This window comes from Puccinia triticina, chromosome 2A (genome assembly GCF_026914185.1).
Source record: "Puccinia triticina chromosome 2A, complete sequence".
In the NCBI taxonomy this organism is placed as follows: Eukaryota; Fungi; Basidiomycota; class Pucciniomycetes; order Pucciniales; family Pucciniaceae; genus Puccinia; species Puccinia triticina.
In genome coordinates this window covers 4,241,011-4,312,108 of record NC_070559.1, presented here as the reverse complement: position 1 = coordinate 4,312,108, position 71,098 = coordinate 4,241,011, and the positions used below count along the sequence as shown (strand labels likewise).

General features: G+C 48.0%; 7 protein-coding genes across 7 annotated transcripts; 3 read left to right on the top strand and 4 right to left on the bottom strand.

Moving 5' to 3' along the window:
• Window positions 1-18,759: 18,759 nt before the first annotated feature.
• PtA15_2A450 (uncharacterized protein) lies at window positions 18,760-18,954 on the bottom strand (the record flags this gene model as incomplete). Its single annotated transcript, XM_053166473.1, has 1 exon — window positions 18,760-18,954. The coding sequence occupies one exon, from the start codon at window positions 18,952-18,954 to the stop codon at window positions 18,760-18,762; it is 195 nt and encodes a 64-aa protein (XP_053017691.1).
• Window positions 18,955-26,906: 7,952 nt separating this feature from the next.
• Window positions 26,907-28,690, top strand: PtA15_2A449 (uncharacterized protein; the record flags this gene model as incomplete). The annotated part of the gene is made up of 4 exons (XM_053166471.1): window positions 26,907-27,161; window positions 27,306-27,376; window positions 27,470-27,710; window positions 28,613-28,690. 4 exons carry the CDS (start codon window positions 26,907-26,909, stop codon window positions 28,688-28,690), a joined length of 645 nt encoding a protein of 214 aa, XP_053017690.1.
• A 334-nt stretch (window positions 28,691-29,024) lies between these two features.
• Window positions 29,025-32,117, bottom strand: PtA15_2A448 (uncharacterized protein; the record flags this gene model as incomplete). The annotated part of the gene is made up of 2 exons (XM_053166470.1): window positions 29,025-29,219; window positions 32,094-32,117. The coding sequence occupies 2 exons, from the start codon at window positions 32,115-32,117 to the stop codon at window positions 29,025-29,027; spliced, it is 219 nt and encodes a 72-aa protein (XP_053017689.1).
• A 23,850-nt stretch (window positions 32,118-55,967) lies between these two features.
• On the bottom strand, window positions 55,968-56,441 carry PtA15_2A447 (uncharacterized protein; the record flags this gene model as incomplete). The annotated part of the gene is made up of 1 exon (XM_053166469.1): window positions 55,968-56,441. The coding sequence occupies one exon, from the start codon at window positions 56,439-56,441 to the stop codon at window positions 55,968-55,970; it is 474 nt and encodes a 157-aa protein (XP_053017688.1).
• Window positions 56,442-58,148: 1,707 nt separating this feature from the next.
• On the top strand, window positions 58,149-59,469 carry PtA15_2A446 (uncharacterized protein; the record flags this gene model as incomplete). Its single annotated transcript, XM_053166468.1, has 6 exons — window positions 58,149-58,249; window positions 58,318-58,550; window positions 58,627-58,874; window positions 58,942-58,990; window positions 59,055-59,322; window positions 59,388-59,469. 6 exons carry the CDS (start codon window positions 58,149-58,151, stop codon window positions 59,467-59,469), a joined length of 981 nt encoding a protein of 326 aa, XP_053017687.1.
• Window positions 59,470-60,044: 575 nt separating this feature from the next.
• Window positions 60,045-61,726, bottom strand: PtA15_2A445 (uncharacterized protein; the record flags this gene model as incomplete). The annotated part of the gene is made up of 8 exons (XM_053166467.1): window positions 60,045-60,164; window positions 60,253-60,454; window positions 60,528-60,723; window positions 60,785-60,852; window positions 60,926-61,033; window positions 61,141-61,263; window positions 61,356-61,570; window positions 61,697-61,726. 8 exons carry the CDS (start codon window positions 61,724-61,726, stop codon window positions 60,045-60,047), a joined length of 1,062 nt encoding a protein of 353 aa, XP_053017686.1.
• Window positions 61,727-61,853: 127 nt separating this feature from the next.
• Window positions 61,854-62,461, top strand: PtA15_2A444 (uncharacterized protein; the record flags this gene model as incomplete). The annotated part of the gene is made up of 2 exons (XM_053166466.1): window positions 61,854-61,958; window positions 61,991-62,461. The coding sequence occupies 2 exons, from the start codon at window positions 61,854-61,856 to the stop codon at window positions 62,459-62,461; spliced, it is 576 nt and encodes a 191-aa protein (XP_053017685.1).
• Window positions 62,462-71,098: the final 8,637 nt, after the last annotated feature.

Genomic DNA, 71,098 nt, shown 5'->3' with positions numbered 1-71,098 from the left:
CACGAAGAAACACACAGATGAGCCAGTGGGCTCGAGAGAGGGCAGTGAGGGTTGATTGCTCACCGGATCGGCTCAGGATGGAGGCGCGGAAAAAATGAAGGAGAACCGATGGTTGGATTTCTGTGTCCTAGGCTATGTATAATATATAGACTTTAGGCCCCGTTTGGACGCCCAGTGTGATATGATAAATTGCATCATAATATACATACCACCCAATGTGCAATCCAACTGTAATAAAGCCAATCAAGAAATGATTAGATTTATAACATGGCTGTTTGGCGCATCCACTCCAGAATAATGTTGGAGTCCATTTATAACAGGCTGTTTGGAGAGCAGACAGTATCATGCATGTACACACACCTAGTACACATCTCGATGACCTGTTCGACTGGTTATCCGGAGGAGTAACACCCTCTCGATGACCGGTCATCTGGTCATCAAAAAGGACTTCACCTCTCAATGACCGGTCAACCGGTCATCAAAGAGGACCTAACCTCTGGATGAACGGTTCGGCCGGCCATCCAGAGGAGTTCACCTCTTGATGACTGGTTGATTGGTCATCAAGAGGTCAAGTCCTCTTTGATGAACAGTCCATCAAGAGTGTTCAGCTCTGATCGGCCATCCAGAGGAATTCAGCTCTTGATGACCGGTTGATCGGTCATCAAGAGCTGAACTCCTCTTTGATGAACGGTCCATCAGGAATGTCTCTTGGTCCATCAAGAACGTTCACCTCTCTTGATGTCCGGTTGATCGGACATTGAGAGATGAACTCCTCTTGATGACCAGTCAAACGGACATCGAGAGAGGTGAACTCCTCTCAATGACCGGTCAACCGGACATTGAGAGAGCTGAACTCCTCTTGATGACCGGTCAACCGGACATCGAGAGAGCTGAACTCCTCTTGATGACCGGTCGACCGGACATTGAGAGAGCTGAACTCCTCTCAATCATCCGGTCATCGAGAGGAGCCCACCTCTCAATGTCCGATCACCCGGTCACCGAGAGCTGAACTCCTCTGGATGGCCGGCCGAACCGGTCATCTAGAGGAGTTCAGCTCCTGATGATTGGTTGAACCGGTCGTCCAGAGGGCTTCAGCTCCTGATGACCGGTTGACCGTTCATCAAGAGCTGAACTCCTCTCGATGACCGGTCAACTGGTCATGAGGACACAACCTCTCGATGACCTGTTGACTGGTCATTGAGAGGTGAAGCGGTTGACTGGCCATCAAAGAGGACACACCCTCTTGATGACCGGTCAACCAGACTCCCGAGGTTATGTCCTCTTTGATGACCGGTTGACCGATCATCAAGAGGGTCTGTCCTCTTCAATGAGCGGTTGGCCGGTCATCAAGAGGGTGTGTCCTCTTCGATGACCGGTTGAAACGGTGATCATTGAGAGGTGAAGTCCTCTGGATGGCCGGTCAGAACGGTCATCCAGAGGTTGTGTCTGGATGGCCGGTCCAACCGGTCATCCAGAGGTTGTGTCCTCTTCGATGATTGGTTGACCAGTCATCAAGAGGTTGTGTCCTTCTTGATGACCAGATGATCGGTCATCAAGAGGTGCAGCTTGATGACTGGGGGGTGAGTACATATGTAGTCACCGATATATCACCCGGAAATAGAGGTCCTGACCTCTATTTCCAAAATGGCGGGGGTGATATTTTTTCGGTGATGTGGGGTAATGCATTTTACAATATCATTGGCAGCCCCAAACACCAAATAAACAGGTGTGATACCCCGGGCGCCCGCCGTTATAAATTGCCTGATTTATCATATTACATTGTACGGCCAAACAGGGCCTAAGTACATGATATCAACTGGTGGTTGAGAGCTATAATGAATATGGAAAGAAATGAATAGAAACATCTGGAACTCTCAACAGGCATATCACAAGAGAAACTAACCTGTCACACACAGAGCACGCACACATCATAGGATAAGAGGCATAGAGGAAAGCTTGACAATATAATCTTGGCAGGGACAAAGTCAACATGGCAAGTACGGAATAGCAGGCATGACCACAAGATACTATCAGACCAATGATGAGAGAGTGCATAAGATGTGATGGAGAAGGATCAGCTGGAGTCTGGAGGTACAGAAAAGGGAAAGGAAGGGAGGCAGAAGGCAGGAGTAGATGAGGCCAGAGAACGAGAATTCAACAGTTATTGAATGAAATCAGAGAGAATATTTTACCTAAGAGCAGAAGAAAGACTGCTCTCTACTAGACAAAGAGATAAAAGAAATAATAAGAGGATGAACTGATTGTTTTGATCTGGATTGATATGATTAGCATTAGCTACTGTTTGACCTCTTGCATAGAAGCAACGGTCAAACCATTACAATACATGTATCGTAATGGCCATTACAGTACATCGTAATCGGCAAAAAATACATGTATTTTTGGAAATTGTAGCGCATCACTGTGCCGATGCGCTACCGCTGCAGTGTATCGGGTTTGCCGATCTTCATTTCTCAGCGCATGGTGCAGTCTTGGCCAACCGCTACAAATACACAGTAGCGTAGCGGCCGGCCGATGCGCTACCGCTGCAATGTAACAGCGCTTTTTTAAGATACGCTACTGGCCGCTGCAAATACATTTAGCACAGCGGTTTCAGAGTTGATAGAAGACAGATGGAGTCCTTACTTGGATAGGGCCTGATCTATGGAATTGGTGGGGTTAGTCTGCTCCTCTTCACTCTGTCTAGAAGGTTACAATAGTGCATTAGCTCCTTTCTAGTCTACTGTCCTTGAGGTTTAATCACACCACTTACCTTTGGCGCTTGCTGTGATTCTCTTGGATAGGGACCTTTGGCTGGGATTCACCTAGCTGAATCTTGCTTCTTCAATTGTGTTTGTTGGACCTGCATGCACCACTATGGATGTAATCAGTTTTACAACTCCTGCTGCGCTGCATTTGGACTTTGGAAAAGGTTTGATTTGCTTGCCATTTCCTGCAGGGCAGATACATACCTTTCAATTTGAATGACTCTGCCTAAAACATAACCTTTACAGTTACTTTACCACCCAGTTACTGATAACTGGTGGCTGAGTTACGTTATCCAATTTGAGTAAGGGTCAGCCTAAAGGCACACCAAAAAATTACTCAAAGCACACCATGTTTTTGGTGTGCGGGGGTGGCTGCACCAAGAAAATTGGTGTGAACGGCCAAAAAACACCAATTCATTGGTGCGCCAGGCCGCGTACACCAATATTTATGGCGTACGGGTCCCGGCACACCAATTGCGCAGGTAAAATTGGTGTGCCAGCCTCAGGACGCCACAAAGTGGGGCATAGAAAATTGGCACACCCACCCTTTGGGCGTGCGGATTGGTTGCACGCCCAATAAGATGGCGTGCTCACGCCATTTAACCCCCCTTATTTCTCTTGGAGGGCTGGTAAAAATCCAGCTCCATCCAGGCGATCTACCAGATCACCTGGAAGAACACCCTTCCTTTGAGCTGGCTCGCCGGGAGGAATATGTACCTCTTGGAAAGCTAGACCTTTGACCGGCCCACCAAGGGTGTTTTTCCCAGTGAGCTGGTCAAAGTCAGCTCACCAAGAGGTATTTATTACTCTTGGCGAGGTGGATTTGTACCAGCTCACCGAGAGTTATTTATTACTCTTGGTGAGCTGGATTTGTACCAGCTCTCCAGGAGGTATTAATTTGTCTTGGCGAGCTGAAATTTGACCAGCTTGCAAGGAAAAACACCCACAGTGAGCTGGTCAAAGGTCTAGCTCATTGAGAGGTGTGTATTCCTTCCAGAAGAGGATTATGTACCTCTCCAGGCAAGGAAAAATCAGCTCCATCTCACTGAGAGCTCTTTACAAGCTGAAATTTGGCATTGGCGTGCTAGGCCTGGGGACGCCAAAAATGTTGGTTTTGAAACTTGCGCTGCGCAGGCGGTAGCGCATCTTGTGAGGAAAAGTCTGAAACATCAAGAAACTCAATCTCATCAAAATAAACCTAATCAGTTGATCCCTTCTTCCATCTTGCTCACTCATCCGGGACCTTTTCCTCATCAAATCTTAAATCTTCTTCAATTGGGGTTCTCAAAGTTGTGACATAGCGGCATATTGTCTTTTGAAAATATCTTGGATTTTTACACCGTTCGGATTTCCGAAGTATGTACCTATGGTGCATATGACAGCTTTAATTCCGCTGTTTCTGACCCGGTTTCGGACCAACACAGCGGTCATATGATATGATGACCGCTGACCCGAGCACCATATCGCCAAACCCACCAACACCAACCTCGTCAAACCCACCAACACCAACCTCGTCAAACCCACCAACACCAACCTCGCCAAACCCACCAACACCAACCCCACCATCATCTCTTGATGGCTTATCGCCCCCACTCCGCCGCAACCAAAATCGCAATCATCCAAATGGCAAAGCAAGGCCTCTCGATAGCGTCTATCAAGCAATTGTTGGGTGTACAATTTTCACCGCAGTCATTCCGCCGATGGAAGCACCTCGTCAACGAAACCCGCTGCATCATCAAGGACCCCAATGGCTACAAGGCCCGCGGACGACCTTCCAGTCTCACTTGAAATGAGTGTAACTTCATGATAGAGCTTGTACGCTCCGAGCCCGGCCTCTTCCTGGACGAAATCCAAGAGCAATTGTACGACTCTTCCGGTGTCCTCCTGAGTACCTCAGGTGTTCACAGGACTCTTGTTGAGAAACTCTCGATCACGTTGAAAAAACCGGACACAAAGAATATCCGCAAGTCCCTCGCAGCAAAGTATGCGTATGTTGAACGCATGGAGTACTACCCTGCGGAATTCTTGGTCTTCACCGGTAAGCTGATTGATTCTCTTTTCATTGGTATCAGCTGACAAACCATTTTCGTCTCTTATCCTGCTCAGATGAGAGCTCCTTTGCAGACAAGGATCTCCTCCAAACATATGTGATGTCCAAAAAAGGAACCCCCTCGGCAAGGTTCATTGTCAACCAGAACCCAGATCGCCTCAGCTTACTCCCAGCCATCTCGATTGATGGACTTGTGGCCCTCACCACTACAGCTGAGACGTTCAATGGTTGGAAGTTTGAACACTTCCTAGAATTTGACTTGGTGAGTCTTTTTCCTTATGATCTCCCTATCCTTTCTAATCTAACCCTTTCCTTTTAGCTCCCTCGAATGAATAGGTACCCAGATGTGAACTCAGTCCTTGTGGCCGACAACGCGGCGATCCATTGAGGCAATCGTGTCCGAGAGCTTTGCCATGCCGCCGGGGTACGACTTCTTTTCCTGCCGCCCTATTGCCCGGAGTTGAACCCTATCAAACTCTGTTTTGCGGCAATCAAGCAGCACTTGAGGGACTCACAGCTCTTGAATCACACCGACAACCCAGAATGGGAGATCCGCCAAGTTGCTGGTGAAACATTGACAGCCGAGTTGTGCTACAAGTTATACCGCCAATGCGGATACTGTGTGCCAACCCAATGAATTCGAGTCCGATACGTCCGAGTCCTTTCCCCGAGTGCCTTCAAGTCCAGTCCGATACACATGTCAGAGTCCTGTTTTATTCCTCAGAGTGCTGCCTTCAAGTCCGATCCCGAGTCCAATAAGTTGTCCGAATGCCTTCAAGTCCTACCAGTCCGATACACATGTCCCAGTCCTGTTTTATTCCTCCAAGTGCTGCCGTCAAGTCCGATCCCAAGTCCAATAAGTTGTCCGAGTGCCTTCAAGTCCAACCAGTCCAATACACATGTCCGAGTCCTGTTTTATTCCTCCCAGTGCTATCCCAAGTCCTTCCTCCAAGTGCTATCCCAAGTCCAACCTTCAAGTCCAATACACATGTCTGAGTCCAGTTTTATTCCTCTGAGTGCTCACAGTCCGTCCATTCTGAGTCCTTCCATGCCTTTACATGTCTGATCCCCTTTCCTTTTCCCTATTCCGTGTTCTTACATCTCTGAGCCCCTTTCCTTTACTTTTCCCTCCCAAACATGTCTCAATTGCTTCAGTTAGTAGTGTGATTTCATAGCTACATTGTTGGAAATCCTTGTGTTTCAAAAGTACATGCGGTGATAGAGGGAAAATAAAAAAGAGATATTCTCTGCTATTGAGGATTGAGGAGCGCGGTGTTCCTTAGAAGTAACCAATACTCCGTGGAGCGCGGTGTTGAGATGATACAGACATGAAAAGGGAAACTGTCTAGTTCTAATGATGATGGATGAGATCTATGATGATTGTCTGTCGAGATGATACGGACATGAGAAAAAAATGAGATGATACAGAAAGAAAAGCAAGATCTGTAAATGTCCGCTATTGAGGAGCACGGCGCTTCTCAAATTTCTTAGTGTTGTTTCTTAACTGGGCAATGATGCCAGGAGACAAGCCCCAACGGGCCATGTGTCTTGAGTAATACTAGCGGATTTCAAGAAGCTAGGATGGGTGATATCTTTCTCGACAAGGATTTGAAGGACTTCCTCTTTCTTACTTGGCTTGATTTTGACGAAGTCAAGGTACTCCGCCATGAGATCTTCATCGGGTTCTACTACCGAGGAGCTGTCCAATTCCTCGGCGGCGGCGGAGTTGTGATAAGGTTCAGGGTGTGTTTCCTCCACGACAACATGCGACAATGTTGATCTAGTCAATGGTTGTTTCCATTTTCCTTTTGTTTCTCTGCTTCACACATGTCACATTCTTTTTCTTTGTCACTCACATGTTACACATTGTAGCTAGTCTTCCTGATGCAGCGGGCGTGGAAGGATTCTCTCCTCGTCCTTTCACACCCATCTTCACTCGCCGTTGCCTCGTGCCCGCTCGCATCAGGTATAGTATTGTGTTTTCTTTTTCTTTCTTCTTGTTTTTCCTGTGCTCAATGATTACTCATCCTTTCACACCCATCTTCACTCGCCGTCGCCTCGTGCCCGCTTGCATCAGTCTGAGTTTAGCTCATCAGACAATTTCCTCTTCTTGTAGGCTGAAAGCTTCTCAAATTGAAGCGAGGCTGGGGGTGCATTATAGTTAAAACCATCGACTTCTTTTAACTACAATCAGGCAATTCAACAGAGTCAGCCAGTATCATCAGTGTAATAAAATTTAGGACCAAGTTAACGTACTATTTCACGCGCCCAGAGTTGGGTGTTATGAGCCGTCAAGGGGATGTATCGGCAGGGGTCTGTCGGATCAATGTACACCGGCCATTTCGACATATATTTGACGTTGGGCGGGTGCTTTGCATAGATATGGTTCATGACCACATCAAGGGCATTGAAGTCGCTGGCTTTTGGATTTGAGCCGGGAACGGAAGTTGCCGATGCAGAGGCAGAGCCCGCGGCGATCTGGGCGGCCCTCTCAGTTAACACGTGGGTTCTGATGTCAACATCAATCTGAGCTTCTTTTGCAACAGCTACTGGATTATTCATCTCAACGTGGAGGCCGGCATGGGTGTGATCCAGGAGATTCGCTTTCATTGTTTTGATCCAGTGCGAATAGGACTCTTCATTGTTGATTGTGTAGTTGAGCTTTTTACAGAACTCTGGAGTAGACTTGTAAGCCATTGATACCTGCCAGGAAAGAGTTCCTTTGGGGACCGCGTTATTGATGAGTTCATCAGCACCGTCCAAAATCTTGCCGGCCTCTGTAGCAACAAGGCTGCGAAATTCGACAAGGCTCAGTGAGCCTATATTGAAAGTTAAAGAAAAAACTTTCTTGGTCTTGACGGTATTCCATCCTACTTTGCCCGGTTTTGGGAAATAGAGCTTGAAAGTCGTGCTGCAATGTGCCTTTTGTGGTGGCTGGAAGGAACAAGGTTTAGTTCATCATCAACATGAACCCAACCAACCTTGAAAGGAAAGAACTCACGGTGGAATTAGCCGCTTCCGTGCCGTCTAGACCAGAAACACGTTGTGGTGACCCATTTCGTGGTCAGCTAGTCAGGAGCAATCACCACCGCCAGCAACATCAAGATCAAGACTCTATTCTTTTTTTCACCCCTCAAGACTCAAGAACCCCTCCCCTTCAAGATCCTCAAGATTCATACACTCCATCCCTGATCATTCCTCCAACTCTCCCCCTTTCCTCTCTCTTTCCACTTCTCTTTCCAAACACTTTCTCCCATTCCCTTTCTTTCTCAGTTTCCCAGCTCATTCTTCAGTTTCTTGGTCCTAACACAGCGCCTGCTGTGGGTTTATTCTCTGGTTGTTTCTGGTCCTCTTCCTTCTGTTTGTTCTGTTTGTTCTGTCTGTTCTGCCCTGAGTGTTTCTGCCTTCTCTTTCCTCTTTTCCCTTTTTCTTCTTTGGTTCTTTTCTTTCTGTCTCATCTCACTGTGATCTCCTTATTTCCTTGTTTTGTGTTCTCTTTTCCCTTTTTCTCTTGTTTGTTGTGTGTGTGTGCGCGCGTAGCGCGCGGAGGATGTGATGAAATGTATGTGACATGTCACCCTGAGTCCAAGTTCAGCTCGAACTTGGATGAGGGGTGGCCATGGCATTCTGATCCCCAGAATACGGACCATCAAGAGTTTATAGATCATATCTTCAGAGTTTCAACTTTTGGGCTCCGCCCGCCGATCATCTTTCATTGAGAGTCTCATATTCCCTTCCCTTTCTTTTTTTTTTTTAAGATCACTCCTCATCCCCTCATCAACAAAACAACCGCCGCCGAGGATCCAAACCCCCCGGCGAACCTCTCAAAACCACCACACACCCACAGCTATCCCAGATCCCCCCCCCCATTTTCCAGCGCTCATTCCTACGGACCATCCAGCCACGAGGGCAGCCTAAAGAACAAATCTCCCCTCACACGACTGCCGCCGCCTAGCACGGACAGGAGTCCCTCAACGTGCGCGAGCGCGCTCTGCATCCGAAAGATATCCCATTTGCGGGGGTGGATTAGCCCTTGCGAAGAGGTCAATGCCAAATCGTGACATGTTGGATGGGATGGAAGTTGTGAATCAGGCTTGGCGTGGATGGCTGATGGATGGAGCTTGGTCTGGCGGGGTTTGAACTTTGATTGATATGACAGTACTTTCATCATCACATAACCAATGATGACATCATGGGTTTTTGATGCCATAATGAATTAATTTAAAAATCCTTATTTTTGTGTTTTTGAGACCAAGCTATTTTCAAAAGACAATATGTCATGCAAACATACAACTTTATTTGCAGGGGCTGTCAAACGCTTCCCTGCAAAAAAGGTGTGTATGCAGTATGTCACATTTGTATGTTTTCAACTTTGAGAACCCTAAATCTCTCAGACTCAATCAGCTCCAGCAAGATTTGAAATATGTTCTCGCCAATTCAACTCAAGACGGCGCTTCTTTCTCAATTGCCAATATCTCTCGACGGCGCTCAACCTCTCAAGTATCCAAATTGGTGAGAAGGCACCAAAGCAACTCAGAACATCTCCTCGATTCTCACTGATCATCTATTCAATTCAATAGCTATCTTTCTTATACACATATCTTCTTGCTTCCCTTCTTGTCCTCCCGATCAGATTCTCTCTCCACTTGGTTTGTTCTTGTCCTCATTGATCCTCTCCTCATACTTCCAACTCACCTCATTTCTTTCTTAGTCTTGTCATTCTATTGTCCATTCTTCCCATATCTATCTTTATCAAATCAGGGTTGGTTATCCTTTATCTCATTTTCTGTTCTTCCTTCTATTGCCTATTTCTCATCATCATGTTTTGTAGTCTCTGGTTTTGGATTTTGTGAAATACAGTTGCAGGTTCTTTAGTTGTTGTGCCAAGCAGCTATACACCAACATTTTTTGGGGTATTGGTGTCTCTGTTCCCATAAGCCTGCAGACTTGGATGATCAGAGTTCTCACACCATTCTTTTTGGCCTAGTCAATATGGCGTGCCCGCCCTGAGCACACCTTTTTGACATGCTCTTAGTAAAGTTTTGGTGTCACTTTAGGCTGAACCTTTGTGTCAACCCTTGAGACATTTATAATGTCCAAGAGGGCTGCAAAATATTATAATTACTAATATAATATACAATTGTATAAGATGCGCAGGCGCAGAGATTAAACTGTTCTAATTAAATGCAAACACAGAGCGCAGAGCATAGAGCTAAAAAATGTTTAATTATAAGCTGTGTGATAGAGCAGTGCTATGGAGTGCGAGAGCTGTGCGCAATAAAACAGAAGAATGCACATATGCGTAAGTTAAGAACAGCCATAAGCTGTAGAAATGATAATCAAGAATTAAAAAACACAGAAAGCAAGTAGTGAAGAAAAACTTTGACATGCATGATGAGAAGATCACAACCAAAGCCAGGGAAGAGAGAATGGTTTTCTCTTTGAAATAGTTAGAGAGATTCTCTTCATCCCCCCAGAGAAAAACAGATTAACTACCCAAAATTGTAAACAAAAGGTAACATACTACTTAGGATGACTCTGTACTAGACTACTAAATTTTAGTACTCAAGTATCAGACTCTTTTATCTAGTATCTTCCTTACTCTACTTTAGTGATTGGAACAGGACAATTATTGATATAAATATCTTGTGACCCTTTCCTCAGATTTGTTAGAATTTGTTAAGCCATTGTACTCAATACTAATAGAGATATTGCTACCAGGTACTTACTCTGTAAGTTTAAACTCTCTACCCTTACAAAATGTTATAGGATACTCCTCTATTATATATATCCTTTCCCAAATCCCTTACCATTTTTACTAGCTAATAGATATCCTTACAAACACAAATACTATAAAAGTTTAATCTTGGTTTTTTTGGTAATAACCCAACCGTGCAATCATAGCCGGAAAGAAACCAATAGATCTTATAAATATCTTTGATCTAACCTCTGATAGACTTCTATTGGAGAGGCTAGCTACAAGCAGCTTAAACATTCCTTGAGGACTAGACAAGTATAAGCGCTACAGATGCTAATATAAATTTCATCATTCTTCTCTTATATTCTCTTCCTCTCTATTACTATTGTATCTAGATTGGTATAGTAATTATATATATATAATTAATAAATCCTTGTCCAACTGGTTCCCTACGCGGGGATGCCAGCTGACACTTTGCGTAATTGTATAACACAGTTTCAGTTACAATAACAGGTATTGTAATGTTTATAGTGGGTCGTTATACAGGACTCACCAAATGTGACAGCAGGCATCTCGCTGTTGCTGCGGTCCACAGCAAAGATTTAGTGGGGATTCAAACCCCATGCAACACTTCACTGCCATGTGTCACCCCCACATGCTGCCCACCTAAAAGAATGACACCGTTTTGTTGGCCAAGTACAAGAGGAGTATGCACACACCCCCCCCCATGGCCAATGCTGACCGGTAATCCAGAGGAATGATACATACACACTCCCCTCAATTACCAGTGCTGATTGCCATCTGGGGGAATAAGTACTCCTCTTGATAGAAATCAGTTATCAAGGGATCAGGGGAGTGTGTTTCTCTTGTTGACTAAGGGAGTAGCAAATCCCCTTTGTGATCTGTCTGGGTTGGTTATTGAGAGGAGTTGCTACTCCCCTAGATGAGACCAGTCATTGAGGGGAGTATCAACTCCCCTTGATGAGACCAGTCATTGAGGGGAGTATCAACTCCCCTTGATGAGACCAGTCATTGAGGGGAGTATCAACTCCCCTTGATGAGACCAGTCATTGAGGGGAGTATCAACTCCCCTTGATGAGACCAGTCATTGAGGGGAGTATCAACTCCCCTCAATGATTGGTTGGTGTTGGTCATCAAGGGGAGTTGTTACTACCCTTGATGACCGGTTTAAAGGGAGTTGCTACTCCCCTCGCTGACCAGTCTGGGTTGGTCATTGAGATGAGTTGCTACTCCCCTTGATGATTGGTAGGTACCGGCAACCAAGGAGAGTCCACCTCCTCTCGATGCCCGGCATTTGCTGGTCACCAAGGAGAGGTGGGAGTAGCAACTCCCTGACAATAGGTCTGCGCCAGGCATCAATTGAAGTCCACCTGCCCTCAATGACCGCCTCCAGCAGTGTGTTTGGGGTGCGCCCCTCATGTACACCATCTCTGTTGGAGAAAATTGGATTGCACCCCAATATCTTAAGCTCTTCTGGAGTTTTGATGCAAGCACCCCGATTTTTTTGGGGTGGCCAGGTGGGTACCCCTTGAAGATTGGGGTGTAATTAAGAATACCCCAATTTTGCTGGTGTACCCAGTAGTGTACCCCTTTTTGTTGGTGTACATGAAGTAAAAACTTGGGGTGCATTTAGCATGCCCCTTAACCTAACACACAGGGCAACATTGATGATATGGGGGCATGGAATGCACAGCTCAGCTACTGTTTAAACATTAACCCAGAGCGGGGCGCCCATGGATTGAGGGCCATGCACTGTGCCTTGCTTGACCCAGTCTTTCATGTGAGGTGACCAGCTAAGTGCATCTCACATGCCCACTGTGTTCATGTGAGCCTGAGGTATATCCGTTGGCCAGAGACCGGGAGTCTGGCATGTCAAGCCAGACTCTACCAAGCTAGACCAGCACGCTCTGGATGCAGAGCTAGCCAAGGAGGAACCCAGTGGACCGGCTCACAAAGATGGCACACTTCCTGCCATTTAGGAAGAGTATTACAGCGGAGGAACTGGTGGAATTAATGATGCGGCAGATGTGGAAAACCCACAGCATGCCTAAAATCATAATGTTGGATAGAGGAAGTATCTTTATTTCAAAAGTGACAAAAGAGCTTGGGGAATGCTTAGGTATACATCTAGGGTAAGCCTAAATGCACCCCAAAAATTTACTTCATGTACACCAACATTTTGGTGTACCCACATGTGCACCCCAATCCTACTGGGGTGCACTTGTGGAGTACCAATTTATTGGTGCGCAGACCTGCTTAGCCCAAAAACATTGGGGTGCAGGTGTTAAAACCCCCAGATTTCTTCAATTTTTGGGGTGAAATTTAATTTACACCAAATGAAATGGTGTACATAAGTAGCACACCCCATTGAGGCAAGTTACTCCCCCACCCACCCACCCGGCTTGTTAGACCTGTACACATTGGTCATTGAGGCAAGTAGCACCCCTTGATGACCAACACAGACTGGTCATCAAGGGTGCTACTCCCCTCAATGACCAGCACAACTGTTCATCAAGGGGAGTAGCACCTCCCCTCAATGACCAACACAGACCGGTCATCACGGGGGGTGCTACTCCCCTTGATTAGAGATGGGCGCACAGAACCCATTGCAAGTATCCGCTATCCGCTGGCGGGTACCCGCCAGCGGATGCGGATGTCTGAGATTCCGGCAGAATCCAGCGGGTACCTGTGTATTCCGGCGGTTATCCGCTCTCCCTAGGGTATGGGAGCTGCGGCGGTTGGCAGCCATAAAGCCTTTCTATGTTGCTGTCAATCGGGGGGAGTCGCTCCTGGTCAACAGCAATTACATAAAATAGTTGACCGGGATGAGTCCTTCCTGGTCAACAGGCATATGTATCAAGCAGTTGACCGGGAAAAATCCCTGCCGGTTGACAACTAGACATACCAGTTGACCGGGAGGGACGACTATACACATCAGTCAACCAGGAGGAATCCCTCCCGGTCAACAACTATACACACCAGTCAACCTGGAGGAATCCCTCCCGGTTGACAACTAGACATACCAGTTGACCGGGAGGAATCCCTCCCAGTCAACAACTATACACACCAGTCAACCGGGAGGAATCCCTCCCGGTTGACAGTCATATCGAGCAGTCAACTGGGAGGCGTCCCTCCTGGTCAACAGCCATATGGAGCAGCCGGCCAGGAGAAGTGCCTCCTGGTTGACTGACATATGCAGCAGTCAATTGGTAAGCACGTTTTGAAGGGCGGGTATCCAAAGATACCCGCGCGGTTATCCGCCCAGGCACGCGGGTACCCACTGTCAGATGCGGATGCGGATTCCAGGAAATGGCTGAAATTGGCCGCGGGTATCTGAACACGCGCGGGTACCTGGATGTGAAGCACCCATCTCTACCCTTGATGTCCAGCACAATAATCCATCAAGGGGAGTAGCACCTCCCCACGATGCCCGGCACAGATTGGTCATCAAGGGGAGGAATTGATGACCGATCTGTGCTGGCCATCAAGGGGAGGGAGCGTAGCACCCCCTGTTGAGTTGTCTGTTAGTCTGCTACCATGATGTATCACCACAGTATGGAGGGCTGTCGATCGGCCCATGAGCACTACCAACCAACCACCCAGCTGGCAGCCACAAGCGTCTGTAGCCTAGTTGGTAAAGGCAGCACTCTAGTATGTGTCTCAGCATAGCTGAGGTCGTGAGTTCGACTCTCACCAGACACATCTTCATTTTACAGTCTCTACACCCCCCTCAATGACTGGTCTGTGTTGGTCATTGAGGGGAGGTGATACTATCCAGAGGAATAGCACACCAGGAAAAAAAATAGTCACTTGATGGCAAGTGACATGATGCAGATTTGGTTTCTGCTCCAGAGCTACTCCAGCGCTGCTCCAAGTCTGCTCCACCAGCACTTGTAGAGCTTGCAGGACTGCACCAGAGCACTCAATGTGGCACAGTCAGCTGATCCTAATTTTATACCAGGAACAGCTGATGCTCATCATAAGCTGAGCAGTAGGAATTGACTGAGCCTGGGCCAAAGCTGAGCATTGGCTGAGCCTGGGCCAAAGCTGAGCATTGGCTGAGCCTGGGCCACAGCTGAGCATTGGATATTCCAAGCCTGATACAAATCCAAGTGTCAGCTGGACCAAGAATATTCCAAATCTGAGCATCAGCTTAGCCAACAATGGTCCAAAGCTGAGCATCATCTTGGAAAAGGCTTGTGCAGAGCTTAGGATCAGCTGGGACAATACTGTTCCAAAGATTAACACCAGCTGGCCCAAACCTTCTTAAAAGCTGAGCATCAGCTGAGCCAATGCTGGTACAAAACTGAGCATTGGCTGAGCCAAGGCTGTTCTAAAGCTGAGTATCAGATGTTTTGAGACTATTAAAAAGATCAATATCACCTGAGCCAAGGCTGTTCCACAGCTGAGCATCAGCTGAGCCAAGGCTGGTCCACAGCTGAGCATCAGCTGAGCCAAGGCTGGTCCACAGCTGAGCATCAGCTGAGCCAAGGCTGTTCCATAGCTGAGCATCAGATGAGCCAAGGCTGGTCCACAGCTGAGCATCAGCTGAGACAAGGCTGGTCCACAGCTGAGCATTGTCTTAGCCAAGGTTGGTCCACAGCTCAGCATCAGCTGAGCCAAGGCTGGTCCACAGATGAGCATAAGCTGTTACAGGAGTGGTCAGACTCAGAATCTGAGCATTGGCTGGGCCAAGATTTATCCAAAGCTGAAAATCAGCTGAGCCAATACTGGTCCAAAGCTGAGCATTTGCTGGGCCAATGATAGTCCTAGTATGAGTCTAAGATGAGCCATGAGTGGAATAAAGCTGAAACGCAGCTGGGCCAGGACTGGTTCTGATCTGGGCAACAAAGCTGAGCATGAGCTGGGCAACAAAGCTGAGCATAAGCTTGGAGCTAAAGCTGAGTATCAGCTGACCAGAAATGGGGATCAGTGGTACCCAGTGAAAACTGAGGATCTCCTGTGGAAATTCTGAAAGTGTTTAGATGGTGGGTAGATGGTGGGTAGATGATGTGTAGATGGTGGGTAGATGGTGGGTAGCCTGCTGGAGCTGGCATGATGTCACTTGTCATCAAGTGACTATTTTTTTTTCCTGGTGGCACCTCACATCGATGACCGGCACAGGCGGGTCATTGAGGGGATTCGCACCTCCCCTCGATGACCAATCTGTGCCGGCCTTCAAGAGGAGATGCTACTCCCCTCAATGACCGGTCTGTGTTGGTCATCAAGGGGAGGTGCTACTCCCCTCAATGAACAATGGTGCTGGTCATCAAGGGGAGTAGCACCCTTGATGACCGGAACAATTGTGCCGGTCATTGAGGGGAGTAGCACCCTCAATGACCGGTCCGTGTGATGGTCATTGAGGGGTGCTACTCCCCTCAATGACTGATGTGTAGTTGGGCGGGTGGGTGCAGCGGCACCCCAGATACATCTGGGGTGTTGAGTGGCTCACCCCTTTCACAGGGTGACATATTGGAGTACTGGGGGTTTGCACCCCAGTATGATGGGGTATTGTGTAGAGATGGCATCAGGTACCCGTTTGCGGGTACCCGCTACTCGTTTGCGGGTACCTGCTTTCAGGAGCAGGTACCCGGAAACAGGTGCCGGGTGCGGGTGCGGGTGTCCAATATCACTGAAATTTCAGGCAGGTACCTGCACCCGCCACAGGTACCTGAGCCAGAAAGTGCCTTCCTACAGGGTAGGGATGGCGCTGGGTACCATTTTGCAGGTACCTGTCGCCTGTAGGCGGGTACCTGTCTGGTGTGGCAGGTACCCACCAGTGGGTGCCGGGTGCGGGTGCGGGTGTGGGTGTCCAAATTTTGTGAAAATTTGGGCAGGTACCTGCACCCGCCATGGGTACCCGGGTGCAAAGTGCCATCTCTAGTATTGTGGCTGTGTACACCATAGATTTCACCGGCCTTGTCAGCCACAGAGTACGTGTCACAGTACCTTACACGTACCAAGTACCTGCAATTGTTCACATTACATATAGTCCATTCCTTTTACACCTTTATTACATATGTATATCATTTGATACAAGCTTAAGAATGTACTCCTGTTCTACATTACATTACAGATAACCATAGTTAAATACAGTTACCATAATGTACTGTTGTTATGAGAGTTAAGTTACGTGCAACAGTAAGATTACAATACATTGTAATATTACTGTACACGTGAAATACCCCAAGACAGGTATCACTCATTTATCCCCTGTTACGCCTCAGTCCCCATTTACATAATATATTGGTTATGATATAATTACATAAACAATACATGATGTAATCCAATTCAAAGAGCACTGAATGGAATCAATGATTGGTTATGATCAGCTAGTGTGCACTGCTACTGATCCAGGATCAGTACTGATCATTACACTGCCCTGATCATTTCCAATGTTGATCCTCATGAGGATCTGCTTCCCTTGAGCGCTTCCAGTTCCCCCCTGGTCCTGAAGCGCCTCCAAGCGCCTCATATTCCCTCCTGCTCTTTCCCCTCTATATAAACACGCCCCTCAGGACTGTTTATCCCTCAGAATATTATTACAGCAAAGTTTAACCCATACTATAGTTAAACAGTGCTTTCATTCTCACCCATCATTCAATTCAGGAATACTCTCATCTCTTGATTACCCTTACCTTTCTGTAGGTAAAACCACGAACCCAAGTTGAGTTATTCCTTGGATGCCTATTAACACTCTGTGTTGATCTGGATGCGCCTTAATTGAGCAAGCCTCTCAGTCAAGATTACTGATAGAGTGAAACCTTTTACAGGTCTTACCACGAACCCATTGGCCCATCCTTGGCATCTTACACCATCATCTTGATAGTAACAACCCTCTCAGACACGGTTAGTTACATACAGGCTGACAGGCCGGGGGTACCCTGTGGCTCACCCCAAATTACATGGGGTATGAGGTGCTGTACCCCATCTTCACAGGGCTGCGCAAAAGTACACCCCAAGTGGTTTGGGGTACATTTCAGCAGTACCCCTTTTTGGTGTACATGAAGTAAATGCTTGGGGTGCATTTAGGCTGACCCATACATCTATGCCCCTCCACAGCCTTCCACCCCCAGAAAGATGGCCAATCCAAAATTGCAAACAAAGCAGTAGAACAATACCTACTTCACTTTTTACAGTACCAACAGGACAATTGGGAGGCGCTTCTGGCAACGGAGAAACTTGCTTACAACAACAATACACCCACATCGATGGGAATATTGCCTTTCAAAGCAAAGTACCACTACGATCCATGCTTTGGGGGTGTACTGTCATTGGACCAATGCATGCCGGCGGAAGCCAGAATGAATCTGATATCTTTGAAATACCAACTAAGTGCATAAAAAGGAGGCATGATCATGATAATGTTGGAAGAAATTTCTAGTACATGTCACATGTTCAGTCGCGCGCTCAAATCAACTTGCAGAAGTTTTCCCTCAGTCAGTTTCTCAGGGAACAAACTCAGAACAATCAAGATCAAACTCCAGAATCAAGAAAATTCTCCTGAAATCAAGTCTCAACACCAGAACCAATCAAGGTAATGTTGACGCTATCTAGTACTCAAGAACAATCACTCATCAGAAATTGTTGCTCAATAGTACACATTGGTCAAAGAGTCAGCGGGATTGTGTTATTGTTGAGAATACCTGATCAGGGGGAGGAGAGGTACTTGATTCAATGTTGTTCTCATTTCTCAAATAATCAACTTGATGTTTCTTCAATTTTTCAGTTGCTTGTCTCTCAATATCATCGCCTTCTCAACAGTCTGTCTATTCACAAAACCAAAAAACTCAATAGATAAAATACTCAACAACTCACTACAGTCTTATTGCTTATATTTCATTGATTAACTTTTGTTCTTGTTAAGTTTTTACTACTACTGGTTTTGAAGTGTTTGCAATTATACAAGATCTCTCTGAACTACAGATAACAGTTAAAATAGAAGAGATCAGGTTCTGGAAATGCTGATGCTGTTTCAAGGTATGATATTTTTCTAGGTTTTATAGAGAGAGTTATGACGCGAACAAAATTGCAATGTACATGACTTCGGTGAAATTGTAATGCCTAATTACGCTTATCGACTAAGTACGAGAGGACACAGAAGAGGGGTTGAAACAAGGGAAATGTGAATGCTCATGAAATTACGTTCCGTCCGCGAAAACCATGATAACATTCAAAAGGATTGTGTGTCGCGGGCGATTATATATGTGAAGTATTCGCAGAGCTCAACGGCTTGATTGTGATGTCGCCTCGTCGGATTCCAACATGAACTGGTAATATGTCGGGACTTGATCTGCGCTGGTGGAACCGCGGTTGGTTGGGTTCGTGGGAACTTGTTCGGCGCTGGTGGACCCGGGGTGGGCCAAGAGTTGCGCGGGGTCGGCGGATTGGCTTTCTGCGAAGAGTTTGTAGTAGCCCATGATTATTTTTTTCCCTGCGTGCTTGCACTGCGGTGAGCCGTCGTAGATTTTTTTGTTTAGGCTGAATACGAGGTGAAAAGAGCCCTCTGGTGTTATGATTACACATGCTGGGCAGTAATAATACGACTGTTGGATCGGAGTCCGTAGTGTGCAACCAGTTACTTTACACAAGTCTTCATTTTTGGCTTGGACGATACTAATGAGGGCATCTTGTGCAACCAAACCGCATAGGGATTTGCAAGAATAGTTAGGGCAGATGGGGAGGCGGGCTGGCGACACGACAACTGTAAGAGAGAGTATGAGAGCCATCAGAAGGCCGTGGGCAGCAATGGAGAGTTTCATCTGCGAGATGGTGCAAGGTTAAGCCGGTTGAGGATCGAATCAGCTTCGGCCTGGCGCTAAGATTTTCTTCGATGGTGGAATGCAGATGTGTATGGTGTCTTGCTTATGTGGAAAGCGACATTGGCGGCGTGTTTTTCTACCCTGCATCCATGACTAGCAAGACATGAGAACAGCGATGCTGACTCAGTAGAGAAACCCAGGTGTCTGAGACAAGCAAGGACAAGCAGGGCCCGACGGACGATGCCGGTTTCACTACCCACTGGTATGACCAAACAACAGGCTTAGCTTCAAACTGAAGAACCACTACAACATGGAAGAAATTCCAGATGCCCACTCATCCTGGAGGGCGGAGGTAAAAGTTGTGAGCGTGTCGTGAAGACTGTAGCCGAGCGCACCCGGCTGTACTTATCGGCGACTCCATAGGAATTACTACATACTACTATATGTAACTCATCACCACCTTACCAGCTTCACTGCTATGGAACAACCAAACGGGCTTTAGCCCCAAACGCAAGGGTGTCCTGACTTAACTAAGGCCCCAATTATAAACGCAATTTTGAGATTATTTTGAGATTATTTTGAAATCGTTTTGAAATCAAAACCAACTTTGTTTTGAGTTCTTTTCATTTCAAAATAATCCCAAAACTCTTCAAACACACCCGGGAGGGGTGTTTGAGATTCCAGAATCTCAAAATTTGTGGAATCAAAATTTTGAACAGGCAGTATGCCTGTATGATTGCCAGGCCACTGGTGCCTCAGACCCCCCCCCCCCATTTAATGGCTGTATGGTTGGCGGAGTTCGCCGGGCGGGGGTTGGCTGGCACATGAAAAAAACTGCTGCTGCAGTACCACTACCCTTACGAACACCTCCAGGAAGCCCGGGACCACCAGGGGCAATATGATCCTGCCCTTGGCGGCGGGACCACGGGACAAAACGCTCGTCAATACGGCTACGATCTCGCCGCAGATGATCCAAACGTCCATGGAGCCGGCCGCGCGTGCGTGTTGGCCTGGCGAGGTGTGGCGAGGTGTGGCGAGGTGTGCGGGTTCTTTTTTGGTTCAGACAGCCAAGGCTGAACAGGCAAGCTGTATTCTAACCAGCTTGCCCGTGTCACAGACATCTCGCCCCTGCCTGCCCACTCCGGCAGGCTACTTGCTCAGGGATGCACAATTGTTTATATGTGCACCCTGTTGTTTGAAGTTTTTCCGAGAGATTTTTGAAATCAAAAATCTTTCATATTGATTTCATTTTTGTTTCAAATTTCTTTTCAAATAGTTTCAAAATAAAACTCGAATATTTGTTTATAATTGGGGCCTAAGCCTCCCGTACGGTGGACCTGGCCCGACATTGGTTGTGCCACCCAAAACGAAAACAAAAAATGATTTCTGACACTCGTGTCAGATGCATATGCGGAGTACAGGCTGCCGTAAATAGATACTGCAGTCTGAACCACGATCACAACCTTCTCGGGTTCGAAGGGCATGCCCCCCGACCCTTCCACCCAGAACAAGCCCATGAACTCCGGGCCAGGCCCGCTGATCAGGACCGCGCACACTCCGCACTGAGTCGGACCAGACCTCGGATCGGCCGCCGGTCCCATAAAAATAAATATGTACATAGACAGCATTCCCTCTATGGCAACGCTACCGTGGCACTGCAGCGAAGTTGCGCTCTCCACCCACCACTCTTGCCTTACATATGTATTCCCGAATCATTGACTCACGTCAACACCATCAAAAAACGTAAACGACCAAGGAATGTGATGGTTATGGAGACCGTCTTATGACACGGCAAGCCGCCCTCGCACTATTCCGAGAAAGAGAGAGAAAAGTTCAGTATTCTTGACAAGCCAGGGGTGCAAGGGAAAGCAAAACGGCAGCAGACCTGTGCTTGATTCATAGCCACGATGAAGTCGCTCTGCGAGTTTGTGTCGTCGCAGGCATCCGTGCCGGGCTCGAAGTAAGTAGGCTTGCCGCTGAACCGGCGCTCAAGGTGGGATTTGCGGGTATGTAGCTATCATCAGCATGGTCACCAGACAACTTGGTGGCCAAGGTGTCCATGAGAAGCCCCAGCATAAACCAGCACATTCTATTGCCCAGGACTTGGACTATTTAAGTCAATAAATGAATTGGACTGGTCAACAAGCTCAACCAGGAGTAACCCCACAACTCACAGCCCTTGGTGGGACACCAACCAGACCAGGTGGTTGCCTGAGCAAAACCAACCTTGTATTGATAAATATTGTTTCCAATATCAAAATTTGGGCTGGGCATGTTCAAATGAAACAGACCACTTGCTAATATAGACAATCTCATATCTCTTATAAAAGGAAGCTGCAGTTGGAAATATTATTCCTTCATCCTCTCACTTGATCTGGCCTTACATATTCTTTTCATCCTGCTAGCCAAACCAATACTCAGCTTGCTACTCTAGCTAATACAATCACCACTCAAAGAACCCTCACACAACAATTCCTCCCCTTATTTTCCTTGCTCAATAACTCATCTTCATTTCACTCAACTGTTCATCTTTCTGATCTAAACCTCTACCAACTGGAATCTAACTTCCTCAATCAACAAGTTTTGCTCAACCTGCCAACATTGGACCACCTTATTTGGATTCCAACTTGGTGAGAAATGATCATCAATGCATTTCTTTTCTGGTTTCCTCTTCCCCAAAAACCTTTAAAAACTCATCAAACTAACCATCTCCCCTTCTGAATATTTCTCAGTCTTCACTTCTTAGATCCTTGACATTTCTTATTATCTCCTTTGATACAATAAGATATCTATAGCCAATAAAGTTTGTCGTTATTTTTTTCAGTCTCATCATCTACATTCATAAATTGACCAACTGATCACAATCTTCATTACTATCAGCCCTTGCCTTTAGTCCATTGTCCTCACTACTTTCAGCTGCCTGTCCATTGATATACATATCTTGAAGGGTTGGTTATATTTAATTTTTAATTCATTGATGTTTTCTGTTTTATTAACATCTACTTCCTCTTGCTTTCTGTTTTTGGTCGTAGGAATCAACATCAAAGATCAAACAACATCCACCAATCAATTTCATTAAAACCCTTCCATCAAACCACATTCCCACACACCAGTTATATTCCATCGGAAACCATCATCCCCACACTTCCAGATATAATACTATCACCTCCTTGAACATTTACAAAGCCAGCATCCCACCAATCCCTCACCATGTGATCCTCTCTATCCTCCAATCATTTCAATGAAGATTCCTCTTCAGATGATTCCACCATCAGCTATCCAGACCGCTCAGATTTCCCCCAGGTACTTTCCAAGGAGGATGTCAAGGAGGTTATTGCATCTTTGGTATCTCAACAAAAAACTGGCAAAGAGATCCACAGGTTCCTTCAAGAAGATTGTGGATACAAGATAGGACTGAGGACACTCAACCGCAAGCAAGCTGAATGGGGACTACAAAATTGTGACCTCCCTAAACCATCAACCTCTTCTACTCTTCTCCCACAAATCCAAGCATCCCTACTCTCTTCCCACCAACAAGGATTCACTGTTGCAGAAATTCACTCTTGCCTTATCATTGAAATAGGTAAAAAAGTGTGTCAGCGCACAGTGGAGAGATACTTGGCTATACTAGATTTGAAGCAGAGAAGGAATGATATTGCAGATGGAAAGGTCACCTGGGAAGAAGTTAAATGCCTTATAGAACATGCAAGAACACAATTACTGGCCATATCAGCTGGATATAGGAGAATGAAAAACATTCTGAAGCAAGAATACCAAACCCATGTACCCAGGTTGGTTCTCAATTCTCTCTCTTCCTACAATCTCCCTGAATTAGAAATATTAACAATCCATCTTCTCTCACAATATAGACTTGTTGTATATCAAATTTTGTCTGAACTTGATCCACAAGGAATGGCTGACCGGCTCTGCCATGCTTGCAAACATCAAATTTTCCAAACACATGGTCCAAACCACATTTGGTAAGCCGATGGACATGACAAGTTGGAGCCATATGGAATCACCATTGTGAGAATGAAAGCTGGTTAGTCGGTGGAAATGTCCTCTGACCGCTTCCTTCAAGAATATTAGTGTCCAGGCTGTGTGATTGTCGGTAACTCGGCTCCGCACTGCTACTATCCGCTAGCCTTCAGCGCTCCTCTCTGAGCCTGATCTATAGTGTAATAATCCGCAAGTGAATAAAGCTCCGCACTTTGTAGGCACAGAATCCGGAAATACTTGTGTAAGAAAGATAAGGTCACAAATAGTCTTCCAATAACTCTAGTACGTCCGTAAGTGTGTAAGTACAATACTCCGTAATCCGTAAGATGATAGGATAATAGGATGAGGAAGGAAGAGAAATCCATGAGCCCCCCCGTTTCCCATCCTTCCCTCCACGCACATTGCCGTTCCAACCCGATCCCGCACGCCTGACACTTTCCCGCCCTAGTCCCCCCAGCTCTGCCCGCTATTCCGCACGTCACTTTCCCAGACTCCGCTCCTCTCCAACGCTTGATCTCTCACCGTCCTCTGTCTAGCCCCCACCAGTTGGTCTCTTGTCACCGCCTCCACCCGCTGGTGGAACCCGCTTTGGCTGTCGTGGCTCACCCGCTGACGCGCCGCTGCTATCATTCCACGTGTGTAATCTGCCGCAGTCCAGCCCTGTCTTTTCCGCTCCAATCTGAATACCCAATCCGAAATCCGTGATCCGCAATCCGTGCATTTCCGGTCCGCGTGTGACTTTCCGTAAGCTTTCTTAGCGCGCTTTCCTGACATCATCCTCAGTGCTTATGTCACCGGAATGCACTCTGCCTGAACCGCTCTGTGCATTCCTGCCCGCGCTATCCCCAAGTGGGCATTCTACCACGCTTGCCTATAGAAATCACCACACCGTTTATGGCTTCATTGATGCTTGGTCCAGGAAGATACTAGGAATGTATGCTGATGTTACCAACAATGATCCAAAGAATATTGACACATACTTCCTACAACTTGAGGCAAATGCTGGTGGAGTTCCTCTCAAATTAACAACAGACAGTGGAACAGAAACACCAGATATGGCCACCCACATGATACAACTCACCCAAAGATATGCTGGAATCACCTTTGAAGAAGCCCAGACACATATGCACTATACCAAATCCACCCACAATCAAAAAATCAAGTCCCTATGGTCAAGGATGATGAAGGAACACAACCAAACACTAATTGATAACATTTTGACACAACTGGAGGCTGGTAGATATGACCAGGAAGATAAAATCCAAAGGTAAATTCTTCATTCAATACCCATTATTTCTTGGTTTAATCTAACTTATGCCACATTAGACTCCTGTTCCTGTTCCTTTGGATGCCAGTTTTTCAAAAAAGTTTCAACTGCTGGGTGAAAATATACAATGCTTCAAGGAAACAGAAGGACAAGTTTACTGAGCTTCCAACATCCTGCTCCCCAAACTTCTCATACTCCACCCCTGAACACTTTGGTGCATCTAATCAAATCATCCATGTACCCAAGGAAACAGTCAGTTTTATCCTGGAAAATGATTATCCTGACATTCAGCCAATGTTCACTCACACACCTGACTGGTTTCATGAATTAGCAACTCTGGTAATGCAAGAGCTTGAGTTCAATTTTGATGAAATTCCACCAGGAGCTGTCTGGCCCATATTTGATCAAATGCTCCCATATATTCAAGCAAATTTGCCTGTAGATTACAATAACAACTCATCTTCTGAACATTACTCCACCCCACAAATTTAGTTTACACCCTGGATTCTTATTCTTGTATATAGATTTTAACTGTATTTCTCCTGGATCAGTCATTGCCCAGGGAATATTTGGGCTGGACTGGGCAGAGAAGAAAAAGAACTACCACTCGGGGAATCTGAATGCTCTGGCGAGGCAGTCAGTCCATGAACCAATGTTGATTTGGGAATGGGTTGGTTCGCTGACTGTCTTCTCAGGCGCTGCGTTCCGAGGTAAGGTCTTGTCTAACGGGCCTGTCTACATGTGTACTAGTTCATCATCTCAGGCATGGTTGTTCGACCTCTTGTCGGACATGGTTGCCCAAGGAGGAAGACCAAGAACTACTCAAAAAGACATAAATAGGCCGATTGGTTGTTTGCGTTTTTCGACGGTGTTGGCGTGAGTGAATGACTCGGGGAAGCGCAACTTCGCTGCAGTGCCACGGTAGCGCGGCCATAGAGGGAATGCTGTCGTATTCCGCACGGTCTATGTACATATTTATTTTTATGGGACCGGCGGCCAATCCGAGGTCTGGTCCGACTCAGTGCGGAGTGTGCGCGGTCCTGATCAGCGGGCCTGGCCCGTAGTTCATGGGCTTGTTCTGGGCGGAAGGGTCGGGGGGCATGCCCTTTGAACCCGAGAAGGTTGTGGACGTGGTTCAGACTGCAGTATCTGTTTACGGCAGCCTGCACTCCGCGTATGCATCTGACACGAGTGTCAGAAATCATTTTTTGTTTTCGTTTTGGGTGGCACAACCAATGTCGGGCCAGGTCCACCGTACTCCCGGGACTGGGGTGCGGAGCACCCCGATGCGAAGCATCTGCCCTTCCGTAGGCCCGCTGTCGCAAGATACGCCGACGGCAGCCATTTGGCAGGGCCGCTGTCAGAAGATACGCCGACAGCTGCCTTTCCGTAGGCCCGCTGTTGGAAGATACGCTGACAGCAGGCATTCTCTAGGCCTGCTGTCAGAAGATACGCCGACGAGAAACCCCGATATATCCCGCTATGAGACATTAGGTTGGTCGCCCAAAAATTTGGGTGGGGTCAGGGAGGTCGGGCCGACGCAATTCATTACGTTGGCACCCAAGCAGATACAATTTGTCTGTATCCGCGCTCATGTCGGACACTTTGAACGGATGTTACTTTGAAAAGGATCCCGGTCGATGTTATCTCGGCGGATCCCCCACCGATGCAACCCCCGCTCGATGCTGTGTCGACCGGGTTGCCAACCGACTCAAAGGGCTACCGATGCATCAATGCGATCTTAAATCGGCCAACCGCGACGCAACAGTTGACCCAAAACCGCCTGGCGCGCTTTTGGATCGGCGTGCGCAATACTTTGCCGGTGTTGTACGATGCAACACCGGCCTTGGTCAACACAAAAGTACTTTTGCTCGATGCGAACGTGTCCGTGGTCGAGACAGCCTCGGCCTTTGCTGATACAATCTCGGCCTCCTCGATGCAACCTCGGGCATGAGAACCGATGCAATCCCAATATCACCAAGTCCGTTTCAACCATCCCTCTTTTTTCTTCCCTCCTTCACCATCATGCAATCAAAGTTTTGATTTTATTTTTTACTTCTTCGTTTATGAATGAAAACAATTGCCCGGGGCCCGCCTCCTTGACTCGTCCGCCTATGATCAAACGCTCTACCGCCCTCGGATCAAAGATTTTCTGGATTGGCTGTTCTTGCCATCAACCCGCGTATCGGCAGTTGAGGGAACCAGTTCCATCAATCTCCAAGGTTAGTCACTTCGGAGCTTATCAGCACAAGATCCGTCCAACTGACTAACATTTCCACATTTCCCTGCACAGGTGCTTAGCAATATCCGGACCTCCCTTTCTCAAAAGTGACCGGGATTGATTATGGGCCCTGACAGACACATCTGCTTGTTATTCCCCTCGCACGAGTTGCTGAACGACAAGGCGATCATGTGCAACGACTCTCCCCAGCCTCCAGCCTATTGGATCACAATGATTCTGCCAGTCCTGAACGCCTTTCATGAGCTCGTCTTCATCTGTGCCGGTCCGAGAAAAGACACAGACCTCGACGACATCCTCGACCAAGAGCCCTCCTCCGCCAGAACCGCGAGTCTAGCTCCCCCAAAACCCTGTCATCTGGTTTGTTGACCAGGCTGTCGCGGCAAAGACTCAGTACCCGCGCACCGTTGCTCCCGGGGCTGCTTCTTCAACCAAAACCCCTGCTGAGACTCAAACGTTGGCAGCCTTCAATTGGAAGGCATGGTGCCATGTCCAATATTCCAGGCTGAATTGACGGATTCATCCAGATCCGTTGAGCGTGGGATACTAGATGACGAGAATGTATGTTTCAATCAGTGTTTTTTATTCTTGTGGAGTTTTTTCTCAATGCCAATTATGATTTTTTACTTCTTTGATCCTTTCCATCCTTGGACGAGTTACTTTCACAGTGCCGAAATGAAGAGGACACGCCGGCTGGCCAGCAGTTTCGATGTGCAGGCGATCGACGTGCTCGAGTTCGGTCACCCCCACAGGGTCTATCCCGCCGTCTACCGCTACACCAATTGCATGCTTACAGCCCCGCGCCACCAATCCTCGAGCTACTCCGCCTTCCCCGCGACGACGAAGATGTGTGGGCTGGTCGAGGCCTCCGAGAAGATCGGCGAGGTCTGTCGGGCCCTCGGCACCTGCGTCCGTTTTTTCTGCAGTCTTAGCGCGCCACTCCCTCTGCTATTTTTCTTCCTGGATCTTTACAGGAGCGCAGCGGATGGGGGCGTGGTCCATGGAGCGGCGCGCCCAATGACTCCCAGGCTACCACCGGCAGCGCGCCGCCCTGAGGCGGAGGCGCGGCCGAGATAGCGCATGACACGCAGTGATGTGCGGCCGCAGCATACCTTAGGGGAGGGAGATGCCAGCAGAAAGCTCCGGGCCGGAAGCCAGATAGTTCGCCCGATAAAACCGTACCGGACTCGACACCGATCGATCGCCGCCAAACCGCGACAAAAGAGGAACATTTTCGCCCCACCCGCCCGCCCTGGCGGGCTCCAGCCTTTGAGTCGTCTGCAAGAGCGGAAGACCTAACTCTATCCAGGAGAGATGCTTTACGAGGAGAGACATCCAGATCTCTCTTTCAGAAATTTCCTACCCTCACCTTGGGAGGAGGAATCCCTAAGAGTTCTAAGCTCTATCTCAGATAGAGGAGCAGTGAGAGGACAGGAAAGAGCTAAATCCCCCCAGCCCATACCGGGATGACTTGAGGAGGAGTCTACTAGTACCCGGGTCAAACCAAGTGGAGAGTAATTCCACCAAAGAAGAAGGGACCTGATAGCAAACCAGGCAATACGCGACCGCCAACGGCGAAAGACTCAAGATGAATGTCCAGCACGGTAGAATGGATTGCACTTGTGTGCTTAGTCCTTCACCCACGTATGACAACAATCACTGGTAACTAAACAATCTGAATGTATGAACCTTGAACAATCAAGGATGAAAGCATTCGTCTATGGGCTCAGAGATCGTTTCATCAACCATTTTTTCTGTCCTGTTTTCTTTTTTGTGCTCACGTCTACTTCCTTTTGAATGCCCTGATCAAGGCGTTACGTCGCGGGAAATTTATGTTTGGTTTAAATGCACAACTCTCAGCAAAGGAGATGGAAGGACTAAAGAAATAGATTTTTTTGATCATTTGAAATGCCAACTAAGCGCAAAAGAAGGAGGCATGATCATTATAACGGTCAAAATAGAAGAGATCAGGGTCTGGACATGCTGAGTTTCAAGGTATGATAATTTTCTAGGTTTGATAGAGAGAGTTATGACGAGACCAAAATTGCAATGCACGTGACTTCGGTGTAATTATAATGCCTAATTATGCTTGTCGACTACGAGATAACACAGAAGAGAGGTTGAAACAAGGGAAATGTGAATGCTATGGGCTCATGAATTCACGTTCCGTCCGCCAAAAGATAACAATTGACAGTGATTTCAAAAAGTTTGTGTCGCGGGTGATTATGTGAAGTATTCGCCAGAGCTCAGCGGCTTGATTGCGACGTCGCCTCGTCGGATTCCTATATGAACTGGTACAATATCGGGGCTCGATCTGCGCTGGTGGAACCGTGGTTGGCCGGGGTCGTGGAGACTTGTCCTGCGCTGGTGGAACCGCGGTTGGCCAGAGTGGTGGAGACTTGTCCTACGCTGATGGACCTGAGGGAGGGGAAGAGTCGCTCGAGGCGGGCCAAGACTTGCGCAGAGTCGGCGGCGGGGTCGGCGGCGGGGTCGGCGCATACGCTTGCCGGAATGAGGTTGCCCATGATTACTTTCGCGTTTGGGTGAGCGCTACAGTGAGGTAAGTCCTTGACTTTCGACTTGTTTTGGCTGAATACGAGGTAAATAAGAAGGCCTTCTGGTGTCTTGAGTGCACAAGATGGTGATTCGCAGAAATAATACGACTGTGGGATCCGACTTTTTGTTCTGCAACCATTTACTCTACACGTGTCTACAGGTTTGGCTCCGATGAATTTAAGGAGGTCAGGATGTGTAATCTTAGTGCCTTCAACTGTGCAAGGATGATTGGGGCAGATGGGGATGCGGCCCTGCGACGCGACGACTGTGACAAAGAGGATGAGAGCTATGAGAAGGCTGTAGGCAGCAATGGAGAGTTTCATCTGCGAGATGGTGCAAGGCTAAGCCGGTTGAGGCTCGAATCAGCACAGGCGCTAAGATTTTCTCCGAGGGTGGAGTGAAGATGTGTGCGGTGGTGTCTTGCTGATGTGGAAAGCGACATTGGCAGCGTGTTTTTATACCCTGTCTCCATGACTGAGAACAACGGATGCTGACTCAGTAGAGAAACCCGGAGGTGTCTGAGACAAGCAGGAACCGACGGACGATGCCGGCTTTATAACTACCCACTCGTACGGAACGACCAAACATGCTTAGCTTAAAACTGAAGAATGTCATCTGTACGGGAGCGCAGCGGGAGTTTGGTATTGTCCAAGTAACCGTCTACCCCTGCCAGGCCGACCTAAAACGATGGCGCACCCAGAACTAGCCTGTTTGGCCAAAGGAGCTGAAACTCTGACACAGGGGGGCTAAAGAGGAGCCCTCCTGAGACCCGTTACGGTCGCCGGAGTGCCCATCTCCGGTTGGGGTTTCAGCCCGATCCTAAAGGGCCAGCTGTAAGCAGCCCTTCCGAGTCTAGTCGTGACAGATAGCCAGACCGGGTGACCGGTATTTCCGGATCCAGACGAGGTCGGCTGACTTGAGCCACAGGCCCTGGCCGAATGGGGAAGCTACTCCGATAAGGAGTGATAAGGAAGGGTATTTATACCCTGACCAGAGCCGCCGGCATAGTCCCCCCAGGACTCTCCCCCGCCCCTTGTCCCCTTGTCGCCTCCAGAAGGCTTTAATCTTCCTAGTGGCTATCGCGATCAGCAATAGAAAAATCTTTTCTTTCTATTCTCACTCGTGACCCCGGTTACCCTCATCAGACCCCTATTTCCCTGGCCCTATCTTTACCCCTCATACGCAAATACTAGTTTTCCGAGTGATAGCTTAACTTCTGTCTATTCGTAACCTCACTAGCTATGTCCCAGAATCTTGACCATCTCTCGGCAAGCATGAAGGAAGCCAACCCTGTTAGCCCCAGCAATGACGCTGACGTAACGGCTCGCTTGACCCGCTCCCAAGCCGCAGATCCCTCTGCAAAGGCAAATCCCCCGCCACAAGTGACTTCCGATCCACCATCCAACCCCCAACCAAACGCCACGGCGAAACCCACTAGCACAAAAAAAGACAAAATCTACAAAGAAAACAGCTAAAGGAGGTCCCACTGCGAGCAACCCTAAGACGCCAGAAACGGCAGGGAAAGAAGCAAACAACCCCAAGACCAGCCAACTATCAGCAGCAATAGGGGCTAAACACAGTAAGCCAAAAAACAAACCTGCCCGTCAAGAACAAAACAATGCGATTGCTGATTCCATTTGAAGCAGTGATTGATGTTGACAACGTTCCGGAGACGGTGGAGCGGCAATCCCAGCCCACCGACGCAGCTGAAAGAGGGAAAGACAAACTCGTCGCAATCATGCTTGAGGCGGCTCTCAAAGCCGGGAGGGACGGTGACCAAGTGAAGTCAGACATGTACTTCAATTGCTACAAGGCAATGATTTTAGGGTAGGATACTCCTCAAACCCAGAATTTGTAGCATGGGTTAACCTCCTAACTATCCTATCATCCCCCTTCCCAGGGAGCCAGCTACAATCCCAATCACCCTGGTACCAGCAGCGACCCCCCTATTGACATCTGAGCAACCGTTCAAACATGCCCTCACGTTGGAGCCGCCCCTAGCCCTGACCGGCGAGAAAGAGAACACAACCGTCAGAAGTGTTAACTTCAACTGGGGTCACACTAACTCCCACGAAGGGGTGGGCTTTACCCCACATTTTGAACGGGACTTACTTAATTTGAAGGGACCACTTCCCTTAACAATCTTCAATAAAGCATGGCAGGAAGCGGCACTCCAGTACCACGCCAAGAAACGTCCCAAAAACAATGATAATTCAACGGAGAGAGGAATGCGCTACACGGGCTACCAATACCCGAGCAAGTGGCTCATGTCCTACAGCAACTGGAGCCTTAATTACTCAGAATTCCTTGTAAGCATCATCACATCTCCCATGTTCTTAGGAAAGTCTGCCAAAACGTTTGACAAACTGAACAGACACCACTCCTGTTTAGATAACAATGCGCAACATATACCGCTATGAAACCCTAGGACAGTGGATTGTCTTGCACAAAATGAATGCAGACAAAATCCTACGCAAGGACCGGTTCATGGTTGCGCTACGCTACAACATCCGGATTCGGGAAAATGCATTCGCTCACCGCGTGGTCAAGAACAGGGTCTCCTCGTTTTCCGACATCTCTGTCTTCAGGCAGGAGGTCTATGACACCGTCTACGGCGAATCTAGACGACTAGACGAGCTCTTCTTCCGGGACAGCAATCCTTACGCTATTGGCGGACCAAGGTTTGGGTGCAACCCCCACACTGGTTTAAATCCCAACAAGCACGGGGAAACCCACCAAGCGCTTCAAGATCTGCTCCATAAGCTGGGGCCACGACCTCCGTCAACCCCAACCCGGGCCCAGGCGCAAACAATCTCCCAGCCAAGCCAAAAGAAAGCAGGCCCAAGAGCTCCAGATACCTGGGAAAGAACTTCAACCCAGCCTTTGCCAAGCAGCGATCTAACGGACAGGGCCCCAAACAATCCGGCAGCGGACCAAACAGACCGTAGGCCTCGTTTCCCTATTTTTGCTCCCCCTTCCTCCATGTTATTCCCCCTCTGTTGCTGTCCGTCCCCCTTTTCTCTTGCCTTTCCACTCAACACGCCCCCACCCCCTTTCCCCAGACAACACAGTCTAGCCCTGTCTGAGCATATACACTGGGTTCTCTGAGCAATCCAGCTCAACATTAAAATCTCAACCCTCTGAGGCCCAAACCCATATTAGTACCCACATCCAACAGACGGGTCGTCCTTTTTGTCGAGCCCATCCAATTTGTGTTTCCTTCCTATCATACATCAAAGTAATGCAAAACCTGGTGAACTGAAGCCAAATTTGGAAAATACCTTTTGCTACTCTATAGAGAGCCTTCCCCATTTGGCAACAAGTCCGAGCCTATTGAGATCGTGAGTGAGAGCTCCCAAGAGAGGGACACTAACCCAAAGTGGCCGGTGAAAGCCGAATGTGATATGGATATAGACGCCTGGGAGGCAGCGCTCTCCACTGCAGGCCTGCTTCCAGAGTTCCAAGACGTTATCAAGGGTTTCAGACACGGTTTTGACCAAGGGATCCCGACCCACGACCTGGGCAAGGATATCCCGTACTTTGCTCCTCCAAACCACCAATCGGCACTCATGGCGCGTGGAAAGATTGAGGAGTCAATCACCAAAGAAATTCAAGAGGGTTGCATGTTTGGTCCTTTCCAATCAGAGCAGGTATGGGACTGTTTCAGCTTCTTCAGGACAAACCCTTTAGGGGCAGTGGTAAACGGAGATGGTTCGCTTTGAGCGATCAAGGACCTCTCTTTCCCGCATAACAATCTACGAGTCCCATCTGTCAATTCGTTTGTTGACAAAGCCAAATTTCAAACTACCTGGGATGATTTCATGGCGGTGTCTTGTTTCCTTTGCGACTGCACAGAACCAGCCCTTTTGGCAATTTTCGACTGGGAAAAGGCCTACAGGCAAATTCCCACGGCGCCAAACCAGTGGCCCTTCCTGATGCTCAAAGACTTCAACGACCAAATTATCATTGATACTAGGATCGCCTTTGGAGGTGTTGCCAGTTGCGTCTCTTTTGGCAGACCGGCCGACGCCTGGAAACAGATTATGCTAGCTGAGTTCGACCTGGTCAACGTCTTCCGCTGGGTCAACAATAATCTGTTTATCAAGGAAGTTTTGTCCACGGTAACCATGGACGAAATCATCAAAAGATCAACCGAGCTAGGCGTCAAAACCAACCCGACAAAGGTATTGCCTTTCAAAGCAGAGCAGAAGTACATAGGGTTTATTTGGAACGCAAATGAAAAAACTGTTCAACTACCAGAAGAAAAACTCGCAGAACGGAGAAAACAAGTCAAAGCCTTCCTGACCGTAGGAGAGGTTTTTTCCTATAACCAAGCTGAGATCCTCGCCGGACGGCTAAACCATGTCTCTTACATGCTGCCTCAACTGCGCTCATACCTCTGCGGTTTGTACCGATGGATGTGCAGCTGGGTGCATAGAAGAACAGCCCTTCTTATCCCGTTGGACGTACGGAACGACCTTGAGTACTGGCAACAGACCTTTCTATCATTCAAACAAACCCGCCTGATTGCAAGCCTGGAACCAACCAAAATTGGGTGGATGGAAGATGCATCAACCAGTTATGGCATTGGTGTTACCATTGATCGGTCATGTGTTAGATTATGCAATTACTCCAAAGCTTGATTATGAAATTCATTTCTCATCCAATTCTCACTTGCATCCGGAATATACTCAGTTTAAACCTAACCGCAAATCCCACTCCCCGCCATCAAAAGCTACCAGCCCCGCCCCAACCTGCTAGTCTTTTTCTTCATGCGCTTATACAATTCAATCGTGAAGAGAAAGACTAGTAAGTTCAAATTTCCCCGAACCAACATCAAAACCAAATCAACTCAACCAAAAGCTGAATCATCCCTTATTTTGTTTATTTGTTTTTCTTTTCCCTCTGATATGTCTAGACTGTCTTCTGCGCGTCCTTCATTGCCAAACCATTCCTTTCATCCAATCATCAATCTGCGCCGTCATCGCCGCAGGTATGCGACCTTTTCCTTATCCTCAAATTGAACTTATAATTGTTAATCTTTTCTTTATTTCATTTCCATATTCTATCAGGTGTGTTGTTGAGAGCCCGAGTCATATACTGATGGCCAATCAAAGATAGTCAACAAAGCAATTGAACAGTATCTCAGACACTTTGTGGGGTATCACCAGGACAACTGGGAGCCCCTCCTCCCATTGGCAGAGTTTTCACACAACAACGCGGACCACGTCTCCATTGGAATGTCGCCGTTTAGGGCGAACTACGGATACGACCTAACCTTTGGCGGCATACCGGTGCACGACCAATGCATCCCCGCGGTGGATGCACGCCTCAAGAAACTGGAGGAGACACACGTGGTGTTGAGGTGGCTCATCTTGTAGTATGCTTCAATCTTTTGTGTCATGTACATATCACATACTGTGACATCCTTTTTCTCTTCTCTCCGAACTCTATATAACCTGGAGCAGCAGTGTTGGTCAAATCCTTTTCCCCATCCTTCCAACACACTCTCTACGCTCGTCTTTGCTGCTCCAGGTCAGTATCTTCTTTCTCTTTCTCATTGTTTTCCTCACTTCATCTTATGTTGAAATTATCCTTCCAACACACTCTCTCCGCTCGTCTTTGCTGCTCCAGTTTGTCGCAACACGTGTAACTCAAGGCTGGGTTGGAAGAAGCTCAGGAAGTTATGAAGGTCCAGTTTGACAAACACGCGAGGAAGGCACCTGATTGGAAGATAGGGGACGCGGTATGGCTCAACGTAAAAAACATCTCAACAACAAGACCCAGCCCCAAACTAGCTCACAAGTGGCTGGTGCCTTTTCTTATTTCTAACAGGATATCACCATTGGTATATGCGCTGACCCTGCCTGATTCTATGAAGGGAGTGCACCCGCACTTCCACGTTTCATTACTTAGGAATGCTGAAGAGGATACAATCAATGGCCGCGTAAAGGAACCGCCAGAGCCAGTGGAACTAGAAGGGGAGTGGGAAGTCGAGGGGATCCTGGACTGCCGAAAAAGGGGAAAGCGGACGGAATACTTGGTTGAATGGAAGGGATACGGGCCAGAGTCAAATTTGTGGGAACCAGTCAGCAACCTGAAGAATTGTCAAAAATTGGTCAAAATTTCCAAAAAATAATTCCCGCATGCGACGTGACGGCACAGGAGGACAAGGCGAATACAATGAGGGTTGGCTTTTTCCCTACGGGGTTTTTTGATGCCGCCCGAGGACGAGGGCGCAGAGCCGGGGGCTTGGGCATTAAGGGCGGGGTAGTGTTATGAGCCGCGTTCACGCGCCGTGCGCTGCCCCGGGAGGTCATGTCACTCATTTTTACATACATGTCATGCGCCTCTGTTACTTAGAGGCGCAGGGGGGAGATCATTACCGTTTCCCCATCTAGCAATCTACATTCTAGCTAGGATCACCAGACTGCCTCTCAACCCCGCCAGACCAATCATAACATCAAACTGCTCCCCCAGGCATCAGGGTGACTTGAGCATGAGATACACATGAGTTGAAGTTGAAATTAGTACTGGCATTGGACTGATATCAGACAACTCCAATGACCAAATTACAGTCTGGCACTCTCTGAAGAGTGCAACAATTCCCCCCCTGGTGACTCCAGGAGGAGGATGTCACAGGAGGTTTCATCCTCTCCTTGTTTCTGAAAAACGCACAGACCTACAACCACTCTTGCACACAATACCACACAAAAAAGAAAAAAACTGCAGAGGGGAGCAATGTTGGAACCAGAAACCTTGAATACTTTGGAATCTGAATCAAGCCTTGAATATTGAACTCTGCCTCTGGCGGACCTTGCAGACCATACTGCACCTGGATTTCAAAGCAGAACCTTGAATATCTCACTCTGCATTCTGTATCTTGAAGTCCACCATCTTGAAGCATCCATGATCCTGATTTGGCACTGGTGTGAACACCACAGTGCTCATCACCTATTGGTGCTCTGTAGAGAGGAAGGAAAGCAGAACAGCTTGGAACCACTTCCTCAGCACTCTTGGGAGCACCAGGAAAGCACCAGCCACCATCCATTCAGAATTAAATTTGAATGCTATATGAGAATGAGATGAGTGGCTGCAATTAATGTAACACTTGCTTAATATTTATATCAACAATGGGATCCACACTACACTACAATGTGGTTATACTTAGTGTTAGAATTGTGGCGCTAATTGCGGCCCGCTTTTTCTGCAGTGTTAGCGTGCCACTCCCTCTGCTACGCTACAGAATTTTTAGCGTCAGAAAATGTCAAAATGCCACTAAAAAGCGCTGTAATGCAGCATAACGCGCGTTTTTCAGCGCCCTGCGCGTGTAGCGTCAGTGCAGAGATGGAGACATTCCCCTACACTGCATGAATGGAACCCCTCATTCTAGGAAGATGACCAGAATTTGATCCTCAGCTCTCCAGAGCTGAGCTAATCCATACTAGCAAATGCAAGGAAGACACACATTGTTCCAGCATGTGTTTGGATAATGAAAGATTGGCATGATCTCAGAGGATACTCAAAGAGGAGCTCAAGAGCTCAAGATGAGAGTGCTCACCAGATGCGGCTCAGAGGATGGCGCGTACATGAAGAGGAAAGAACCAATGGTGATGTTGTTTACAGGGCTATTCTATGGTAAATATAGACTAGGTGCACAGAGGACCCAGGAAATCCCCTATGGAACACAATAAAAAAAATGTATGAATTTTTTGTCAAAAACCAAAAAACCTACGCACCCCAGATGTATGAATGGTCATTTTGGCCGGTGAAGGTACTCACCTCAATTGTATGAAATTTTCATGAGGGAAAGGGGGGTATTAACCAAAAATGTATGAGAATCAGGGGCTCAAGGCTAACTTAACACAATTCTTCCCTGGTGGGAGCGCTGTGGCTGGCAGCAAAGCCGCCCCTCCCGCAGGGAGGGACTTGTGCATTATCCCAAATTTTACGCGGGAGCAGAAAGTTCATTTGGCTGAGCTTTTTTTAAAAAATTTATAGCTCCTCCCCCAGCCTCTCCACGCCCTATCTGTACCCTATGCTACTTTTCTTTCTCTACAATTTGGTCTACTCAGATTTTTTCTATCACAATCTGTTGACCTTTTCAAAAGATCAAAAATGCACTTCCAAATGAGGCTCAAATTTTTTGGGACTCCAGGAGTTGTTTTTCTAGCTACAAGATAGATAAGTCGCTCAAATTCCTCGCAAGAACAGAACCTAAAACTCTTTGTATTCAGTTTTTTTATATTAGTTGGGATTTTTAGTGTAGCAGATCCTTTCTGCTCCTGCTTAAATCAAGACATAACTCATAAGCCTCTCCTGCGGAGGCCTTTCCGGTGTGGTACTCAAAAATGTGAAAAATCAAAAGTTTTTCTCATGTACATACAGAAAGCCTCAAGATACCTTCCCTTGTACACCATGAATGGAATCCACAGCTAAAGTAACCCCTAGTCCCCACTGGAAGCATCACTGAAGCCCCACTACACTGGAAGTTAGACCCTTTGGACAACCTGTAGCACCCAGTCAACCACCTTTCAGGCGCCTCATATCACATTTCTCCGCACCATTTTATCCCCACTACATATATTGGTTTGGATTTGTTTGTTATGTATATGACATCATGCAGCACTGCCCCTGCAGGCTGTGCCCCTTCAACTGAATGGTTCCCCACATTCTAGTTCCTTCTAACTCCACTTTGTTTGGTCTTATTACATCACATGATCATTCCCTGCACAGCTTATGCACCCCTTGCATCAATTATGATATCATCTGGCACAGCCTCTCCTCATGTATGCACCCCTTGCATAAATTGTACACAGCCACTCCTTCTCAGCTCCCTTATGTTTTACAGCACAGGCCAGCTAAAATACCTCACTCAGGGGCTGCCCTGGAGCCAAAATCCCTCACATTTGTCTATATAAGGAGCTCTCTTCCCCCCCATTTGTAGTTCCTCAGTTTATTGCTCATCAAGTTTTATACTCACCCATCACCCAAAACACTTACGTGCCCACTCAACCCTCTTACTTACATATAACAACTTTTACATACTGAATAACAACCTTTTTATACTGTGTCACGAGAAACTTATCTTGAGCTAACCACTCCTATCACTTATTAAAACTTGCCAAGCTTACCTTGGTGGGTCTTGTAGCTGGTAGTATAGAAGGGCAGAGCTTGCACCTCCTTCATCCCCTTCTCCATTCAGAAAAAAGGTTTCACAACCACTTTTGAGTCTTACACCGGGCAGGGTCCCCCGGACCCTTGGACCAAGAGGCTTTGTTAAGCTAGGGCTCCAGGTAAGCTTGAAAGCCTTGTCTGTAATGATTTTTCAGTCTGAATCAAGTCTGCAATTCTAGGCTGGAGCAGCGTCACACCCACCTACCCTCTGGCTGCGGCTCCAGTACCACCGCTGCAAGGAGATACAAATTATATCAATCCACCTCCCCTGACAGCTCTGTTTATGAAGCTTAGGGCAAAAACCCGTCAAAATTAAGGGTTTTGGGCCCTAGCACTATAACTGTGCTGATGTAAACACTAGTAATGTAAATTACTAAACTTGTTACGTGGTAAATATGGCCACTACAAGGGTTTTAAACATTCTCTAAAAGAGGAGGATTTATTATGTAATTAATAATATATAATTATTAATTACAGGGAATCAATTTGGCGTGAAAAGTAGGTGGTAAGCGCTTAAACTGATTGGCTGCTTGACAGAGGCGGTGGTCTTACGGCAACTACTTATAAGGATAAAGCTTTAAATATGCTAATAAGGGATTTTTAATAATTTAAAGGGTTTAATCCAGTGGATTTACGTGCTGGGGATGGTTTATAAGGAAAAGGGGCTACAATAGTAGCAGAGGAGAATATTCATGGCAAACTTACAGTTTATGGGCGGTGAATAGTCTGGGGGATCTTTTCCTGAGGGCCAAATAGGCCTCTATTTATAGAGGGGACTTCAGTGAGCGTAAACACTGAGTCCTTTTCTCCCTATGGGAGTATCCAGGGGTGTAGCCGTGAAAAGGGCTTGGCTGTGGGTAATGTAATTGTATTGTAATAGACTAATTTCCCTGACTCTGTCACATGACATGTTTATAACCAATTGTCATGTGAAAGAGCTTCAGTAGAAGTCTACATAATACTTTCACGGGGTATTTTACACAAGTAATATTACTCATTAATGTACAACAGTTTAATTTTATGTACATTGTTTGTTTTACTAAATTTTTGTATGTAATACTATTTTTGGGCGCTTTCTGGGGCCAATTCTTATTTATACAATTAGTACATAAAGGAATAGGAATAAGGGGGTACTTTGAGTGGGTGACCCCCCTTAATTTATGATGAGGAATCTTATTCTGCAATAATAATTCACTAATTATTATTATTTACTAAGTTATTGCAGTCTTTTGGATACTTGATGTATCTCTAAGGCTGACATCCCCCCGCGCCACCCAATCCATGCACAGGTTGCATCCCATGTCCTTTCCTTTTTATTTCCCCTGCCCAAGTGACCCCATTTCCCCCTCCCCCCCCCCCCCCCCTCAACAGTTACAGCAGTCTGGTGTCCAGTTTTTTTTCTTTTCTTGCACCCCCCCCCTTGGAAGCAGCATCAATTCTGGCAACAAACAATGTAGGCACAAAATTTGTATGAATTTTTAGACCAAGCTCTGAACCTACACACAAAATGTGTATGAATGAGCTCCAAAAATGCATGAATTTTTCAAAAAAAAATGGAAGTTTAGGTTACTGTGTTACATAGGGGCTTTCCTGGGTCCTGTACACAAGGCAGACTTGTGGTTAAGAAACACAATGAATATGAGAAATTGAATGGAATACAATGGAATCTCACAGAAATGAATGTCACAAGAAATCAAGACTATCACAATCAGAGCACGCGCACATCAGAGGATAAGATGTATGTATAAGGAAAGTTTGATGATCTAATCAAGGCAGGGATCAAGGTCACAAGGCTGGTACAGATATCCAACATGAACAAAGACAACATACAGACCATAGGATGAGAGCATGCATAAAAGAGGATAGGATCAAAGAATTGAGTGAGTAGCCTCAGGGAGAAGGACAAAATGTGATTGAGGCAGAAGGCAGACAAGAAAGAGTCCAGAGGACAAAAACTCAACAGCATGTTTGCAGTCCACTGCACCGGGACCAATTTGTTGTATAGCGGCGCACCCAATGACTCCCAGTAAAGGTGTCAGCCATTGGCTAGTCCAGAAAGTGGCAACGCTGACACAACACGCGCCACAGAAGACGGGTGCACGCCAAATGCCATTCCAGGCACAACACGCACCACAGATGACGCGTGCGCGCATAAGCGCAAACAAGCTGGGGATTCAACCAGATGTGAATCCCTGCTGTTGGTTGTCACGCTTGGCTAGATGATTCTCACCGGTTGTTGTGCTTGAATGAGCACAAACATGCAAATGTTCTACGCGTGGATTGTTCTCAAACAGGAACACCGTGAGGACACGGAATGCCTGAGTTCCCGGCCTCCTGGGCTATGAAAGATCAGGAATCCGCGCAAGAGGAGGTTCCTTAGACCATTATTAGAATACTATGCCCGTCCATCTTGTTTGATACAAACGACCGGGGCTTTACTTCTATTTGCATCTCATATCCTTTAATTTCCTTTCTCTTTTACTACGCTCATCCTCCACCGCTCCGTTTCCGTACCAACCTCCGGCCTCATCCGGTTTTCTTCCACTCCCTACCTTTTAAGGTAAGCTAGAGTTTCACGAACCACCTTAAGGGTTCAGGTACGACTAAGCTCTACCAGCCCCTCCACCGGAGGCTCGGCTTTCTCCTCCCGCACCGTGGTTGAGTTGAGCGTGTTTTCCTCTTTAGGAACTCACCACTTGTTCTTTTCTATTCAGTGTGTCGCCACTTTAGAGACGCGCCCTGAAAAAAGGTGTAACCCGGGGTTTGGGACGGGTGGCCATACCCATCCCAACGCCCAGATCCGAATTCACCCGGGTGGACACCAAACCACCCGGGTGCTTAGGTTTTTTTTGTCAGTCCCAACCGCCAACCAGAGTCTGGTGGCATCATCTTCTGAAACCTCCAAATAACCAACATGAAGAGAAAAAGAAACACCAACAGAAGCCGCGGGAATCTACTTCTGTGTGATGATCCTCGACCCAACTTTCAAGTCTATGTTCTGGAAAAAACATTCCAACTTCATCAATAAACACTACATATGTACAAGATCTCAGTTGAGGAAGTCCTCCAATTTTCTCGGATATGTACTGCCAAAGAGTTCAATACCAAGTACCAGAAAGAACCTCCCGCCAAAAATGAAACTAGCCAGCCTAGCAAAGCTCCAGACCGGGGAAGCAAGATTGATTTCTTTGATTCTGAGTTCTATGGACCTACCGGTCCGGTCGACACAATTGATGCTGAGATCAACCGGTATCTCAAAGAAGATCCCAAGCTGAAAGGAACAAACGTTCTTGATTACTGGCAAAGTCGACAGCAATCACTCCCCATGTTGGCCAGAATGGCTCGATGTTACCTAGCCATTCCCGCGACATATGCTTTGTCGGAGAGGGTATTTTCCAAAGGCCGGTGTAAGACTCAAAAGTGTTCCTGAGAACCTTTTTGCTGGTTGGAGAAGGGGATGATGGAGGTGCAAACTCTGCCCTTCTATGCTATCAGTCAACAAGACCCACCAAGCTATGCTTGGCAAGTTTTATTCAAGTGATAGGGTAGGTTGGCTCAAGATGAGTTGTTTGATTGACAAGGTATAGAGCTGATGATTTTATATAAGGGTTGGTTATAATTGGTAAGGGTGAATATTGGGGGTGACTGTGATTGGTGAGTGATGAACTGAGGACCTGACAACTGGGGAGGAGAGAGCTCCTTATATAGACAGAAGTGGAGCCCCAGAGGCCTTGTGGGTTAGGGTTTCAGCTCATCTGGACAACAGTGTGAGGGATTTTAGCTGGTGAGAGTAGATACAAATGATGTCATAATGTGTCAGGGGTACATAAATGATGTCATAAGCATGCAGTAGGGCTGCATAAAGGCTGCGCAAAGTGACACTAGGCTGCATTAGTTGACAGGTGGATGCAGGGGGTGCATAAATGACGTCTGAACTGCAGGATCAGTGCGGGATGACATCATAATATGGAAATAAAAGAGTACTTGATACTATGTGATGACTATAGTCTGATGGGGAGATGTATGCTTGTATCCTGTGATGTGTATAAGCATAATACTGTGATCCTTGATTTGAGGCTTGTGACAGGCTGGTGACTGGGTATGCTGAACGTGTGATGGGTGTCCATTGTCCAAGGGCGTGTAGGTTCCAATCCAGAGGGGCTCCAGTGACGCTTCCAGTTGTGACTAGGGGTAAAATTGGCCGTAGAATCCATTTCTGGGGTCCATTTGATGGTATCTTGAGGCCTAGTATGAGTAATTATGTGGCATAGAAAAAAAACTTTTTTATTTTTCCACTTTTCCGTCTACCACATCCTCCCCCAACTTATTGTCTGTCCCCAGACAATTTTGACGTGAAAAAGTGCTATTTCCCCAACTGTTGAACCTGTGAAGTGGGAACTTTACATGAGGATTAGCTGAATCCTTGGAGGCTGGGTTATTTTGACTTCTCTTGGGCAATGTGGCATGAGAGGGTCCGCAGAGTGAAAATTGGCCAAAAATTTTATTTTTGTCAATTTTGGGATTTTTCTTGACAAGAACTTTTTGTCAGTTCTGGGAGTCGAAGTGCTGTGCGCAGTCCGCAGTCCGCAGGTGCGCAGGTGCGCAGTTGCGCAGTGGTGCTGCTTGTGCTATGGTGGCGGCCGCAGTGTTTGCGCAGGAGCTCTAGAGTGCGCGCGCTTGGAGCCGCGAGTCCCGCTTATTGAGTAGTGATCGGGGACCTGTGGACCGTCCCTGACCGATATCTAGACGGGCTTGTGGGCCCGGGTGTGCTGTACTGATCACACCCGCCCGTTCATGTCTATGAAGCTCGTCCGGGGTCCGAGTAGTGTGTATGCCCTTACCCCGGTACGGGGGGGGGGGGGGGTATGTGTATAGGCCGTACCTTCTTCGGAGGGTATGGCTATTCAGGGGCGAGGATGTATGGGGTTAGACTTCAAGCCTGCACACCCGACTTCGCGGATCTTCCAACCCTTCCGACACGTCACTGTCGCCAAGGTCAAACCGCCGGTGCCCTCGAGGTCTCACCTGAACCACACCAACAACTAGCCTGAACCCTGCTGGTAAGCAGGGTTCATTTTTGAAGTGAGTGCGTTTTGCGTCCTTCCTCGATAGCTGGGTGGCTGTTACGTTAGTTGATGCAGCTGTCAGGTTTGATTGCCGCTACTGCTCGCGCCACCGAGTTGAAAGGTCTTCGCGGGTTTTGGTTGGAGGTCTGTTTGTCGACCAGGTATGTATTTTTCCAGTCCATAATATATGCAGTAGCCGGCGGTAAAGTGGCGAGGCTGAGATGCCTCTTGTTGTTGGTTGTTTTTAAGCGGTCGTCCATCTGATGATGATTGGCCGTGGGTCCGTAAACCATCAGTCCCGGGGAGTGAGATGGTTCCGTATTCCGTTCTACTCGACTTTATCTGGCATTGGTAACCGGTCGAGTCGAACGATACTTGCTCTAGTCGTGTACGGGTCCCGGTTTCCGTTCAGAGCCCGTCCGTGGGGCGCAAGTTCCATCATCGTTCTTTCAAGTGCCAGAGGCCCCTCACAGGATTCGAGGTGAGTATAAAACGAGTCCCTCTCCTCCTTCTCTGTCCATCATCCACCTCATCGTTTCTTCACCCGTCTACTTCTACTATAGACCAGACTTATAACTGATTACCATTATGTCTTACCGTCCATACTATAGACCTTACTTTCCCCCTACCCCTTATCCTTTAAGAAATCGCGGGGCCTCCGCTGGCGCTTCAGAGCGTGTAAGTAGGGGTTTATATCGTAGCGCAGTTATCTTTATTTTTCCGTTAACTCGTGTTGCTTGTGTTAGCCGGGGTCTTCCGTTCATAACCCCATCCTGATTTTGGATGGGCCCCTTTATCACGCTGAGACCATCACGCCAACCTGGATCCAGTGGACCCAGGCTCGCCTGGACGCGTTTAAAAGGCCCAACGGCGCTAGAAACCGGGCCGCTCGAGGCCCTGAAGCCCGCCCATTTGTGGTTGATCCGGCCGCGGCGGCTAGAGTAGCTTCGGTAAGTATCCAACCGGATCTTTCATCCTCCTCAGGCCGCTGATCCGATCCAGTTACAGTTTACAGAACCGGCTCGTCCGAATTCAGCAGTGAGGACTCCGTCTCCTCCTTGAATTCCCCCAGGCTTGCATCCCCGATCCGAGGACCCCTTTGTAAGTTCTGATCCGCTCCGACTATTCTCGCCTCAGGGATCTGATTGATTCTCCTGCCCTCAGCTTGTTTCGCCAACTCGTCCAGGATTGGCTTTTAGGACCCCGTCTCCGTCTTGGGTTCCCCCGGGATTCGTGGGGTTGCACCCTTGCTTTCAGACCGCCCCGAGTCCTGAAGCCACTGGCGATCCCCTGACTTCACCAGTATTTCGGCACCAGACCCCCAACCCGGGTCCTTTGCCTGGGTCGCCTGTTTTCCCACCGGCGACCGACTCGGATCGTGACGTAAGTACTCTCTTTTTGTCCTCTTGTGTATAACAAACCCAAGACTGATTCATTCTTGGTAGTTTTTGTCCTCTAACCGGGTCTTCTTAGATGAGAGCTGGGTTCTCCCTCTGGCTCCATGCCCCAGTAACCTCATGTCACCGACCTCGGACTGTGAGATGTTGGGTACCGAGGCCCCTACCGGCACTTATAGAGTTCCTGAGACCTCTAGATCCGACGAGTCTTCGCAGAAGGCAATGACCGAATCAGCAACGTCCTCCACAGGAGGTGCCAGCCGCTTTGAGGGTTGGGGATCCGGGGTAAGCTAAATTTCGTCCACCTTGTGTTTCCTTGGGTTAAGGTATTGACTTGTTTTAGGTTCCTGCCGGCGTTGTCCAGTCTCGCACCTGGAACCCAATCCCTGAGGCCTCCCGGGATACCACCCCCGACCTTCACGCGGACGAGGTTACTGACTCTGATGGGGACGTCAGCATGACCAATTCTCATTGAGTTCCATCGCCTGACGTCCCTGGTGAGTATTGTCTTGCCGACTATCCCTTTTTAAAAGAGTCGCAAATCGCTCTTCTCCTTGATCAAGATGCTTCGGAGGACCCGGATGCTGATCCGATCGATTCAGCGGCCTACCATCGTCTCTACCAAACCTTTGCCTCTCTCTTTGTGAGGTTCTGTCGCCGCTGTCGACCTTCCAGCAACGACGAGCGGATCCAACGCCTCTTCCTTTTCAGAGCCATGGCGGATGAATATCAATCCGCAATTCGACCGGACCTTCAAGATGACTGATCCTGTAAGTTGATCTTTTCTTTTTCCTTACGGTCTAGTTCGTGATCCTAACCTGTTTTCTCCTTCGTTCTTTAGATTACCTGTCCTTTTTTTTTTTCTTTTTTTTCGTGACTCCTGGGGCAAAATTTCCACAAGAAAGCCAAAAAAATCGACATATACTTTAGAAAACCCCCCCAAAAAAATGTAACCCCCTGAAATGATTAGTTATTCTATTTTATTTTATTTTATTTTATTATGATGTTATCTTATGTTTATCCTTTAACAGAGAATTAATCCATCAGTCCCCCCCTCCCCCAACTTCACAGGTTGTCCCCAACCTTCCCTTTGAGAGAGAGAGAAAAAAAAGAAAAGAGGAGAGAAAGAAAAGAGTGTTTGTTTGAAGTGAGTGAGGTCAATTGAATGAGTAAGTTATTCTGTTTGTCTGTTTGATCAGTTGATGTGGTCTTTTTTCAAGGAAAGTTTTTGAGAAAAAGAATGTGAGTTCCTCCCCCAACTTAAAAAAAATGACCAGTGTTTATCATTGAACAGTTTAGTCTCTTGTCCAGGAGAAAGACTTAGTCCGAAATAATGGATGCATTATCGTCAGAGGTTGTGTTGGAGTTTGCCTCTACATCATCAGACGATTCAGGTTGAGCGGGATCCTCGTCATGCTGAATATCGGCCAAGCTTTGGCCTCGTGGGTAAAACCGTTTAATATGTGAAGCTGCGTAAGCCCTCTTCAGTTCTACCCCGTCCAATTCCTCCAGAATGTAAGAACCCTTTGGTAACTGTTGCTTGATTCGAAAAGGCCCATTCCAGCGATTGGCAAAAAGCTTGCCCCATTGGTCTTCCAACCTCTTATTATAAATAAGCACTAATTCGCCTGGGTTTAAAGGTTTACGGAGCCTAGCCGCCATCCTTCGATCCCAGTATCTGACCGAAGAATTCCTAGTTTTCATTAACTTCTTGTGAGCTATTCCCAGGATCTCTTCTTGGCGTTCCAGCTGCATAGTTCTGGCTTCCAGAAGTTCCTCTGTTGTGCTGATTTCAGTCCAATCAATTCCCAGATAGGTGTCCATTTCTAAATTGACTGGAAGAACCGCCTTTTGGCCAAAGACTAATTCGTAGGGTGAGTACCCAGTCGTTCGCTTGGTTGAAATTCTATCAGCAAAGAGTACTAATGGAAGATACTCTCTCCATTTTCCTCCAGATTCACCACACATCTTGATTAAGGTGTCCTTGATTGGTCGGTGTCCTCTTTCAATCATTCCGTTAGCTTCCGGATAATACGGAGTGGGTGGTTTGAAAGCCGCTCCAATCTTTTCCACGGCTTTTATAAACTCGTTCTTGAACTCAGGCCCATTATCTGCTGAGACTGTCTTGATTACGCCATAACGGTAGACCCATTCTTCCAAGAGAAATTTTCCAATAGTGGCCGCTGTTAATTTGACCAAAGGGGCTGCTTCTACCCATCCGGATAAGTCGTCTCTGGCCACCAGTAAGTATTTGTATCGTCCGGCTTTGATGTGGCAGACGTCCAAGGCTACTTGTCCAAATAAGCTGCTTTCCCCTGTTGGATGTCGTATCTCCCGAGGTACTAAGGGGTCCCGCTTCTGGCATGGTGCACAGCTCTGAACCCATAACTTCACTTTTTTCTTCAGGCTTGGCCACCAAAATCTGCAAACTAGTCGCTGGTATGTTTCCTCAAGTCCTCGATGCCCAAGATCCTCATGAGTCATTCTCAAAAGTTTACTTTGGTAGGCAATTTTGGATATAACTAGTTGGGCCATGGGTGAGTGCCTCTGCATAAGTCTCCCATCCTGAATGAAATAATTTGCTGATTTTCGTTTGAGTTTCTGAAACTGGTCCACATCCATAGCGTGGGGTTTGGGTAATGTCCTTAAATATTCCTTAAGATCTGTCCAAAATCCAGGTGCTTCCCATTCCAAGAGCTCGGTGGATGCAGCCGAAAAAAATTGGAGCTGAGAGCAAGCTTTAATTACTAGTTTGTCTTCGTCAAAATCCTCTGCGTCATTATAGAACTCGTCTTCCTCATTGCTTATTGGTCTCCTTGAGAGCGCGTCCGGCATTGTGAATGTTTTCCCAGGTTTATGGACCATGTTGAAGGAGAAGAGATGGATGAATGATACCCATCTGGTCATAGGGGCGTTAATCATTTGGATCAAAGATTGAGCGTCAACTTGCAGTTCGAAGTGCTGTCCCCAGAGAAGTGTTTGTAGTTTCTTGAGGATTCTTGCCACGCCACAGAGTTCAAGTTTTGGCTGAGAATATTTTGATTCCACTGGTGAAAATACCACTGATTTGTATAACACTGGTTGGTTTAACCCTGTCTCAAGCTCCTGTTGAGAGAGCACTGCTCCTGCTGCGATGAAGCTGGAGTCCACCGCCAACACGATAAGTCCTCCGTGTTCCGAGTAGTCCAATTTCTTCAGTGTAATGTCTTCTCCGATTATTTGCTTGAGCCACTCAAAAGTGTGGTTACAGCCATTGTCCCAGCACCACTTGGTATCCTTTCTTGTGAGCTTCCTGAGAGGTGCTGCAATCTCCAATAAGTTTTTTACAAAGATTCTAACATAAGTTACTATTCCCATGAATCCTCGTAGTTCGGTAAGATTGTTTGGGGTGGGCCATGTCGTAATTTTGTTCTTCTTCAGAACTGAGACCCTTCTTCCTTCCTTACAGACCACGTGACCAACTATATCCAAGGCAGGCACACAGCAGGCAAATTTCTTCCCGGAAATGGTTAGTCCAGCCTCTTTGATTCAAAACAAAACCCTTTCAAGTGTTTGCGCATCTTCCCAAATGAAACGCCGTATTCCTGGATTTTCCTCTAGTACTTCGTCATCGTATGTTAAACATGGTCCCTTGATGCCGCCGTCGTCAATAAATACGCCTACGTGTTCTGGTATCTCATCCTGAAGAATCCACATCATTTGTGCTTGATACACGGCTACCAAATTAGTTGCACCTTGGGGAAGTCTTGTGAGCTGGAATCTACCCAAAGGTGTGTCAAAGGTGGTTAAAGGCCTTGATTCCGGAGCCAATTCTCTCTCATCATAGCCTCCCATGATATCGCCTAATCCGTAGCATGCGCGTCCTGCAAATGATTCTACAAATTCTTCTGTTGCCGGTGGCAGCCCTGCGTCTTTAATTGTGACTTTGTTCATTTCTTGTAGATCATGGACTATTCTCAATTTTCCGTTGTGCTTAAGTACGCAAAAGACCGGGCTTGAGTAACTGGAGGTAGACTGTTCGTAAAGTTTTGTACGAATTCGTTCTCTGACCAATTCTACGTATTCGTCTTTAACAGCAGCCGGTATAGGAATTGGTTTCTTCTGCCAAGGCACGTGATCCACCACGGGAATAATATACGGTAACCCATAGGTATGCTTCAAGAGTCCTCGTTCTTCCGGGCTGAATGCCAAGGCTTTTTCCCAAATAAGGATTAGATTCTTGAAGAGCTTCAACTCTTCTTCCCATAGCCATCCTTCCGGTCCAAAATTAACTACCTTCAGGCGTTCTTCCGTTATCCTCGCGGTAGGCTTGAAGTCCGGAGGGTTTGGCGTAAGTGGTGTGTTGTAAGGATCTTGTGAAAGTGGTGGTTGTTGAAGCGGAGGATTTAATGCTTGAGGAATTGGTTGATTGATTGGTCTGATCTTCTTTGCTACAGGCTTATACTTAGCCATACACCATAGCTGTCCCTCCCTCCAGCTCTGACATAATTGATCCTGAAACGTTATGCTTAGCCCTTTTGTGAGTAGTGCCTCCGTTTCTTTGTATGTGGGACTGGGTTTAGAAACTGTTGACAATATGGTGGTGGTTTTGACAAGAACCATTGTGTGGTGATTTAGTTTTTCTGATGCAGGCTTATTTGCCCGAGTTTCCCGTAGTTTTGTCTTGAACATTTTGAGTAATGTGAGAAAGCTGTTCAGAATATTCTTGTTTGTTAGCATCAATTTAAAGAAATATTTTTTTGTTTTACTTGATAGAGTTTTGATTGATTTGAGGATTATTTTTTTAAGCCAGTCAAAGAAACCCGGCGCTCGAGATATAACCCGCTTGACTAGCTGGAGTGAGTTTTTCCCTAGATGAACGCCGGTATTTATAAAAAATGATCATTTGTCTTCTTTTTGAACATTTGCTCCTCATCATTGATAGTAGAAGTGGGGTTCTGGCCCATGTCTGGCTTCACGACGTTGGTACTGAGATCCTTTCAATTATCCCAACCTCGCCCTTGACCAATACGTGCTAGAGGTACTGACACCCGCCTTCCTTTGGTTCCTTGGAAAGAGAGTGTCTCCCCGGTATCATGGTACTCCAATGTGCAGCCGTAGTCAAAAAGAAAGGGACGTCCCAGGATGCAGTCTTGCGCTTTTGGTGATATGAAGAGATGAGCAGGTCCAGCAAATCGATCAATTCTTACTGGGCAGTTTTCTGCTACTCCCGTGATGTCGCACCTGGCTCCGCCAACTCCTTTCATGGGTATGTCGACTTGTATCCTCTCTAGATCCAGATCGTCTGCTACTGATTGGGGCATGACATTTACCATAGACCCAGAATCAACCATAAAATCGACTTTAGCTCCCCCAACTTCGGCTGTTACATATCCCAAGGCGCAACTGTAGTAGCATGGATCCAATTGATCTTCTACTGGTGGAGTGGCCATTGCTGCTGCTACCTTTGTGGCTTCTGTTGCCATGTAAGTGGTGGTATTCTTCCCTGGCAGTCGTCCTTGTAGCTTTGCAATGACTCGCTCCGTATATGAAGGTGAGATTGCTGTGAGCTGCGCAAAAGTCGTTGGAATTTTGACGTGATCCAAGTCCTGTAGAAGGGTTTCTTCCGGTGAATCTTTTTTCAGGATAGTTGGTACTTGTTCTCGACTCCAAACTTTCCCAGGTGCTTTCCTTGGCGTTTCTTTTGGCAAGTTATTGTCTTCCTCTTCTTCATCAATATACATGGTGTCTCTTTCTGGTTCTTGGATCCTAACTCCGCGTCTTCCTTTCTGAGCTTCTGCTCTAGTGACCGCGTGAGTTTTCATAAAATTTTCCGACCCTAAGGACGGGGGATTCCAATCCACGGTTTGTACTGAAGCCTTCATTACTGGAGTGTTACCGTTTCCGGTTTGACGGGATTTCGCCAGATTCCTGATTGATTCTTGCATCTCTGGTCTTGCAGATTCTGTGGCTACCACTGTTTGTATCGGTCTAGAAGGCACCCAGGGTATGTGCTGCCCATTTGGTAGGAACCAGTCCTTTCCTGCTCGTCTAACCAGCCCTTGCTCTTCATCTTTCAAGTATTCCGGACATTTTGATGTGGAGTGGCCTTCCCGCTTGCAATAGTAGCAAACCATCGTCTCGTACAGTGGAGTGGAGGGTCGGGAGTTTCCTCTGGCAAATTCCTGTTTGTCAGACTGGCCTTGTCTGTTATAACTTGATGGTGGGTCACTCTTCATCTGTTGCTTGAGAGCTGCCAATTCTTGATGCAAATCGTTAAGTTTTTGTTCCACAGCTTTGTTGTTTGGGGCTTCTTTCAGCATTTGTTCTCGTCGTCTTCCGTTGCCTTTCTTGGTATCCAGATCTTTCTGCATTAGTCGGTTTGATTCGGAGAAATGCAAGAAACTATTATAGCCTTCATCTACCCTAACTTCGGTTTCTGCAGCCTTAGTTAAGTCTTCCCATTTTGGTGCCTTGTTACTTCCGTCCTTGGCTCTTGGGAGTTGATTCTTGTTGACTAGGGTGCGCTTGATACTTCGTTGACTTTCCGCTGAGAATGCACTTAAAAATAGGATTCCGGCATCGCTTTCTTTACTGATGTGTTCATTTTTTACTAGATATTTGAGGATTGGGGTACGCTTTGTATTCCCGGTGACTTGAAATTCCTTCTTTTGCTTGAATTTTTGCTACCTTGATTAGATCATCCACAGTATACATGATGGTGTTGTCCAAACCTCCCCAAGCTGTGACCATTTCTGCTCGAAGTTTTGCCCAGTCGTAATCATCGTATCCGTCCATTTCTTCGAGTTGGCATTTTAATTCCTCCGTCCGTATGAATCGTAAGATCTGGACTACTTTGTCATGATCTGAAGCTCCGTGTGCGTATGTTGTTCTTTCAAACCGGGTCAGGAATTTCATAAACTGGCTTCCTTCGTAATAGAGCCCTGGATCTTTTATGATGATTGGTTTGGAGGGGTGCGCCGGTTGGAATGGTGGAGTCGCGACCCGTGGTTGTGGCCTCATAGGCTCTTGTCGAGATTGAGACTGATGTTGTTTTTGTTGAAATTGAGGCTGATACATTGGTTCTCTGACATTTTCAGTGTTATGAATTCCATACCCTGACGGCTGTTGTTGTGGTGTCGTTTGTCTGGGAGGGATATTCTGGTGTTGTGGAGTTTCATCGGAGTCGGACAGCCCTTCTTCAGCTTGATCTCTGAATTTATTTTCTGGTTCTTTCCCTTTTTCTTTTTGTGGAGGCGGCAGAGGGTTCTGGGATTCCGAAGTCCAAAACGATCCAGAGGGTCCTGCCAATGGTCTGTTCCTAAACGGGGTAGAGGGAGCGAATCCATCTTCCAAATCCGGTGTGCTGAATGGTAAATTCATGTTCATCTTGTTGATTCTTAGTTTTCTATTATGTTGATCCTTGGCTTCCTGATACTGTGCTCTGAAAACGAAACAATAATATCTGGTCTCTGGTCTCTTTACCAGGGCAAATTGGGGGTATTCTTTCAATATTTGATATAAATAACTTCACCGTGCTGGGAGTGTTCTTCAAACAGTATCCAATTATCCAAATCCTTAGGTACTACACACCGTCGTTCAGTATATAATTGGCTGCTTCCTTCAAGTGGGCTCCAGAGTTTTCTTCTAACAGTATCTAATTATCCGGATCCTTAGGTACGACAAACCGTCTTCCAGTATATAATCAGCTGCTTCCTTCGAAATACTCCTTTCAGGTCCGGTGGTTATACGTTCTCTTCAGGGGTTTGTAATTGGTTCCTTAGATGGTTCCTAATAGTTGACTAGTCTTTCAACAGAATAACTGAATATGCCGTTGAACGCTCTTGATTTGTTGATGAATTTGATTCCTTTCGTTGTTAGAAGCTAAGATCCCTTGACGAGTTCTTCTAGATATGTGGAATTCGGTTAAACCTATACGTTGTCGATCGAACAAGATTATCCTATCACGTTGGGGACTCCCTTGTAAGACTCAAAAGTGTTCCTGAGAACCTTTTTGCTGAATGGAGAAGGGGATGATGGAGGTGCAAACTCTGCCCTTCTATGCTATCAGTCAACAAGACCCACCAAGCTATGCTTGGCAAGTTTTATTCAAGTGATAGGGTAGATTGGCTCAAGATGAGTTGTTTGATTGACAAGGTATAGAGCTGATGATTTATATAAGGGTTGGTTATAATTGGTAAGGGTGAATATTGGGGGTGACTGTGATTGGTGAGTGATGAACTGAGGACCTGACAACTGGGGAGGAGAGAGCTCCTTATATAGACAGAAGTGGAGCCCCAGAGGCCTTGTGGGTTAGGGTTTCAGCTCATCTGGACAACAGTGTGAGGGATTTTAGCTGGTGAGAGTAGATACAAATGATGTCATAATGTGTCAGGGGTACATAAATGATGTCATAAGCGTGCAGTAGGGCTGCATAAAGGCTGCGTAAAGTGACACTAGGCTGCATTAGTTGACAGGTGGATGCAGGGGGTGCATAAATGACGTCTGAACTGCAGGATCAGTGCGGGATGACATCATAATATGGAAATAAAAGAGTACTTGATACTATGTGATGACTATAGTCTGATGGGGAGATGTATGCTTGTATCCTGTGATGTGTATAAGCATAATACTGTGATCCTTGACTTGAGGCTTGTGACAGGCTGGTGACTGGGTATGCTGAACGTGTGATGGGTGTCCATTGTCCAAGGGCGTGTAGGTTCCAATCCAGAGGGGCTCCAGTGACGCTTCCAGTTGTGACTAGGGGTAAAATTGGCCGTAGAATCCATTTCTGGGGTCCATTTGATGGTATCTTGAGGCCTAGTATGAGTAATTATGTGGCATAGAAAAAAAACTTTTTTATTTTTCCACTTTTCCGTCTACCACACCGGCGGGTCTGTTCTTGGTTGCGCTTGTCACTTGGCCCCGGAACCGTTGAACAGCTTCTGTGTATGATTATTCATTCATTTCATCTCCTGCCTCACTCAAAAGCCCAGCACCAGTCACCAAACTCAATGCAATTTAAAATTATAACTTGTAAATACTAAATACATTATTGATAGGAGACAATACCGCAGTATAAGCTCTAAGTAGACCTCACAAGACAGGAAATAAAAGCTTGTTCATCCTCTGTTCCTCCCCCAACGTATGTTGCACAACCACTTGGGTGTTTGGGTGGTTCCAAAGGCTCATCCCGTGGACCAACACCCGGGTGGTACCACCCGTGAAAACACCCAGGGCACGGGTTTCGGGTAGCCTGGGAGTCTCCCAGGCTACCACCGACAGCGCGCCGCCCTGAGGCGGAGATGCGGCCGAGATAGCGCATGACACGCAGTGAGGTGCGGCCGCAGCATACCTACCCACGAGGCAAAATGCCAGCAGAGAGCTCCAGGCCCGACGCCAGATAGTTTGCCAAACGTACCGGACCCAACACCAATCAATCGCCGCCAAACCGCAACAGAGGAGGAATGTCCAGCACAGCAGAATGGATTGTGTTTGCACTGCAAGAAAAACTCTAGAAACTGCTTGCAGTTGAGATGCAAGAGCTCAAGGCAAGCTGTGCCTCATGCAAGAATCAAGCACTGGTTGATTACATGCAAATTGCATAATTTATGCAAGAGTGAGTCTAAGCTCCAAAAAACTTAGTACAGGCTCCAAAATACTGAGTTGATACCTGTGCAGATTCCCCTTTCATGTGCACATACCCCTTTCATGTGAACATACCCCTTTTTATGCATTCAACCCTTTCATAATGTTACCCGTTCATGTGCGCATACCCCTTTCATGTGCGTGTATCCCTTTCATGTGCGTGTATCCCTTTCATGTGCGTGTATCCCTTTCATGTGCATGTATCCCTTTCACAATGGGTACATACCCCTTTCATCATGAGTTCATGAACCTTTCATGTTTACATTTTGCTTTTGATTTTTTTACATCCCTTTCATACCCCTTTTATCATTCAGGTTTACATACCCCTTTGATGTTTACATATCCCTTTCATGTGCAAATACCCCTTACTGCACATACTCCTTTCATACATACAAACCCCTTTCATCATGTTTAAATATCCCTTTCATGTGTTAATACACCTTCTCACATTCCCCTTTCACGCTTACACATTCATTTCTTATGTACATATCCCTTTCATGTGGACACACCCTTTTTATGTTATCCTGGCTGGATTCACATGGAGTGTTTAATAAAATAAAATAACAGGGTGCTCAGGGGGATGCTCATTTTCAAGGTTGAACATTTGCCTCAGCCTACTGCATGATCACTACAGAATGTTCAGCATTGGGATGCTGAACAAGGTATACACTCAAGGTGCACCAGCACAGAATTTGGATGCTTGACTCCAGCTTGAGCTGAGGCTTGATTCAAGCTTGCTGCATCTCAACTGCAAGCAGTTTCTAAAGTTTTTCTTGCAGTGTTGTGTGCTTAGTCCTTCACCCACGTGTGTCGGCAATCACTGGTAACTAAACAGTCTGAGTGTATGGACATTGGACAATCAAACTTTCAGCAAAGGAGATGGAAGGACTAAAGAAATAGATTTTTTGATCATTTGAAATGCCAACTAAGCGCAAAAGAGGGAGACATGATCATTGTAACAGTCAAAATAGAAAAGATCGGGGTCTTGGCATGCTGATGCCGTTTCAAGGTATGATAATTTTCTAGGTTTTATAGAGAGACCAAAATTGCGGTGTAATTATGTAAGGAGTGATGCCTAATTACGCTTGTTGACTACGAGAGAACGTAGAAGAGGGGTTGAAATAAGGGAAATGTGAATGATGAATTTACGCTCCGTCGGCCAAAAGATAAAAAGGTGACAGTGATTTGAAAAAGAATGTGTGTTGCGGGTGATTATGTGAAGTATTCGCCAGAGCTCAACGGCTTGATTGTGAAGTCGCCTCGTCGGATTCCTGTGTGAACTGGTGATATGTCGGGACTTGATCTGCGCTGGTGGAACCGCGGTTGGCTGGGGTCTTGGGAACTTATTCTGCGCTGGTGAAGTCGGGTAAGGTGAAGAGTCGCTCGGCTGGGGCGGTTTCGGGTGCCGCGCTGGTTCGGTAGTGGCCCAAGATTACTTTCGCGCCTGGGTGAGCGGGACAGACGGGTGTGCCCGGGGGGCCTTTTGACTTGTTTTGGGCGAATACGAGGTAATAAAGGCCATCTTCTTTTTTTCTTGTACAACAGTCTTCTGTACAGTAACTATACGTCTGTGGGATCCGAGTTGTTGTTGTGCAACCAGGTACTCTACACGGGGCTTCATCTTGGACCTTGAGGATCGTAAAGCGGGCAGATTCCGAAACATGAACGCATTGCGCTTTGCAAGGACCTAACACTAGTGGATCCGTTTCTTTTATGACAAGATTAGGGCACTCGGAGTAGCGGCCTGGCGACACGACGGCTGTGACAAAGAGGATGAGAGCCATGAGAAGGCTGTAGGCAGCAGTGGAGAGCTTCATCTGCGAGATGGTGCAAGGCTAAGCCGGTTGAGGATCGAATCAGCTTTGGACTGGCGCTAAGATTTTCTCCGAGGGTGGAGTGAAGATGTGTGTGATGGTGTCTTGCTGATGTGGAAATCGACATTGGCAGCGTGTCTTGATACCCTGCCTGTGCCACCATGGATGCTGGTAGAGAAACTCTGCGGTGTCTGAGACAAGTAGGAACCGACGGACGATGCCGGCTTCACTACCCACTGGTACGGAACAACCAAACAGGCTTAGCTTCAAACTGAAGAACAACGACATTGAAGAAATTCCAGATGCCCTCCCCATCCTGGAGGGCGGAGGTATAAGTTGTGAGCGTGTCGTGAAGACTGTAGCCGAGCACACCCGGCTGTACTTATCGGCGACCGCATAGGAATTGCTAGTACAGTCAAACCTGTCTAAGGGCATACCCTTTGGGAGAAGACTTTTGGTATGACTTTAGGCAGGTTATGCCCTTAGAGATGGTGATTTTGCTGGGCAATCAAGAATCCGGTGAAGTCTTTTTCCATGCTTTTAGGCAGATTATGCTGTTAAAAGGGTATGCCCTTAGACAGGTTTGACTGTACTTTATCATCACCACCTTATGGAATAACCAAATAGAAGTTAGCTCCAAACGCAAGGGTGTCTGAGACAGACAGGAATTCAGAAGGGCAACGCTCGGCTGGGTATTAGTTGAAGCCATCCACCGGCACGGGACACCCAAACGGGCTTAGCCCCAAACTGGAGACATGCCCAGAAGGAACGGTAGAAGCCCTCCTCCTTCTGGAACATTGTCAGCGTGTCGTGAAACCTGTTGCAGAAGTTTTGAAACCCTTCTGGACATGGGGTTAAGACATTGGGGTTTGCGTCTATTATGAGCCGATTCGGCATCCCGCGCGCCCTGGCCAAAGCCCGGCCAGCTCCGGCCAGGGTTCCGGCGGCCTGGTGGACCGAGCTTAAGTAAGCCTCTCCTTCGGAGGCGCCGAGCTTAACTTAGCCTCTCCGAGGAGGCGCATAGCGTCCCCGCGAGAGGAACGTCGGCCAGATCATGTGCAGGGGGGCGGTTGTGATGATGGATGTTTGGAAGACCAGGTCGGTGATGAGCCTGAGTGCTGAGCTGATGACTCAGGGGGGTTGATGGTGCCCCTTTCCCTGGGTGGGCCCCTGAAGCGTCCAGCGGCCAGCTCGCGCAATAATATGATGCCCGGCGAGTTTAGTGCAGTCGAGCACTGCTCCTCCAAATACAGATCCCCTGCTCGGGCACTGCAGCGATGCGCTGCTCGTCGGCCTCGGCGGGAGCAGCAGCACCGCCCATCAGCAGTATCATCTCCCCCTGGCGGAGTACTTAAGCGCCAGCCCAGCAGCGCCAGCCCACCCCGCGCAGAACACACCATGGCTGCCCACTATCTCAAGCGCTCCTCCATCCTCGCCGGCCCGCCCGACGCCGACGCCGCATACATGCACAAGTCCGGCAGCGGCGGGGGCAGCAGCACCGCCAGCCACATCACCACCACCTCCGGCCCCTCCGACCGGCCCGACTCCCCGCCCACCAGCCTCGGCACCAGCAGCACCACCAGCCTGCACCACAAGCCCACCCCCGCCATCAGCTTCCCCCCGCCCATCGCCCGTCTGCCGCTTCCCCCACCCGCCGTCCCCCTGCCCCCGCCCAGCCCCTCCTCCCCCCAGATCCATCTCCAGCAGGCCATGCAGGCCGAGCTCGTCGACGGAGCCGGAAAGGCCGTCAAGCTCGAGGAGCTCATCGACCGGGACTTCAAGACCCTCGTCATCTTCATCCGCCACTTCCGGTCAGTCGTGCCCCCCCTGATCTACCACCCCCATAGACCATCTCTTGACCTCTCTCTGCGCAAGACAGGTCGGGCTATTCGCAGCGGTACATCAAGCGGCTCTCCAAGATCGCCAACGGCGAGCTTGTGCCCGCACTCGCCGCCCACAGACAGAACCCGCCGAGTGTGTCGAGCCTCTCGAAGCGCTCGGCCCCGGCCGACGGCCACGACGAGCGGCAGGCCGGCCATTGGATCCGGGCCAACGGGGTCAAGGTGGTCGTGATCGGGAACGGGAACTACCAGCTGATCGACAGCTACCGCAGTGCGTCTCTCCCCTCTGCCCCCCCCCCCCCCCCCCCCCCCCATCCATACCCAAGACTGATGGTGTGAAACCATAGCCATCTTGAACTGCCCCTTCCCGATCTACACCGACCTCTCCAAAGACCAGAAAGTGTACAAGCTGCTGGGCATGCAGAAGCTCAAGGACGTCAAGCTGCTCCAGCAGGCCCCGCAGCAGCAGCACCCGCCGGCCAGCTTCCACATCCACCCGCTCGCCTATCCCGCCCTGCCCGGCGCCCGGGCCGCCGCTCACCACGAGCCGCTCGTGTACGAGTCCAAGCTGGCCTTCCTCTCCAAAGTGCTCTACGTGCGTCTCTCTCTCCTTACACTCCACTACATCAGCGTGTTGATAGCGGCTGTGGACGCGGGCACAGAATGCGTGGCGGATGCCGTGGCAGTGGGCGGGCGACCCGCAGCAACTCGGTGAGTCTCGACGCGTGTCTCTGAGAGAGCGGCGGATGCTGAGGGATGTGTGTCTGTGTACTAGGCGGCGAGCTGGTGTTCGAGCCGGTGAGGGAAGAGAAGCGGATCAAGCGCAAGCCGATCAAGTACCGGCTGATGGCCGGCGGCCTGCTGGCGAAGGCCAACTCCGTCCGCTCCACCACCACCACCACCTCTTCCTCCTCCTCCGACATCTCCTGTTCGCCCTTCCGCAGACCCAGCTGCGCGATCAAGAGCTCCCCATCTCGCCTCCCCAGGGTCAGGGACGCCGTCAAGGAGATCCAGGTCCAGTGCAAATTCATCCACCAGATGACGTGCGTATCCTCGCCCCTCTCTTCCTCCCCGCCCTCACCCCGCTGATCGCTGGGGCTGTTTGCAGGAACTATCAGGACCATTTCTCGATCGACGAGTTGATGATGATGTCCGGCATCCGGCTCACCTCGCTCATCCAACGCTTCTAACCTATTCCCATCATGATTTCCTGTCTAGCTTTTCCCCCTTTTTCCCTGCTGTTGTAGCGCTGCTCTTTCATCGCTTTGCCATGTCCACGCCTCCGGCCACGAACTGTATCAGTCTCTCATCGATATCTCACGACCTGCTTACTTGAAAAAAACACGTGTTTGTGGGTGGCTTGTTCCTCAGTGTGTACAACATGCATCCTCGTGGTGCTCGTTGTCTTAATGTATATTGTACTGCTGCATATCCCATGATTCCTTTTGTCACCGCAATGTAGAGTTCTAACGATTATACATGGACGGGGTAACGGATTGGAGCACATTCCAAGCAAAAAGAGGCACCGACTGAGGCGGGAAACAACGAGAACTAAATGTGTAGACGATACACAAATCACGAGAACATCCTTCTTGGACGGACCATGACCCGCGGAACGATGAGGAACAAGTAGTACATTATACATGGGCGGCACACAAACCGAAAATAAGACATGGCCTATAAAGCAGAACCGATTACAGATGCCAACCGAACAGATGGGGAGTGATGAGAGCCCAGTTGGGCGGAAGGCCGTCGACCGGCCGGCTCACTGGGCCGCCACCTCGGGCTGGGCCGCTGGGGGAGGGCCGGCGCGGGCTCTTTGGGAGCGGAAGAGCCAGTAGCCTTTGTGGATCGGGTCGAGTGTGTCGGCCAACCAACCATACAACTGTTTTTTTGGGGGGATTTCGGAAACCGACGAGGAGCGGGTAAGCTCCAGGATGTGAGGCGAGAGAGAAAAGGGGAGAGGGACTGACGTCTAAGGCTTGCGCAGTGGTCGCGCCCGACCCGGCGTAGATGTCCGCCAGGAACTCGACCGCCGGCGGCGCGGGCAGACTTGCACGTCTGTTGAGCCCGGCCGGCCAGCCGTGCTCGGCGTCGAGCTGGGCGGCGGGCTTGGTGAGAGGGAGCACGAAGCTCTCGAGGGAGTCGAACGGCTTCTTGGCCCGCTTGAGCACCCTTTTCCAATCATCGGGGCAAGCACGTGTCAGTTTCTGCAGGCATTCAGCAGAGAGAGAGAGACGGGATTTACCCGCGCAGGAAGTTCCAGGCGCTCGGGTTGTTGGGCGCCTTCAACAGCTGGTCCTTCACGAACCCCACCTCCCGATCCACCGTCTCCGCGAACTGGGCGCTCGTTAGGCCGGGCGTGTGGAGCGGGAAGGTGTCGAAGACGACGAAGAAGCGGTGGTTCCACACCGAGTTGTTGTGGATGTCCTCCGCTAACATGCCTGCTCATCCCCGCCTCCAGTCAGCATTTTTCTTTTGGGAGGGGGAGGGGGGAGGACTGACGCTCGATTGTGGGCAGCTCGCCGGCCCACATCTCCGGCTGGTTGTATTGACACAACAGGCTCTGTCGACTTCGATGACGACGGGGAGACATGGAAGCGGTCAGCGGTGCGGCAGGGGACGTCGAGGGGAGGAGGGGCTCACTATGTCCATGTCTGGTAGTTCTTGGCATCCGCTTTGAGCACTTGGTCCACGAAGGCGATTTCCTTGGACACGTCTTTGAGCATCTCGACCATCAGTGCGCGGTGCTGCCTACAATCCCCCCAATACCCAAAGTCAGTTTTCCCGAACGTCAGGTTTGCCCGATGGGCTGTGTGTGTGTGTGTGTGTGTGTCGGGGGAGAAGCAGAGAGGGCTGACCAGGCTTGGTAGGACTTGCGCATGTCGCCCATGTACTTGTTCAGCATGGCCAGCTCTTGTTGGATGTGCTGGCCCTCGGGATCGGTGGTGTGGAGGTGTTTGAGGATCTGGGAGCGATAATGCCTGTGTGGACGGACCCATGGACACAGAAAACCGCCCCGGTCAGTCCCTCTCCACAGCAGACCATGACGAGCAGAGAGAAAAGAGAGACGGACCAGACGGTGTAGTGGGCGATGTTGTATTGGAGGATGAGGCTGGTCAGCTTGAGCGCCCGGTCCGAGAACTCGTTCTTCGCCAGCACCGCCCGGAACAGGCTCATCGCCTTGCGGTACTCCGGCGTGTACGCAATCACGACCATCGGCCGCTCGGCATCCGCCTGCGGGATCGGCGTGATGTCTTTCCAGAGCTCCTCTTGGTCGACTATGCTCGGCTCCTCGTTCTCTTCTTGCTCCTTCTTCTTCTCGTCTTCAGGCTTCTTCTCGTCTGCAGTGGTGGCCTCTTCTTCAGTTCTCTGCTCTTCTTCCTTTTGCTTGTCTTGTTCGACCGTCGGCGCCACGGGGTCGGAGGATGGAGCGTCTGCGGCCATCGTCCTATGTATTCTAGTCCTGGTGGGGTTCTTGGCTGGGTTGGCCGGTGGAGGGTGTGCGTGTGCGTGTGTGTGTGTGGTCGTGGAGAATGCAGCAAAGTGTGGGCGGGGACGAGGGGGCTTTTGAATGTGTGCTGCGTTGACAAAGGAACGAGTCACATCGAGGCTGCTGGCCGAAGACCGCCGGATCGGGCAGGCCGGCGGGTCGCCGGGGATGGACATCGATGAGCATGTCTGCGGGGCCCCACTCCCCTTCCCCGGGAGATCGGTGCACTCGGCCACTTGCTTTACTCGGAAGACGCCGCGCTTGCAGACTCGCAATCGGAACCAGACTCGTCCCCGACTCGACGACCTGCCAGCAAGCCGACCGCGTATGGCATGCCCCTTGCTCGATCACAGCAGGAATTGATCCTCGTCAAGTCTGAGGCGGACGACCAACCGGTCCACCGATGGTTCAAGTGCCTACGGGCTGCTGCGCCTCGTTGGCCACCACGCATTTCTTGCCAGCCTGAGGAGGATGGTCAAGCTGCTATGCCTGCCGAGCAATCCCGCTTTCAGCCTCATCAAATCTCCCAGGTAGGGCCGGACTCAAAGCGCTCTACAAACAGCTCTCGAAGCTGCCAAAAGATGTCGCGACTCTCAGCTCAACTCGCCTTTGAGCTCTACCAGACCGGATTCAAAAAGTTCGATAAACCGCTCTCGAAGATCCAAAAGAGATGTATCTACTATCACTAGCTCGCCTCAGCCCCTCCAACCTGATCACAGTAAGAACAATGCCCCTCCAGGAAAGTAACAAAAATACTCAAGGATACGAAGGAGCGCATCAAAGGCAAGGACAATAGGTTGTACTTTGGTATGAAGGCCAGTCAACAGAAAGACAAATGGCTACCGGAGACTACATAATAGGGGGTTTCAATGTTGGCCAGGTGTGATTTGATCCCAAGTTGGCCATGCATGACTTACATGTACTTTCAAAAGTTGATGTTCAAGGCTTTTTCTTGGGCACCAACTTTCAAACAACATCAAGCAGGTTGTACAATGTGACTTGCATGCACTTTTGCCACCCAACGTTCAAGAATGAACTTAAACACTGGAAGACTTCCCGTAGGATCTACGCCCCCCAGACAGACTAGAATATCACAGATCTATCACTAACAGATCTACCAGGGCCTGGTAGATCAGGCTGCTGAACCACCAAAAAGGCAGCCCCGCCAGCTGCCGGCGTCTCCTCCCCAACACACGTCAACAGCCAACCCGCCTGCAATGCCTCCTCAGCGTTCCCAGTCCCTCGATTCCAGCCAGCCCCCCAGACTTCCCCTCACCCAACCCAGTCGAGTAAACCGTCCCGGACGAGTGGCTGGTTTGCAAGGCTACAGCGTCCCCGACATGTGTGCTCTGGTTGACGCTGTAAGTTCTGCCAATTGGACAAAACGAGTGGAACCGTGTCCTTGAGACATACCACGAATATCCTCAAAGTGCTGGCTGTATGAATTGTACAGTCGAATCGATCAAAACCAAATTTCACAACCTTGCCTGCGAAAAAAAGGCAACCGGATCGCCGGCGCCCCCGGAATACGTTTGACAAGCTAAGGAGATTTTGCATGAAATAGAGGAGCGAAGTGGGTTGATGATCACCCAGAACCCCCAACGTCTGGAGGCTCAACTTGAGGAGTAAGTTATGTTTCTTTCTTCATCTCAATGCAGGCAACATGCTAACATCTATTTTGGCCTTCAGTGATGGTGTAGGGGCCCCGGTGGATCCCTCAATTTCCGGCTCTATGCTCCAGTTCCCGGGTTGACAGAAACTCTCCCAGAAGCTCGCAGGAATCTGGCGAATCAAAATTTTGCCAGGCAAGAGAATTCCTCAGATGATGGGACAAGCAGTGATTTGCCATCAAACGTGACTCCTGGGCGCGCGGGATTGTTCAGTGCTAGTCCTGCACTATGACATACATGATCAGTTGATTGAAAATTGCGAGCACCGAGCATCAATGATCAGGTCAAACTGACAAAAAAAACGGGGAGGGGGGGGGGGGTCATTAGGGAGAAAAAAAAAGGCTGCAGGCAGCCGAGGCTCTTCAAGCGCCACTCCTGGCCGCCTGGAGCCACGACATTGGGCTCTCAAGGCTGGCAGCTAATCAGACAAAGGTTGGGCGTAGCCGCCGCCGCCGCGAAGTACTAAGCCTCAGCAGCCTGCTGCATCCAATGATTGACGATAGAGGCAAGGTTCTCCATGTTGCTTGACGTCGGTGCGGGGTACTGTCTGCTCGGTCCATCGGTTTGCAAAATGAGTCAGGAGGTAACGAAAAGTCTTGATATTCATTCCAACAGTAGTGATGAAAGCTCGATTGTTAGAAGCATTCAGCATTTGGAGCCATGGACTAGTTGATTGGGGGTTTGGGAAAGGGTCTGCTCAAGTTAGATATGTGCACATCGTGCGATCGGGCTGCCTTCTTCCTTGAAAAACAGTTATAGCCATCGCCAGAAGGCCCTCGTCATCTTCATCAGCTTGCTTGTTGGCCTCATTAAAATTGTGGAGAACGTCACAAGCAGGAATAAAATCGTCTCGGTCCATGTATCCTAAGGTGCAAGATATCTTGAGAGGTTAAAATTAGCATTGCAAGAATCACAACAAAAAAAACTTACAATGATTTTTGAGGGGAGGGGTGAGCTCGGAGGCGTTGAGGTATCAGGAAGGGTTGTTGTCCAGCGTGCTGTCTACTGCTGTCTAGGTTTTAGGTCTGTTGGCTTTCTTTGTATCATGTGTGCTTACGGGCGGACAGATCTGTCAGGTGATCTGTTGGGTGACAGATCTGTGATATTCTAGTCTGTCTGGGGGGCGTAGATCCTACGGGAAGTCTTCCAGTTGGATGACTTCCCTTCAGCATGTAGAGGGCTCTAGATGCACCTTAGAGATGGCAACTTTGCACCCGCCACAGGTACCCGCTATCCGTTGGCGGGTACCCGCCAACAGATGCGGATGCGAGTGCGGATGTCTGAGATTCCGACAGAATTTGAGCGGGTGCCCGGGTTATTTGCAGGCGCACCCGCCCACACCCGCCCACATATACACCGCAGTTGCACAACACATGATCTCCAGCTCGCTGCGCGCAATACGGCATCTCCGACCCGGGTTTCCCTCCGCCGTCAATTTGCGTGCTTCCCCCATCATATCCTCCAAATACCACGCTATGGCCCGACCACAAAAGAGGCTCCGAAGTCGGCCTGCAACAGATGACAAACACGAAGCCCCCCTCCCAATTCAACCAATGAACAGGACAACATTGACTCAGGAACCCCTAATTCCACACAGGTGGGAGCTGAACTAACTGATGATCAGCGTCTAGGGAATATACTCTGCTTTCTTTCTTGATTATTCAATTGGCTCAAAAAACTGAATAAATTGCAAATGTAGAACACGCAAAGAAACTTGCGCGTAATCAAATCAGTTCAGCTTATGCCTCTTAGGAGCCACCCAGATTGTCTGATCAGCAAGATAAATTTAACCGCCGCATGATTGCGTGGAAGTGTAAGATGTGAGTCTGACTTTCCCTACTATTTATAAGAAGCAAGGAAACAATAGCTGAAGCATTTCAAATCTTGATAGATGTTCAAAAAATATCAATTGACCAGCCTATGACTCTTTGTGCAGTAATCTTCTCACGCACGCAGGCCGATGCCTGAGGAAGCAACAAAAACCACCAAGTAACAAAACACTTGCCTCAGTTGGTATATCTGGAATGGGTGAAATTGACCAGCGGGAGGTAAGACTCAATATTTATTTATTTATCTCAATTTTCTCCCAACTGACCAGTCTTCTCACTCTAGGTCTTGCAGCGGTGTGCGATTTGGTGTGCGGAGGGAGCGAAGCCCTTTTCGGCTTTGGAAGAAAGCAGCCTCAAGAAAATTCTCCATCCGACAATCTTAAAGCATCTTCCTAACCAAAGAGTGGTTTCAAAGGCAATTCAGCAGCTTTATTTGTGTGTTCAGGAGAAAATTTGTCACGAATTGAGTGTAAGTCGTGGATTGTTTGATTTCTTTATTTAAAATTCAGATAACAACCCAACTGACTGCACCTTAAACCTATTGCTTTTTTTATTCAGGCCCACAAGGGGGCACTTTACTTGGGTGTTGATGCCTGGCAGACACCAAACGGATTCGACATAATGGGGGTGGTTATCTACCAACTTTTGGATGATGGGGCCGGCAGGATTGAATTGGATGCAATGCCCCTGGACTTTGTCCAGCTTAAGGAAAGGCATACAGGTGAATACTTAGCGCGCATGGTTGAATTCATTGTTGAGAAGTTTAGATTGAAAAATCAGGTATGATAACTTTTCTTTTGATTTTGTACATTCTATTATCTGAGAATCTGATCTAACCTGCTGATTACACTCATTAGATTTGTGGTATTGTTTCCAACAACGCGGCAAACAACGGGACAATGATTGTTGAGTTAGAAAAACTTTTGTGGAAATGTTTCCAAGGCGAGCCGCAGTGGATAAGGTGCTTTGCACATATCCTCAACCTTATTGTAAAGGCAATACTCCAACCCTTTGCGCGTAACAAAAAAAGCTCCCCTAGAGCTGGTGAGTATGAGGAATCCAATGATGAGGAGGAACCGCAAAATCTCCTTGAAAGGCAAGCTTAATTATTCTGACATCATTTCATTTTGTCTTTGATTTCTACCCGCTGATTGTTACATGTGTGATTGCATTTTCAGGCTTCATGAAGAGGAAGACAATAGTAGCTCCACTGATGACGACGAGGAGGAGCTTCCTGCCAATATTTCTGAGCGCCCCGATGGCGAATTCGCAGAGGACGACGAGCTTACGCTGGCTGATGTCAAAGATGTTGAAGATGAAAAGGATGATGATGTTTATACGTCAGAGTCATGTCGTCGATCTCTTGCAAAGGTTAGTTGATTACTTTTGTCTTCCTTTAATTTTTTGGATAATGAATTTGTTTTGTTCTACTTTTCATCAGTTTCGCGCCATTGCAACTTCGCCGAGATCAAGTAGTTCTTGACCGCTTCAGTGTCCTTGCTTTGCCTCAGCCTCATGTTAAGGTTTAAAGCGTGCTTTTTGACTGCTCCCCATAAGGACAAAGATTTTAGAGTGGCGTGACAAGACCGCGGACACTCTTCCAACCCAACGACGGGAAGAGTTTGACAAAGGTCACCCAGAAAAACAACACACTTTCCCCCAAATGGGTGTGGATTATTTGTCAACAGTTGCAGTGATATGTCGACGGCTTGGATAGCTTGGAGGTGCATCGTCACAATCTCGTCCCAAAAAATGATGTCGGCTGTGATCATCTCACGACCGCATTTTGTCGAGGCATCAATGCTGCACAAGGTCTCATTGTTTATTGTTAATGGGAGCTTGAAAGCAGAGTGAGCCGTTTGACCTCCGTTGAGCAGGAGCGCTGCCACCCCCGTCGATGTAACAAGCACACATTTCTTCTGGTTGATTGTCAAACCATCAATTAAACTGTCGAGAAGAAAAGTTTTACCGGTCCCGCCAGGTCCATCCAAGTAGAATGTTTGTGGCACTTGGTTATTGACCGCATACATCACACCATTGAAGAAGACTCGCTGCTCCGGAGTAAACATCATTTCATTCTTCTCCAAGCGGGCACTGATCGCGGCGAAGTCGAAAATATCTTGCGCTCCATCAGGAATTGATCTTTACAGGAAAGCTTCAACCCAACGGACTGGAAACAAGACATAATGTTGGTATCAATATTGGCACATCTATTCTGGGACACGGTCTCAGCTTCCCGGAATTGGCGAACATCTTATTCTGGAAATTGCGGGGCCCGGAGAGACATTGTAGCCCGGGACACTGTCTCAGGATCCCGGAATTGGTAGTATTCCGGCAACGTGTAGGCCTCGGAAGGAATAGCATACCAACCCGGGAAACAGAAATAGTCTCAGTTTTCCGGATTTGGAGGACATCATCAGCTTCACATTCTTGCAACGCACACAGACAATGGAGGGGAAAATAGTAACTTGATGTTGAGAAACATAATAGGGTCGGAAAAGGAATAAGGCGAGGCGGAAGTCGTGGTCAGTTGAGGTTGGGGGGAAAAGTATAAAAGGATACGGCGTCTGGGGTAGTTGAGTTCACCACTTGGCTCTTGCTCGGCGCCAATTGCTTAAAGAGCCAAGTGGTCCAGGTCATATTGTACCTGTAATTTTATTTTACAACTGGGGGAAATGCTGCCAATTTTTTTTTGTGGTGTTCCTGTCGGTCCGCTTAATGTTAAACCACTAATTTGCTCACTGACTGCGCACCAATCTACAGAATAGCAATGGGTAGGCCTTTTCTTTGAGTCTAATTGGATTTTTTCTAACATGTTTTGTAACTAACATAATATCTTTTGACCATTCAGTTCTCCATCTGTTGTTCAAGGATGAATACTTTAAGCTGGCCAAATGGCCTAAGTCATGGATTAGTGAGGAAATAGATCTCACTCGCGAGATGTACAATACATGGTATAAGCCTTCAAACACAATTACCGCACCAAAACCACCCAGGAAATGACCAATAAAGGTAAACGAAATCTTGTAATCTCTCACACTAAGCAATTCAACTGACCAAAGTTTCCACCAGCCACAAACTGGTGTTCTGGCCGGGCTTGGCGCTGCTGCTGTCGCAAGATCTTCCGAAGCGCTATCAGATCCTGTGGACATATGGCTATCCGGCGGCCTTTATTTGGAAGACGGCGAACCAATCAATGGGCTCAAGTGGTGGGCTGAACAAAAACGTAGCGGAAATAACCACCATGGACTCTTACAGATGGCACTTGATGTCATGTGCTGCCCCAGTAAGATTAATTTTTTCTGCACAGGTATCAAAACACAAAACTAATCAATTGTTTCATTAATTATGTATAGCAACAACCGTTGATGTCAAACGGACTTTCAGCTTTGGCCGAGACGTAGTCTTGGCCAAGAGACACAAACTCAATGCAAAATTGGTAGGGAGAGGGATGGTGTTGTTGTTCTACTCAAAGAACGGCAAGATTGAACCTCTGGCTCTCCACAAACATATGGAAAAGATGAAGGATAATCCTAAGGGCAGGATGAAGGCACGTGGTGCCACCAAAGGCAATGTGGTGACAGTGGAGTGATATTCTCCCCCTCTACTGTCACCAAAGAAAAGAAAACATATGATGTGATGAAATGAAAACATGATCTTGTCTGTGAGGAGCGTTTTTGGTGGCGGGTACCCGCGGATATCCGCGCGGGTACCCGCCCAGGCCGGCAGTTACCCGCCAAGGAGTGCGGATGCGGATGCGGATGTCAGGATCTGGCCAAAATGGCCGGCGGGTACCCGGGTGCAAAAGTGCCATCTCTAATGCACCTCTCAATCCTAAATTAAGACACCTTCCAAAACCCCAAACAGCACGCATGAAAGCAAAGATCTGCAGGCTTAGGAAAACATTTTCCTTGTTACTGCAAATCAAGAGTTTGGATGTGTAAATTGAGATCTGGGAGGCTCCCAGACTTGACAGGAAGTCATCCACTGACTTGCAACAAACATAGGACCCCGGAAAGCCCCAACCAAGCCACCTCATGTGAATTCTGCTAATTTTGGGTTTTGGATATGTGGGGAAATTGGGGTTTTCCCAATTGGACCTGGTTGAGATACGTAGTACATGAGGAGGATTTTTTTGGGAGAAAAGCCCAGAGGGGCAAAATTGGATGAAAAAAAAAGCTTTTTTTGGTTGGGAATTGAACCCACAACCTGAAAAATTGGTTTTTCTTTCCAGGCAAACCCCAGAAAATGCCAATTACATTAGGACCAGCTTGGAAATATAAATCAAATTGGATATGTATCTGGTGTTGCGCTGACCCCGCTGTAATAAACCCCCCCTTTTGGCTTGAACCAATCTTCAACACAATAGGGGGTTTCAAAGTTGAAATCAGGTTGCGCAGGTCCAATTTCCAGGAAAAAAAAATCACCACCAAAAACAGCAACCTGGGGGCTCTAGTTTGAACACCCCCAAAGTGGAAAAAACTCCTGATGTTGCATCAGAAGTTTCCAACCTGGAGAATCTTTGGCAGAAATGTTTTTTCCTTAATGGGTTCCTCCCGGAGTCCAGACCGGTCCTTCAGTGCGTGCACACAACCCAATGACCGGTATGTACCGGTCATGGAGTGGGTACGCAACTCAATAATCATTTGATGACAGGTCTGTCCTGGTCATCAAGTGTTGTGAGTACTCACTTGATGACCAGCCCGCTGTTGAGTGACACAACTTACAGACCCAACCGGCCATTGAGTGTTGTGTCACTTGATGGACGCCAGTACAGACCTGACCGGCCATTGAGTGTTGTGTCACTCAATGGCCACCAGTACAGACCCAACCGGCCATCAAGTGTTGTGTCACTTGATGGCTGGTACAGACCCAACCGGCCATTGAGTATTGTGTCACTCAATGGCCGGTATAGACCCAACTGGACATCAAGTTGCATACATAATCACAGACTGGTTGAGTGGCCGGCATGCAGATGTAATCGGAGATAGGTGAGAACACCCTTGAGGGGGTGTCTTGACCTTTTTCCTTCTCCTGGAGCCTTTTTCAAAGAAGGAAATCAGGTCCGCAGGAGAGGTTCCAAGTCCATTTTTTCCTGATTCCTGGGATCTGCACGGCCTGATTTTTAACTTTAAAGCCCCCTCATGGCACCCAGACACAAGAAACCTCCCTTAATGTCAAAGCCTCCTACCCCAATTTACCAAGCCTTCAATCCCTCCTCCGCTTACCATGAGATGATAAGCTTGATGACTTTCTGCTGGTGTTTGTCTTGGGAGTGAGGCAAGACACAGATGTTGTTGAGGTTTGTGGAGCTTGGTGGGGGTATTGTGGCATTGGACTCAAGAGGAGCGCTGGACCTGACTTGATTTTGAGGGGCACACCAAACAGACAGACTTGCCTTGCAATATCACATTGACTGTCCCAAATGGCCCTTTAAGATTACCTAAGCCCAGTAATAATCCCAGTAAGGTTCATAAACCTTAATTGAGCTTATTACCACATATCACACTGGGCCCTGCCAAATGGGGCCTAAATGATGACTTTCAAGATGAAGTAGGTTGAGAATTGAAGGAAACTTGTGGTTTGTTGACAAATATTAGGGAGACTCACCCAAGCCACTATCATCATTCATCATCAAAGCTGCCATCATCTATGGTATTCAAAATTGCATAAGATTTTTTTACATAAAATCATAAACTGCAATTTTGGCTGGGAGATGTCACTTTAAGTTTTATGCACGCTGACATCTCCCAGCCAAAATGGGCTTTATGATTTTATGTAAACAGGGGCATATGCAATTTTGAATACCATAATCATCCATCATCAT